This window comes from Puma concolor, chromosome C1 (assembly GCF_028749965.1).
Source record: "Puma concolor isolate L17-30 chromosome C1, mPumCon1.1.hap2, whole genome shotgun sequence".
NCBI classification, from domain to species: Eukaryota; Metazoa; Chordata; class Mammalia; order Carnivora; family Felidae; genus Puma; species Puma concolor.
In genome coordinates, this window is record NC_141674.1 from 28,279,248 (window position 1) to 28,350,121 (window position 70,874).

Consider the following 70,874-nt stretch of genomic DNA (forward strand, 5'->3'; position numbering starts at 1 on the left):
CGCAGTGGCCTCCTGGCGGCAGGAGCAGGAGCGCATTTCGCCACTGTTTTCTTTTAGGGCTTGATCATGTGACTTGCTTTGGCCAATGAGATGTTGGTAGACGTAATGGAAGTAGCAATTTGAATTGTACTTGTGTGGTGGGCTTGTGGTCTTGGGTTCTGCCACTGCTGAGAGAAGGGCATGCCCCAGAGTGCCCCGGAACAATGAGAGACACGCGCGGGGCTCTACACTGTCCTCCTCATCTGCCTCTTGAGGCCAGATGGGGCTCCTGTGTCCCAGGCTCGTCTGGCCAGCTGCCCGTTACTCACCATCCTGCCTCCTGCTGGTGCTCTGTGTGGGTCAGTGTTGTTTCCATCATGTTCGTTCCTCGGGTCGGAAAGGTTGTCTTCACCTCTGGCATACAAGCAGTTCCCAGGTCCTGTCACGCTGACCTCCTTAAGAGACCTGACTGATGCCCTTCCTCCTCCTCCAACATCTCCCGGAAACCTTCTCTGACCTTCTAGAGAGGCAGGGCCCTTATCATATGCTTTTCTGCTTCTCTGCTCTTCTCCTGGGCAGCACTTAATTACACTTGCAATGAAATAAATCATCATATATTTACTTTTTTTAGTGTCTGTATTTCTGCTAGACCGTGAGGGCAGGGGCTGTTTCTGTCCTGACTGTCTGTGTATCCCCAGTACCTGGCATAGCTGGTGTACAGAAATACGTACGGGGGGCCTGGGCAGTAACGGGCAGGGGTTCGAGACTGGGGAGCGGTGGGGCCAGTGCCCTGGTGTTCGGCACCTGCTCAGAAGAGCACTTAGTACGCTCGGGTGCAGAGCCCTGAAACTCTTTGCCCGGGCTCCCCCCGCACATCTCTGAAAACAGCGGCTGCTGAGGCTTTTGTTCTATGACAGGAGGCGAAGCAGCTACAAGGTCCTTAATCACCTCTCCACAAACATGGGGAAGCCTCATTAATCCCAGTGAGCGGATGATCTATTGTTTCCAGCTCAGGTCTCCGGTGGATGGGCCTTCCTCTGCAGAGGCGGGAACCCCATGCACGCACAGGGGCTGCCCATCCCCTTCTCTCCTGCACTTGACCTGCCAAGACTTGGTGATGGGACCCCTGGTGGGGCTCTTGGCCCAGGTGAGCCCCGGACTGAGTCCAGGACCAGTCCTCCACGGTGACCATTGCTCCCCTACCCCATGGGCAAAGTTGAAAAGCTGCATTATGTCCTGTGCTGCGGGGAAAGCGGCACTCAACGCGCTGTTGGCGGAGGTAGGTGTGCGTGTGTGTGTGCGTGTGTGTGTGCGGGTGTGCATGTGTATGCGTGCCATCTGGTACCATGGGTGGTTAAACTCAACTCTGGAGCCAGACCGAGTTAAAATCCCAACACTGGCACTCGGCAGCTACGTGAGCTTGGACAAGTCCCCTGTCATCTGTGTGCCTCTGTGTTCTCATCTGTAGAGTAGGGATAATAGGGGCGTCTCCTCATAGGGCTCTTGTGAGAGCAGGTAAGCTGACGTGTGTAAAGACTAGGTTTAGGTCCTCCTCTGTCGGAACTGAAACGCTGCAAAAGCCCTATTCCTTCTCCTCACCCCAAACCTCAGGGCGAGGGTTGCTATGGAAACGTGGGGTGTCACTGGCTTCTCCTCGGCCAGGGTTTTGGGTCCTTCTTGGAAGTGAGACTCTAAACTCCTCCTGGCTTTGCTTCTGACTTGTGTGAACTGGAGCCATTTGCCTTTCCGCGAGGCTTCAGTTTCTCCACCTGCACAACAAAGGAGCTGGCCTAGAAGAGACTCGAATTTTATTCCATGTGCCACTTTGGGTCGGCTGGCGGCAGCCAGAGACCTGGGTTGAGAAGGATTCTGGAGCCGCATTCAAGCTCTGTGGGAGAAAGTACCTGGGATTGATTAGTGATGTCGGCAGTGGACATCGGCAGTGGAGAGTGGGACATTTTGTACTTACCATCCCTAAGCTAGACGCTTAATTTCCGAGGGTCCACCTTCTTGATCTAAAGGTGTTCAGTGCTGTGCATGTTCAAGATGAGAATCATTAATAATCTAGACATACTCTAGGCATTAGTCCCAGGAAGCCACTGTGCTTTAATAGTATTCGGGTTCAAGGGGGGTGGGGGTGGAAAGGAGTCTTCTAAAGCTCTGTCCCCATTTACCCATAAAGGTAGCTGGTGGTCACCAGGAAGGAGAGAGAGATTTTGGCTCCCGGGAGTGGAACCCACATGGAGTTGGGAAGCATGTGGGCAGGAAATAACTAGCCTGGGAGGGGCCAGGATAGTGAGCACCAGCGGGTCCCATGGAACACACACAGCACTGGGAGAGTTACCTGGGGCTGGAAGGGGCGGGGATAGACACTAAGAACAAGGGAGCCAAACTTACAAGTGTTCTTGGGGCTGGCTGTGCCCAGAGAGGGGCTGGTGGTTGGGCTGGGATAGAGGAGGCCTCTCTGGGAACTCCTTCCAGAGCACTCCAGCTCAAAGCCCTACCATATTGGCCTCTTTTTAACAGAGCTCTCTCCTGGACCTTGGAATTGGGAAGCCAGGGCCAGGAAGCCAAGGCCAAGAAGAACTCGCTGGGCTTGGGCTGCAGCCTTGAAATGGGAAGCTCCGAAAGCAGAGGGTTTTTTTTTTTTCTGGAGCCTCCTTGGAAGCCTTGAGGTCATTATGGATTGCAAGGTATGGAAGAGGTGGGGACAGAAAATGTGAATAAGGGCTCTATTCTTGGTGATGGAGGTTTTTTTGGAGGACATCTGTCACGGGCCCAAGGGTTTCCTAGCCTGCAGGCAATTTTAGAATCGATAAAGTTCATAAGCACAGAGCTCATCAACAATTAAGCTCGTGTAACCATCTCTCTCTTTATAAATTCACTGAAAGTTAGGAGAGTGAATTTTCATTGTTCTTTAAATTTATTGTCTGCTAACTCAATCAAGGTTCTTTTAGTAACTTAATTGTTCCTGGATTCAGGAGCTCCGAACTCAACAAAAGTGTCAGAAAATGAAGTTGATAGTTTAAAAAACTTTATTCTGTAGCCAGCAAGTACCCCTTCATATCTTTAGACAAGGAGCCATTTTCTGCACTTAGGCTCTAAACACACAAGCCCAGGGCACGGTCTATGGAGCTATGCAGCTGGGGTCACATATAGCTCTGGTAGTCAGACAGACCTGGGTTCAAGGTTCTTCCCCTGCCCTTCACTGCCACATGCAGGTTTGTGACCTTGGGCAAATAACGTAGTCTACTTACACTTCAGTTTCTTTACCTGTAAAATGGGTCTAATAATACCTACCTTGCAAGGTTGTATGATTCAGTAAGGTACATAATTGTATTTAAAGCACGCAACAGAAGGCAGTCTGACGCGTAGAAGGTGCTTAACAAATGGTAGCTATTATTATTTTTGGAGTAAATGCAAATTCGCAGTAACATTTAGCTGCAGGAAAGCATGGCTTCAGCCACTCATGCCGTAACACCTCGATACGATAACATAAATACAGGAGCACGTAGCTACAGGCTACAGCTAGAGCCCTACTCATGATGCAGAAGTTGCCACTTATCTGTGGCTTTGCTTTCTGCAGTTTTGGCTACCTGCGGTCAGTTTGGGTTTGGAAGCAGACAGTCCTCCCTCCGACGTATCATCAGATGGTCAGCAGTAGCCTAACGCTATGTCACATGCCTGCATCATTCACTCACTTCATCTGGTCACGTAGGCATCGTATCATCTCATGTCAGCACAAGAAGAAGGGGGAGTATAGAAGGCTAAGATATTTTGAGAGCTACCACATTAACATAACTTTTATTACACTACATTAGTATGATTGTTTTATTTCTAGTTATTGTTGTTAACCCCTTACTGTGCCTAATTGATAAATTCAGCTGTATATATATTTCAGTGCTATCTGAAATTTCAGGCAACCCCTGGGGGTCTTGGGACGTATCCCTGTGGAGAAGTAGAGCCTACTGTATCAGAATCAGTTGCGTGGTTACAGTAATAACTCATAGATGCAGTAACACACACAGCCACAGTTACATATACACGTGATAATTCTCAGCCACACTAAGGTAGATACGTAACAAAGTAACAGAGCCAAAGTATCAACATGCCGTATCACACAATACAGTGATATGTATGTGATAGTAATATATAGATACATAAAGCTAGATACAGTACAAATAAATACTGTAAGTTTCAGCTAAGGTAATATTCCCTGTAACAGATAGATAGCTCCAAAATTACGTGGATCCCATAATATGGTTACAGTGTCTTATGGGAATTGTCACGGATAAGTACAAGGACAGGTGGACAGAGGAATGCACCGTTAAAGACCTGTAGGAGCACTGATATAGACAGGTCGTGTTGCGTCCAGCGTTCTCTCTGCAGTGGGAGTTTTTACACTTTTTGAGCCATATCTTTTCTAAGAATCTTACAAAAGCTGTGGCTACTCTTCTTAGAAAAAAAAAAAAAACCACACCTCCCTAAATGCATTTGTAAATGGCAAAATTTTGTACCCAGATAGCCTTAGCTCTAGCCTGGTATTTAGGCACCCTGGATTCAAATACTTGAGAATCAGAGCAAGGAGAAATAATCTCTCAAGAGATCGGACTTCAGTCGACAGGCAGGGCACAATCCAGGCTGGTGCCTCGGTCTTCATCCTGCTTACTGGACTCTGATCCGATTTGGCATTTAGGTGACCCAGACTCTCATTCTGCTGGGGCAAGCAGAAACCTATCTCTCTTTTTCTCTGATCATGGTTTCGATGCCCAGCTACTCTTGTTTGCTAATCTTACCTCTGCTGAGGCCATCAGCTTTGTCTGAGCAAATGTTTCTTTTGACCAGTGTCCTGTAAACCCCCAAAGGTCAGTCCCCAGTAGAGCACACATGGGCCGGTTGGGTCTTTTGTACAGGGATATTAGCGGCTCCTGCAGCCTGGCTGGCAGTGGAAGAGGAGTAACTACTTAGGGGCAGATGTTGGCCCCTGGAGCCAAGCTGATAGACTTCTTCCTAATCCTATTTCCCTGGACCAGTGTGGAGACCCAAGTCCTGACTTGCTTTATTAGTTAGCTACTGCTGCATAACAAAATATCCCCAAAGTTAGTTTAAAACAGCACACATTTATTATTGCTCATGGGTTTGCAGGTCAAGTGGATGGTTCTTCTGGTCTGGCCAGGTTTTAGCTGGACACACCTGTGCATCTGTGGTCAAATGGCTGGTCTAGGATGGCCTTGATTGGAGGAAGTGGCCCAGTTGGGAGCTCTTTCCACGTGTCTCTCACATCCCTCCAGCAGGCTTATCACACGGCGGCGTCAGGATTCTGAGCCGGACAGCAGGGTTGGGGGGTGAAGAGGGAGGAGAGGCAGAGAGAGACAGAGAGACAGAGACAGAGATGCAAGTCTCTTGAGGCCTGGGCTTAAAACTGGCGCCCTGCCTTAAAACTTCTGCTACATTCTTTTAGTCACAGCAAATCATAAGATTCAAGGAGTGAGGAAACAGACTTCACTTCCTGATGGAGGGGCTGCTGAGTTACATTGCAAGGGTGTTGATACAGAGAAGAGTAGAGGATGAGGGCTATTTTCGTAATCACTCAACCACACATGCTGTTTCAGGGGTCATTGCCAGGGCCTCTGCTGAGCCCTCGTTTGGATCCTTGAGCAGAACTGGGTTGTGGGGGAGATTTCCAAGCCCGCATGCCTGATGCCTGGCTCCGTGTGGTCAGTGGGGCACAACGTCTGACCCTTAACCCTCACAAGCTCCTCTTCCTCTTGGCTAATTGGTCCAGGGTTACCCCACTGGGATCCCAAGTGGTGTCTCCACTGGCTTCCACCTGTGCCTTGCAGGATTTTCCTCAAACAATGAGCTGGGCCACATTTCTCTCCTGGGAATTTGGAGTTGGGGTGCAGAGGTCTTGGGACAGTCAGTGGTGAGTGGACTCAGAGGGCTCACGGTGTGGTCCCAGGGTGGGGGGAGAAAGCAGGGAGACTCAGAGAGAAGCAGGGCGGAGACAGGCCAGCTGGGGCCAGAACGAAGGTGGAGGGAGAAGAGGCCAGGCCCCAGTTTCCATAAAACCTTGGTGAACTTTATCTTCTGTCCTTGAATCCAGGGGAACCTCTGTGTCTCTATGCCGCAGTCCTCACTCTTGCTCAAGAAGGTCTGACGGGGGCTCTATTCCTTTTAACCGGACACTGTTGATTATAGGACTCCTTTTGGGAGAGAGGGCAGGCCAGACATCTCAGCTTCCGTGGCAGGGTGCCCAACTGGAGAGCACCCAGCTGGGACCCCCCGGCTCTCCCATGTATCCCTCCACACGTGCCAGTGCGTCTGGCATCGAGAGCTCAGCCCTGACAGCACTAGCTCTTTAGATCTAGCTTCTGCCCTAAATCAGAGAGATAATTGGTATCTGACAGAAGGGATAAGAAGGTCACTGAGATTCGTTTCTGAACATACTAGAAGCTCTTAGGAAGAGGGCCACATCACTCATCACAGAGATGGTTTCTCTAAACTAGGTTTGAATGCTCTTCTTCCTTTTGCTTTCATATAGGGCTGATCAAGAAACAGACACCTGAAAAGGGTTTCTACACCTTCTTTTAAACTCTCATTGAAAGCACTGTCCTTTAAATGTCTTCTATATAGAGTCCTATGAGGGTGATGAATTCCTTTAAAAATTCACTGATAGATACATGTCACGAAGAACATTTCACAAGAGAGACTTCTAAAATCCGATCTTTTCTCCTCTTGCCACGACTGCCAGGGAGCTCACACTCCTGATGGCGCCCATGTCTCTCCGAAAGCATCCTCTGGCTGGGGGAGAATCAACGAAGGATGAGCCTTGATGAGCTTCGAACGGAGAGACTGCGGTCTCCAAGTGGGGGTTTCAACATGATCTTTTGGAAGTGGGAAGAAAATACCAGGGCTGCCGTGTATGTTAATTTATTTAAAAACAAGAGCCGGGGCGCCTGGGTGGCGCAGTCGGTTAAGCGTCCGACTTCAGTCAGGTCACGATCTCACGGTCCGTGAGTTCGAGCCCTGCGTCAGGCTCTGGCTGATGGCTCGGAGCCTGGAGCCTGCTTCCGGTTCTGTGTCTCCCTCTCTCTCTGCCCCTCCCCCGTTCATGCTCTGTCTCTCTCTGTCCCAAAAATAAAATAAAAAAAAAAACGTTGAAAAAAAAAATTTAAAAACAAGAGCCAAGTTCATCTTTCCTAACAGTTAACATATGAATTGACACCCTGGTGTCCTGTCATATGTCAGGCAGTCACAGGATACGAAACGGCCAAGGTAGACGGAGGGAGGAGTGGAGCTCCACAAGCAAGGGGGTTAGTGGTATGTTTGGCCTCCTCTGTCACTTCTGGTTCTATATTTCCAGTTTATACGTGGTTGGTTGAGGGATCTATGGGTTATGCCATCTAGTTTGATTTTCAATTTTTTATTTGAAACTTAAAAAAAATTTTTTTTAAATTTATTTTTGAAGGAGAGAGAGAGAGAGACAGAGCATGAGCAGGAGAGGAGCAGAGAGAGAGGGAGACCCAGAATTTGAAGCAGGCTCCAGGCTCTATGCTGTCAGCACAGAGCCCGACGCGGGGCTCGAGCTCACGGACCGTGAGATCATGACCCGAGCCGAAGTCAGGAGCTTATATGACTGAGCCACCCAGGCGCGCCTGAAACTTTTAATTGAAGTATAATCTCTACACAGAGAAGTGTACAAATCATAAGGATACAGGTCAATGGATCTTTGGGAAGTAAGCACATCCATATAAACGGCACTCAGAGTAAGAAACATAACAGAAAAAAAAAAAGTAAAAGTGCCAGCAGACCATTTTTATGCCTCCTTTTTTTTTTTTTTAATTGATTTACCATTTTTTTAAAGTAGGCTCCAAGCCCAGCATAGAACCCAACGTAGGGCTTGAACTTACGGCCCTGAAATCAAGACCTGAACTCAGAGCGGGAGTTGTACACTTAACCGACTGAGCCACCCAGGCGCCCCTGTGCCTCCTTCTGGTCACTCGCTGCCCCTGGCGACCCCCATCCTGGTTTTAACAACCGCCTACTCGTTTTGCATGTGCTTGAACTTTGTGTAAATGAAACAACGTATTCGAATTCTATTCAGCATCACATTTGTGAGGCTTCTGCAGGTCGCATCGTTTGTATGTATTTTTGTTGATTTGCTTGTTGACTTCCGTTGCCAAGTTGTTTGGATAGTTCATTGGTTCTCCCCGCTGTATCACATTCCATCGCGCACATATATCTATTCCCCCATTAATGGACGTTTCTGCCGATCCCAGTTTGGGCTTCAATGAGCAGGGCCGCCAAGAACACTTTGTGTACGTTCCTTTATGAGACAGCCCCATTTCAACGACAGCAACCCTCACGAAGTGGGCAGTGGCTTTACAATTTCCTGTAAAGACACCATGGATGGAAGATAATCCTCATGGATGCAAGCTCCAGCAAAGAGCTAGAAGATGGCAAAGCCTGAGACTTCTCCACATGGGAGGGGTGGGTCAATCGCGATGGTTCAGTCAGCTCCCGTGTGACATTGGACAAAAAAGGAGGAAATCTGAAGAAGACTCTGCTGGGTGGATTTCCACACCTGACAAGTAACGATGAGCCTTGACACCTTCGCTGATGAGGGCGTGAAGTGTCTGCAGCGAGCAAGCGTGGATGTCATCGGAGCCACAGGACCACATATTTGTGAGCCTCTACTCGGCACAGGGCGGGACGGACTCCTTGGCCTGGTTGGAGTTAAGTGTGGCCATGTGACTTGTTTTGGCTATTGAAATCTGAGCAGACGTGACCTCCAAACAGATGCCTTGAGCGCCAGTGTGCGATTGATCAGTTCTCTTTTCCTTTTGCCACAAGGGCTGAGAATATTCCGGAAGGAAGCGGCTTGGTCAGGCTGGATCCCAGAGTGACGGCGCTGTGGCCCAGAGCCCACAGCTGACCTGTGTTGTGCCCGGACGTGCAACAAATCAGCACTGCTTTAAGCTACAGATGTTGGGAATGTTTGTTACCGTGTCGTAAGCTAACCTCTCCTTACTGCTACAGAAATAGCCTTAAAAATGAAGACCCACAACCCAGAGACAAATCTGTCATTTCTCTTTTTCAGTGACGTCTAAAGTTATGAGATGCTCCCTCTGGTTCTTTACACAATGTTCTGCTACCTTGCGACACATATTTAGATGCTTCTTTTGAGATTTTCTCACTTAATCGTGAAAGTTTAAAAGCCACACACCATCAAGGAAATGCTTGTTCTCCCTCAGGCAAGATGGATGAAATAATCCACAGAAACCAATCCACGGACGGACTAAAATGCATTCCTTTGTCAGCAAATGTGGCTGGAAGATGCAAAGAATATGCTGCCGTAGATGTGAAGCGACAAGTAGCAAGTGGGTGATCTGCTCTGAGTTGAAAGTACACGAGTTCCTAATATGCCTCGGTCTGTGATGTGTGGATGTGTGTTAGATTCGGGTTCAGTGATGAGATACACAAAAAGTTACTTCTTTTTTTTAATTTTTAAATTTTTTTTTAATGTTTATTTATTTTTGAGACAGAGAGAGACAGAGCATGAGCAGAGGAGGGGCAGAGAGAGAGGGAGACACAGAATCCGAAGCAGGCTCCAGGCTCCCTGCTGTCAGCACAGAGCCCGACGCGGGGCTCGAACCCATGAACCATGAGATCACGACCTGAGCCGAAGTCGGGTGCTTAACCTACTGAGCCACCCAGGCAGGCGCCCCGAGTTACTTCTTTTTTTAAAAGAGGCGTACCTGGGGCGCCTGGGTGGCGCAGTCGGTTAAGCGTCCGACTTCAGCCAGGTCACGATCTCGCGGTCCGGGAGTTCGAGCCCCGCGTCGGGCTCTGGGCTGATGGCTCAGAGCCTGGAGCCTGTTTCCGATTCTGTGTCTCCCTCTCTCTCTGCCCCTCGCCCGTTCATGCTCTGTCTCTCTCTGTCCCAAAAATAAATAAACGTTGAAAAAAAAATAAAAAAAAAAGAGGCGTACCAGGGAGATATCATTTCAATAACCAACGACTGTTTCGGGGCGCCTGGGTGGCTCATCTGGTGGGGTGTCCGACTCTTGATTTCAGCTCAGGTCATGATCCCAGGGTTGTGGGATCGAGCCCTGCGCTGGGATCCGTGTTGAGTGTGGAGCCTATTTGGGACTCTCCCTCCCTCTCTGTCTCTCTCTCTCTCCCCCCCGTCCCACTCATGCTCTCCCTCTCTCTAAAACAATTTAAAATAAATAATAAAAGCACTGTTTTAAGGGAAAACATTATAAATATAACTATTGATAGAGTGGATGCTTTAACTGCAAAACATGATTCCAGGTTAAAGTTACAGAGATTTGCTCCGAACATGCAAGTGACTCAAAGGCTCGCTGCTGAAGCAAAGAAATCTGAGGCCAGCAGTGCACAAAATGATAAAGGACGCCATTGATGTGGCTCATATTATAAAAAGATCTTTAATATATAGTAGAATCCTTATAGTGTTTTGCAACGAGGGCATAGAGATTTGATTATTTTGTAATGAGATACAGAGATTTGATGGTTATCTTGTGGCAAAATACTTTAATGAGATGGGGAACTTCAAGATGAGTTCTGCATTTTTCTTCTATAGAAAAAGAAGTGTTTCAGACTTGCCTACTATTTTTGTAATGACAACCGGCTGTCAATACTATGTGATACAACCAAAAATGTTAAAATAAACTTTAAAATTTGAAATTATTTTAAATTTACGGCACAGTTTCAAAGATAGTAAGTACAGAGCATCCTTCCATACTATTTTCTGGGTCTCCGATAATATAACTTCTTACAGAACCAAGGTATGTTTGTCAAAACTAAAAAATTAACACTGGTACATGACTATTAACAAAATGCCAGACTTTATTTGGATTTCACCAGTTTGTCCACTAATGTCTTTTTTCTGTTCTAGACTCTAATCCGGGATACTACATTGCTTTTGGGTAACAAATATTAAAAAAAAATTTTTTTTTTCTTTTTTTTACATTTTTATTTATTTTTGAGAGACAGAGAGAGACAGAGTGCAAGTGGGGGAGGGGCAGAGAGAGAATGAGACACAGAATCTGAAGCCGGCTCCAGGCTCCGAACTGTCAGCACAGAGCCCAATGTGGGGCTTGAACTCATGAACCATGAGATCATGACCTGAGTCGAAGTTGGATGCTTAACCGACTGAGCCACTCAGGCGCCGCCCCCCCGCCCCCGAAAATTTTTTTAATGTTTATTTATTTTTGAGAGAGAGAGAGAGGGTGGGGGAGAGAGCGGGGGAGGGGCAGAGAGAGAGGGAGACACAGAATCCGAAGCAGGCTCCAGGCTCTGAGCTGTCAGCACAGAGCCCGACGCAGGACTCGAACCCACGAGACAGGAGATCATGACCTGAGCTGAAGTTGGACGCTCACCTGACTGAGCCACCCAGGCACCCCTTGGGTAACAGATATTTTGAAAGTAACGTGTGCGTGCACGCATACACACACACACACACACACACACACACACACACACACACACATTTTGTTTGTCCTCACAGGGCCTTCTCTTCTCTCTGTTTATGTGTCTTCTCTTTGACTTTTTTTTTTTAAGAGAAAGCATGAGAATGTTTATTTTTTTATTTTTTATTTTATCATTTTATTTTAGAGAGAGAGCATGAGTGGGGAAGAGAGGCAGAGGGGGAGAGAGAGAGAGAGAGAGAAAGAGGGAGAATCCCAAGCAGGCTCTACACTCAGTGTGGAGCCTGCCGAGGGGCTCGATCCCATGACCGTGGGATCATGACCTGGGCTGAAATCAAGAGTCAGATGCTCAACCAACTGAGCCACCCAGGTGCCCCTCTTCTGCCTCTTGTAAGGACACCTATCATTGGATTTAGAGTCCATCCAGCAATCCAGGATGGTCTCACCTCAAGATCCTTAGCTTAATTACATCTGCAAAGACCTTTTGTTTGCTATGCAAACAATGATTGGAAGGTAAACTGCTTCCTGGAAGAAACTCATGCTATGGAGAGAGCATTTAAAAAACATTCGCACATATTTCCATTGTTCTGTGATTTGGGGGATAGAAAATGATGTACCTACATCACGTGTAGCAACTCTCCCGTGTGTGTAAACTTTAAAAACTTGGAAACGGAATTTTCAAACCTGTTTTAAAAAAAAAATCCTTTGAACACGGTGTTTCAGAACCTATTTGCTAAAAAGATAAAAATGTAACACCTTTTGATTAGTTTGCAAGAGCCGCTGATTGACATCAGGGAAACTGGAAATTTGCTTGCTGAATTTCAACAAAAACCTTTGCATAATTGGTGGATGAGAATGAAAAATAACGGTAAGAGTTTAGTAAGCACAGCCAGGATTGCTGTTTTCCCACTCGGATCAATGCATCTTTGCATGGTATCTGGTTATTCCCCCCAGCCACAACAGCAATTAAAATCAAGTATCACAATGATCTGAATTAAGAACCAGGCTTTGAGCTGCTTTTCATAAAGCTTTGCCTTTGAAAAATGAAACATTCCCAGGGCGCCTGGGTGGCTCAGTCGGTTGAGTGTCCCACGTCGGCTCAGGTCGTGGTCTCATGGTTCATGAGTTCGAGCCCCGGGTCGGGCTCTGTGCTGACAGCTCAGAGCCTGGAGCCAGCTCTGTGTCTCTGTCTCTCTCTTGCCCTCCCCTGCTCACGCTCTGTCTCTTTCTGTCTCTCAAAAATAAATAAATGGTAAAAAATTTTTTTTTTAATTAAAAAAAAAGAAAAAGAACTGATGGGGGTGACTGGATAAAGCAGTTTGGGACAGGGATAGCCATGGAACCAGCCCCTGGGGATGCTGAGAAGCGAGTAGCTCTGTGGAAGCTTGGGGGGGGGGGTGCTTCCGGGAACAGAAGGGGTCAGAGCTGCCAGACTCCCACGGCATGAGCCAGACATCAGGCTCTGTGCCAAGGAGGCAATCAGGACTGTCATGACAGCGGTGGCCCGATGTCACTCCAAGTTCAGGGGAAGGAAAGGAATCTGGAAGAGGCCTGTTGCCCCAAAGCAATGTCCAGAGAAATCCTTTGTGCACTCATATACCTATCAAGTTGCAGTCCTTCCTAACCCCACCTTTCGGAACTTGTCTGGATGTGGGATTCCCTGTGGTTTTGGTGACAGCACCCGGTGCCTTCTCTGGATCCTGGAACCTCAGTCTGCTTGTCTCTGTGTTGCCTCTGCCCAGGCCAGACAAGGTCCTCTGGAACCGCTCTCCTGTGGCACTTCACATTGTCTACAGGGGGTTCTATCATTTGGGGCTATGCCTTGCTCCCCCTTGCTTGTAGTGGGTTGAATGGTAGCTCTTTTTAAAAAAAAATTTTTATGTTTATTTATATTTGAGAGAGAGAGAGGCAGAGTGCGAGTGGGGGAGGGCAGAGAGCGAGAGGGAGACAGAATCCGAAGCAGGCTCCAGGCTCTGAGCCATCAGCACAGAGCCCGATGCGGGGCTCAAACTCACGAACTGCGAGATCATGACCTGAGCCAAAGTTGAACGCTTAACCGACTGAGCCACCCAGGAGCCCCGAAAGGTAACTCTTAAAAAGATACATCTACATATCCTAGAACTTGTGCATGTGACCTTGTTTGGAAAAAGTGGCTTTGAAGATGTAATAAACCCAAGGATCTTGAGATGAGATCAGGCTGAGCTACCCAGTCGGTGGTAATCTGTTAAGTCAACCCCAGGAAACCAAGACACCCACTAACTTTTTTGTCCCGGCATCGATATCTGGGAAACCTTCTCTGGCCTCTCCAGTCTGGGATCTAGACCCTGTTTCGGGTTTCTGACCCGTCTCTGTGCCAGGCTTCTCCAATTGGCATTTATTCATGTGTATTAGAAAACATCTGGTCTACCTGATGAGCTGTTACTTTGCTGGGGTCACAAGCCTTGCCATTCTTATCAGCCATTGTTCTCCACCGCCCAGAAACAAGTCCACTGTATGATGACCATATCTTATGTTTGTTGAGAAGTTACCAAGTAAAAGACATTACGAGGAGCATTGAGCACAATAGCTTATGGATTCCTTGCATCATCCTTACATGGAAGGTACCGTTATTAGTTCTATTATATAGATGAAGGTAACCGAGGCTCAGAGAGGTGACATGACCTGCCCGACGTTCACACCACTAGTAAACAGAGTCAGGATTTGAACTTGGATCTTTGGCTCCAAAGCTTGCATTCTTAGCTTCTACTGCCTCAGCTAGCAGGTGCTCAGTAAAGATTTCTCAAAAAAAAAAAAAAAAAAGAATGATCCTCTCCTTAGGGCAGGATCCAGGCCTTCCTCCTCTGGGATCTGGTACGTTTACAGCAGCGTCTTGGTCAGGGGCCTTTGCCGGAAGCCACATGGCACACAAGTCTGGCGAATGGGTGACTTGGCTTCACAGCCCAGAACAGAGAAATCCGTCCAAGCAGGGAAGGGTTGCAAGAGGTGTCACTGTGCCGTCTAGAAGCTTGATGGGGAGGGCCTGGGAGGGGTGATGACTCTGGAATTTAGAGCAGCTCCAGGAGCCCCACCTCTGCCAGCCCCAGGGGAATGCTGGGTGACGCTTTAGCAATGCGTGTTCACTGGTGAGCCCGGTATCCAAGCTAAGCTTAACTCCTGCTTGGCGTCCCCTGGTGTGTGTGTGTGTGTGTGTGTGCACGTGTGTGTGTGTGTGTGTGTGTTGAGGGGGGTGCAGTGAGAGGGGATAGATACAGGGGGGTGTGATACGTTTCAGGCGATTTTTAAAAATCAAAAAGGGTTAAAATCAAAGTAGTATTTTGGTGCCTAAAGGGGGTAAACTCCCATTATCTCGAAAATTTCCTTTTGAGCAAAAGCCTGTTGCTGATAATTGTGAATAAATGAGGTGTTACCGTATTAATATTGTCGATAATGACAAACATTCACGCAATTATTTTCAGGCTATGAGACATGCATGCATTCGTTCATTCATTCACTCACTCACTGGCCCTTGTATCATCAGATAGGAATGTTTACGGCTGTAAGATTTTGCATACCAAATAAGTGGCTTGAACCTAGCGGGTATTTCTTGCTCACGAACAAGAAATTTTAAGGTAGGAGGTGCCGGGTGGATCTGGCAGCTGAATGATATCCCTGAGGAGCCACGTTCTTTTCTTTCTCTTCTGCCATCCTCGCTAACGGTGACATTTCCTGTGGTTACCAGTTGTCATCTGCAAATACCGCACCTCCCAAAGCAGCCTGGAAGGCGTGAGGAGGAAGAAAGGTCCAGAAGAAGGAGAGCCCTGTTCCTGCGCCTCCCTCCTTCCGTCCCGGATGGAAACCTGTCCCCAGATCCTCAGGTGACTTCCCCTTATATCTCATTGGCTAGAACTGGGTCACGTGCCCACCCCATTCACGGTAAAGGGGAACAGTGTCGGCATGACTTATTTAGAGCCATCAGGCACCATTGTTGCTGGGCCTGAATTTGGGGTCTGTTAGCAAGAGGGAAGGCAGGGTGGCCATCGGGTTGGCCGCATCCATCCGTTCCACAAACATCTTTCCTGTGCCTGTTCTAAGTGCAAGGGCCACACAAATGATCGAATGGAGTTCTGGTGACTGTCCTCTGTTATCTCCATGTTACGGATGAGCAAACTGGCTCAGACCGCCGAACCGACCTGCCCAAAGCCCCCGTCCAATGGGGGCGATTCAGAATTCGACCCCACGTCGTTCTGAAGCCCATACTCTTTACACCACAGGGAGCTGCCTCTTTGCACTGACCTGTCTGACTCACCGACCTGGGTGCGTGGCCCACAGCCTCCCTGGCAGGACGCTAACGGGGCTGTTTTATGCCCTGATCTCTCCTGGGATTTCTGGAGTCCCAGGGTGCTCCTGGGGGATACAGATGGGAGATACCCCCTCTCTAACCAGCAGGCAGGCTCCCTGCAGATGGGCCCCAGATGGTGGCATTATCTGAGCAGTGGGATGGAGGCGGGGGAGGGGTACTGGGAGAGGGTGGGGGCCAGGCGTGGCCAGCCAAGTGTTCGCTGGAGAGCATGGCCCAGCCTGGAGGGACAGTGCCGTGTAGGTTCAGAGCTGCTGGCCTGTGACACGTTTGGCCAAAGTTGGCACCACTGGCCCAACCCTGACACCTAACTTTTCCCCTGGATCAGGGATCAGTGCCTGGTAAATAGTGGGGTGGTCTCAGGGCTTGTTGGGGCTTCTCGGGGACAGGAGCGCTCCTGGCTGGGTCTTCACCTTTGGGCGCTGACCCCATCTGCAGACCTGAGCTCCAGGAAGCTCTTAGGCGGCTCTCTCTCATCACCCACCCTTCGTGCCACATGAGGCAATAAGAGTCGGGTGCAGTCAGGAGCCTGGCCCTCAGGCTCTGCCTCCCAGCTCACCACTGATTCGCTGTGCAACGTTAGGCAGGTCATTCAACCTCTCTGTTCCCAGGTTTTCTCACCCGTCAAACGGGACCAATAATGGCGCCAACGCCATGGGATTGTTTTGAGGGTTGCATAAGTTAGTGTGTGAAACACTTTGCTCAGTGTTCGGTGCATGGGGAGTGCTCTATGGGCATCAGCGGGCCTTACTGTTACCGCCACCCACCCGGCCCCCGGCACCGTACGGGTCTCACTAGTTTGTTCAACCCAGATGTCAGCTGGATGTCTCCTTGCTCTTGTTTTTAAATTTTTAATTTATTTTTGAGAGAGCACGCGAGAGAGAAAGAGAGCATGGGGAGGGCAGAGAGAGAGAGGGAGACAGAGGATCCAAAGCAGGCCCTGTGCTGACAGACAGCAGCACGCCCGAGGCGCGGGCTCGAACTCATGAACCGCGAGACGGTGACCTGAGCTGAAGTCAGACGCTCAACCGACTGGGCCACCCAGGCGCCCCGCGGATGCCTCCTTGCTCTTGCATTTGAGTTAAGACTGGGGGGATCTTCCCAACTCCTATGGCCGGGGGAGGTCCGTGACTTCTCCGGGACTGCCATGCGATCCGGGCGCCTGGGGTCTCTGGTCCCCACCACGTCACCTCAAGCCCACTTGGCTGAAGAATTCAGGTGGTTTTCACAGCAAATCCAGCCTCGCCAAGCGTTTCAGGAGAGAGAGCGATGGGGGTGGGGACGTCACGAGGCCCCGCTGGCCACATGGTGCCATCTCACTGCCCATCCTCCCGCCTTTCTAGGCCCCCCCTCCCCCGCCCCGCTCCTCCCTCTGTTCAGCCAGGATGCTTCTCCCTGAGTCATACCAGGCGCTACCATTTGTCAAGCACTGGTTGTGGGCCAGGAACCATTCTAAGCACTCTGCAGTCACCTCATTTAAACCTCACGCGATGTCTGTGACTATACGCTTTTCCTAGCCTCACTTTGAGGGGCAAGGAAATGGGCGACACGCTCAGCCCAGGCAGTGGGGCCCCGAGCCGGGGGTCCAACCGTCCGCTGCACTGCTTGGCTTTTCTGGAAACCCTAGCTCTGGGCTCCGGGGCTGAGCCGATACCCACGTGAGCGCTCTGACTTGTCCTTTTTTCCCTCTGTCTGTCTGTACCCACAGGGAGGCAGGCAGGTGCATAAGAAAGAGGATGAGCTCTGGTGCTGCTCAGACAGGAGTTCTGGCCTGGCTCTTGGGCCAGTCACCTCGCCTCTCGGAGCCTCAGTTTCCCCTCCTGTGAAGTGGCTTAATGACAGTATACAGGTTGTCGGGAGGGTCAGCATGGGTGACCATATAATCAGCCTCTCTGTCCTCAGCTCCCAGCCTGGGTCACGCCGGAAAGGGCGCGTTGGGTCACATTTCCATGTCTTCAGAGCTGGCTTCTGTCTGTGCAACTGGCCTACGGTACGGTCTTTCTTGTTCTATCCCTTTCTCGTTTCTGTCTCTGGCGGAGTCCTCTCTCACAGTGAACTCCCGTCTCCCTGTGTTTGGGGTCTCCAGGGGCAGAGGGGCTGCTCTCCCCAGTGCCTCCAGAGCCCCCCGCCCCACAAAGCCAGCCCCAGGACAGAAGGAACAGGCTTGTGGGGGACAGACAATCTCTGAGCGGATGGGTGTGCCTGGCCCGGCCCGCCACAGGCCGAGAGGACACGGGCAGATGACCTGGGGCTGGGCCGTGGTGGGCATCTCCCGGTGGCGTGAGAGGCAACCAAAAGCTCCTGTGCCCACAATCCGCCTAGTTCCCTCTGTCGGCCCCGTGGCCACCTCCCCGAGTAGAGCTGCAGAGTCGGAGGGTGACGGAGCTGGGAGTCCTCGTTTCCAGCCCCAGGCCCGAGCGGCTTTCTCCAGTCTGTTCTTTCCACTCCTCTCCCATCAGGATGGTCCCTGACCCTCCCCCACCCCTCTTTCCCCGTCTCTGTCTCTGCTTCCCCACCTGCCTCCCCTCACCGTCTCTCCCTTCCCCGTGCCCCTCTGTCTCCGCCTTTCCCATCCCCAGCCACAGAAACATGCTGACAGTTGCTTCTCCGGGAGGCGTGAAGACAGAGCTGGCAGCTGAGGAGCTGTGGAGGGGGCAGAGCCAGGAGCCTGGTGGAGGGGGACGTTCGGCATTCGGGGTGGAGAGCGGTGGTGTCCCGGCCAGCAGCCCCGGGAAGAGCCGCGGGGTCCAGTAAGGTCAACGCTAGGATAGCACTGAGGTCTGCAGGGAGCTGGAGGCAGGGCGGATAGGGGGTGAGGTTCTGAGGACGGGGTGTGTGCGCGTGTGTGCCCGCATATGTACGTGGGGGGTGGGAGTGAAGCCTGCAGGTTCTCCTGCTTTTCTGCGTCTTGTTCCTGTCCGCGCTAGCCCAGCTTGGGCCTGGCCACTAACACATGGGGCCATAGCAGACGGCACAGGGGACCGGTTCCTGTGAGCCGTGGGGGCAGCAGACAGGAGAGGCCTGCGGGTTTGGGAGCAGAAGGGGCCCAGCGTGCGTTACCGCGCCGTCAGTGACGCCAAGGGGCTGTGGAGGAAAACTGGAAGAGCGAGATCCGTGGGTCTCCTGCTCTCCAATGCCCTGACCACGCTCCACGGCACTGAGGCCGGGACCAGAGGGCCAAGGGATCAGTCATCCCGCACTCTTCAGTGCCAAGGAGCTCACCGCTCACAGAAGCAGCCCGTTCTGGGTTTGGAAACCGGTGTCTCCTGGAAAGAGCAGACAGGGGACAAACTCCTATTCATCCCTCAAAGCCCAGCTCAGAGGTACCTTCTCACGGGAAGCCCTTCACAGCTCTCTGCCTAGAGACCTGTCGTGGCACCGAGCCCACCATCTGGTAACATTGCTGTACCTTTGTGTCTTCTTTATGAAACGTGCAGCCCCTTGAGGGTAGGGCAAATATCTGATTTACCTCTGTGTCCCCAGTGTTCAGCATGGAGTGACCCGGAGTGGGTTCTGAGTCACACAGATCCTTGGGTCACTCGCACTGGGCCTGAGGAGTGGGGTTGTGTGAGCAACATGCTTCAAGCCCCGGGGTCCCTAGGACTCCAGGTCTTGGTTAGTCACTTGGTGAGCCCTGGGGACTGAGGGCCCATTCTAGGTACAGCTGGCCCCGGGACCCTGGGACGGACCCTGGGATGGTGGTGCTGGGAACCCCATTCTGAAGGGAGGGATGGCCCTGACAGGAGACCCTGCTGTCTGAGAAGGACAAAAGTGGCCCGTAGGCAGAGTGTGTCCCTTCACCCTCCAAGCTGGCTTGTCACCAAAAACCTGGATGATGTCTGTCTGTCTGTCCTTCTTTAATTCAGTTCTAAAGTGATTCCTTCACCCCCAATCCTGTGTCTAACGAACCTGACATTCAGAGGAAATGTCTTCGGGAAAGGTCACCAGAGGGAGGCGGCGTTCTCGCTGACAGCACCTGTCCTTCCGGCACGGGCAGACTCTCCTTCAAGACAAGTGCCTGTGCTCCTGTCCCTCGGAGCTGCCCCTCCCCACCAGCTGCCTCTGCTCCTTCAACCCTTCATCTGGAAAGACACGGCTCAGGACCCGCCTCATTTGTCTGTTCATGGTCCCTACTGGCCATTGAGACACAGGGACGACTCCGATCCCAGCCCTACCTGGCAGGGCACCCGGGAGGGCAGATCCTGAGATCACGGCTCAGGGGCGGGAAAGAGACGAGGCGGGCAAGGGAGGCAGACCCTCGTGGTGAGACGTCACGTGCCCTGCGCTCAGAAGTTTGACCTTCGTCCTGAGGACAATGGTGAGTGACTGAAGAGTTTAGGCAGGGAGGGGCCCCTGGGTGGCTCAGTCGGTTAAGCTTCTGACTCTGGCTTTTGGCTCAGGTCATGAGCTCACAGTTCGTGAGTTTGAGCCCCGAGTCGGTCTCTTGTGCTGATGGTGTGGGGTCTGCTTGGGATTCTCTCTCTCCCTCTCTCTCTCTCTCTCTGCTCCTCCCCCGCTCATGCTCTCTATCTCTTGAAATAAATAAATAAACTTACAAAAAAAGAGTTTAGGCAGGGAGACGTTGGTCATGTCTGTGTCACAGGAGGACTGCTTGGGCTGTGGGGGGGAGGTGAGAGGTGATGGGGCCCCCTCGCTTTTTGAGAGTTCTTCTTTAGATCCTATTTCCTTCTGAGAGTGTACTGATTACTCAGCACCACAAGCTGGGGAGCACCTGCCATAGTGCTCCCATTACCGATGGTGGTGGTGGGGACAGTTTGGACGACAGGCTGCCCTTTGTCTCAGAAGGTCATGCCTGACTCCCCATGTGGCGTGGTTGTAATCTTCGCTGATTGCTGATCACGGATTTGCCTTGCAGCCGTCAGCTCTTGGTGTTCCTAGAGACTTAAGGGGGCTGGAATTTGTTGTCCGACATCGTGGCTCAAGTCCGTGGGAACTGGGGCACCAGGCTTGAATCTGTCATGCCTCCGGTTCCTCGTTAGTAAACTGGGCACGGCGGTAGCCCGCTGCCCTGCACGCCCAGGATGGTAGTGAGAAGGACCCGCTTGTAAATGTGCAACGTTTGGCTGACGTGTTTGTCGTGTTGAGAAGCTGTTAACCCAAGTGCCGCTCCCGGGCTCTAGGAGGAGACCATACGGTTAGGAACGTGTGTGCTTTAATCTTGGCTTTGTGGTTTCCTCACTGCCTGTCTCAGCCTCAGTTACTTAGTTTATAGCAAGGGGGTCATGGTAGGTGCCTCCCTCAGGGTGTATTGAAGCGAAAGCTCCTTTCAAACCACAGCTGTGGACGGGCCCTTCCTTCTTTTGGGAAAGGGACACGGGTCCTGGAGCGACACGTCCTATGACTCGATGGCTGCGTTTGGAGCGCAGATTGGCCGCCCCCTCCATCCAAGGGCGTGGACTCCACGGGTGGCGTGTGACCTTGCCTCGATCCGTCGTAGCAGGGGCTGTGGCGCCCTGCCCAGTCCCCCAGCCGTCAGTGCTGTCCTTCTGCAATGTCCCGCAAGCCTCCGACGGAGGGCTCTCTCTCGCTTTGCACCAGGTACAGGCTGGAGCTGGTGCCGCTGAGAGCAGCCCTCAGCTAGCAACGGATGCAAGGTGACAGCTAAACACGGCTTCTCTGACCCTTGGGGGGGCCACCTGTGAGGCGTGTTCCACACCGTCTCCCAGGGGTGTCCAGTGCCACCGAGCCCCGGGTGCCCACGGTGCCAACCCGTTTGTTAACACTCTCTGTACCGGCTCCCTTCCCTCCCCCTGTCATCCCCATCCCCTTAGCTTTGCCTCCTGGGGGCACTTCCCAAATGAGTCACTCGTACCCAAGTCCCCATCTCAGCTCTGCCTCTTGGTGAAGCCAGTTCGGGACACCCGAGATGGTGGGGGGATGAGGGATATGCTTCCCCCGGAAACGAGGGAAGAGAGGCCAGGAGGCTTTTGAGAGACAGGGGGTCCGAGCAAGATGGCGAGCACCCACAGGCTTAAAGACGAAAGGTGGCGACGAAGCATTACCGGGAACGGCTGAGGTCAAGAGCACTGGTTGACTTCTAAGTCACATGCTGTGCTGTGTAGCCACTGTCGTGGTCCTCAGACCTCCAGGAGAACTCACTCGGGTGGAAGAGCATGGCACTCATGGTTGCTTTGAGGAATCAAAAGGAAAGGCTGCAGCGTTCTTTGGGTTAGCTCGGGGCAGGGGGAAGACTCCAGTGACGGGGGTGGGGGGGGGGGCCGAGGCCCGGATGAGACCGAGAATTCGGCCGCGTGATGTCTAGGAGAAATAGAAGTCCCTGCAGGTATTGTTGGGGTTGCAGTGTCCCCCACCACCTGTGGCATAGATGCTGGGGCCATTTTGCTTACATAGTAAGAGCAGGGTGAAGCCACAAGATTGGACAATGTGGGGACACCCAGGTGCCTGCCAACAGGAGGTTATGTGCGTGAAGCACCCAGCTCAGTGCTTGGTTCACCCTCATCACTCAGGAGATGGTAAAGAGGGCCCCTTCTGAGCAAGGTCGTATGCTGTGCCAAGCAGGTGCTCAAAGAGCACGGAAGCTTGGCCTCGTAGAACTGGATTTGAAATAGTTGGGCCAACCCGGCGGGCTGAACCCCATCCCATCCCCTGTCCTCGCCAAGTGCCTGGGGATCCTCTCCATGCCTCACCTTCTCCTTTGTTAAGCAGGAAACTCCAGCACAAAATACGTGTTCTTTTGGTCGATTTTCTGGACATCCTCCATTTGAGAGCATTCAAATCTCACACTCTGGGGGCATTTTATTTCTAATTTGTGGCTAGACATATATAGCCACAAATAGGACTGCCGGTGAAAGTTGCTGAGCGACCAGGAGGCAACTTTTCTGTTTTTCCTTTTGTCTTGAAGTTGTGCTATCTTCCTGCCCGCCACAGGGCCTTTGCACACACCGTTTTCTCTGCTCAGAATGCCATCCTGCGGACACCACCCCTCCTTGCCGAGTTAATTCCTACCTGTCTTTTGCGTCTCAGCCCGGGTCTGGCTTATGAAGGAAAATCCTCCTTGATTCCAGGTTTCCTTTCTTACGGACTGTGTTCTTTCCCTCAACCTCAGCCTATGTGATTGTGTGAATGGCGCCCGTGAGCCAGGAAGCACTACGAGGCAGGAACGGCGTCTGATTTTCTCCCTATTGTACTGCCAGCACGAGCACAGCTGGCCCAGAGAAGGTGCTCATTAGATATTTGCTGAAGAAATCAGTGGAGATATTTTTAGTTCCAGGGTAAAGGGGAAAACTTGGACCTCATCTGTGGGTTCCAGGGCTAATGGGGCCTCTTACCAGCCATCCCTCTGCCCTCTGCCTCCAGGTGAATCATTGCTTAAAATGCAAACATTCCCAAGTCCTGGCTCAGCTTCCCCCCTCCCCATCCGTGTGCCCGAGGAGCAGTAATTGTGCGGGGATGCAAGTGCTCATCACATGAACAGAGGGCAGCGTGGGACATAAATCTAGAAAATTGAAAGGTAAGTGTTCTTTGTTCTCTCTCCCTCTTTCTCTCTCTCTCTCTCCTCCCCTTTCCTCCCTTCCTCCCCTCCTCACTCCCTCCCTCCCCCTCCTCTCTCTCTCTCTCTCTCTCTCTCTCACTGTCTCTCTTTCTTCTATAGGTTCTTCTCTGAGCTTTCAAATGCTAATGAACATGGTGAATCCCCAGGAGGGTCTGCTCTGTAGCGTGTCCCAAGTGTGTTTGATCCTAGAATTTATTGATTCATTGATTTTTTTTTTCTTTCTTTTTTTTTTTTTTTTTTTTACGGAGCAAATTTGAGATTCGTGTTTCACAAGACATTCTTGGGAAAATACTGACCTACAGAGTTAAGTCCAAGTTTCTTAGCTTTAAGTTTAAGGTCCATAAAGACCTGGGTCCTGTACGTTTCAGTGCTCCCCCTCCCTCTCCAGTTACTCCGCTCTAACCACGCAGGGAAGGGTGGTTTTCCCATCACCACATACTCTCTCATGTCTCCATTCCCTCTGTCAGGATGTCAGTGACTCTGTTGTCTGCTGGCTGACCTCCTGTTCAAGACCCAGACCAAATATCACCTCCTCCGTGAAGCTCTCCCTCACCCTTCAACTGTGTTCCCAGAGCCCCTGATGTATCCTTCCACCATAGCATGGCCATGGTTGGCTATAAGGAGCTACAGTGTCTCTGACCTCTTTTTAAACTCCCCGGGGTCAAGATCAAAGTCATGTATTCGCAACCGTGTCCCCAGTGATCAACACAGGACCTATCACATTATTCATGAATAATGGCATGGATGAGGGCTGAAACGGAAATGTTTCCAGTCTTTAAAAGGGTGGAGACAGAGATGGCCCAGCCTCCCTTGCCAAGATTTGCAGTGAAAATCTCTATCCCTCCATCCTTGTCTTCTGCTTCTATGGTTAACCCCATCCTGGGCAGCTGGAAGTGGTATATTCCATTCTGGTGAGCTTTCCTTTGGCTCAGGGGTGGATGCTGCACACAGTGTTTGCCCTAATCAAGGTTATGGGCTGGATTCTTCTGGTCACTTTGGGGTCTTCACCGAACTTGGCCTCTCATCGACACTGAACAGAATTGCTCACTCTCTCCTTGAAACATCATCTCCTCTTGGCTTCTAGGACACCGCATCCAGCTCCCCAGTCCTTCCCCTTCCCCCGCTGGACCTCCAATTGTTGTGGGGCCCAAGGGGCTCAGTCCTGGGCTCTTCTCTACATTCTCTCCCAGGACATCGCGTCTACTCCACTGGCTTTGAGTAGCACCTCTGTGCTGCTCTCTCCCGTCCTGACCTCACCCCTGAGATCCAGGTGCATTCACCCAAAAGCTCCACTGGATGTCTGAAGGCATCCAAACCTCCCAAGGCCAAAGGGGGATCCTTGGTTTGCCCTACCCCCAAATGGCTTTCCTCTCTGGTCTTCCCATTCCAGAAAATGGCCCCATTACTCACTTAGTTGTTCAAGCCCAAAACCTCTTAGCAAATGAATCTGTCAGTAAGTCCTGCATAGTTTATTCCTAAACATGGATGCGATCTGCCCCTTTTGAACCCTTCCTCTGCTATTGTGCCGCCACGAGCTCTCACCTAGACCATTGCAACAGCACCCACACTGATGTCTCCACTGCCCCATCCGCCCCACACTCCTTCCCATTGCCACAGGCCAACCTCATAGAGTTCGTGAAAGAGTGAGGGCTTTGGGGTCAGACGTGGGTTTATGTCCCGGTTCTACCACGTATGATCTGTGTGACCTTGAAGGAAGGACTCAACTTCTTGGAGCCTCAGTTTCTCATCTGTGAAATAAATAGTAAAGCAATCAACTTGCTTTGGAGCTGAGGTGTCTCTGGGGCCTTCTTTCCTATGGTTAAGATGATGAGATAGAGCTACAGGGTAGACTCCTTGAATTTGATTTCACCGGGAAAACACAAAGTCAGACTAAATACCCGGGGAGAATTGCATTTAGAAATATGTGTGTGCTAATGTTTGTGACCATTGTAATTGTATCTACTGAATGTCAAGCCCTGCTTTGGGTAATTTACATACATTGACATACGAGGTTTAAAACAACCCCATGAGGATGCTTGGCTGGCTCAGTGTGTAGAGCATGGGACTCTTGATCTTGGGGTTGTAAGTTCGAGCCCCACGTTGGGTGTAGAGATTTCTTAAAAATAAAATCTTTAAAACAAGAATAAATAAAACAACCCCATGAGATATACTCATGCAGGAGACTCAGAGTAGTTAAGTAACTTGTTCAAAGGCACACAGCCGCTAAATAGCAGGGTCAAATTTTTGAACCTCGGTTCCATTCTTTGACCCTAAAGAAGCTGGCCCCGCCCACACAGAGGTGGTCTCATTCAGCAGAGGGAGCCCTGGACTTGGAGTTGGCCCTTGGTTCGAGTCTAGGCTCTGCTGCTCAGAGAAGTTGCCTCAGTCAAGCCACTACATCTCTCAGAATCTCTATTACTTTGGGGCGTCTGGGTGGCTCAGTCGGTTAAGCATCCAACTCTTGGTTTTGGTTCAGGTCATGACCTCACAGTTCGTGGGTTCGAGCCCCACGTCAGGTTCTGTGCTGGCAGCGTGGAGCCTCGTTGGGATTCTCTCTCTCTCTTTCTCTCTCTCTCCCTCTCCCCTGCTCATGCTTGTACTCTCTCTCAAATAAATAAACTTAAAAAAAAGAATCCCTATTACCATGTGAGAAAAAAAACATGAAGACAATAGCAGTTACCTCCTTAGGTGGTGTGAAACCAGATGTGATATGGTGTGCTAACGTGTTCCACAAACTGTAAACACGTGAATTATTATTTCCCCCCTCGGTATTTGTGAGCAATATGGGTCAGAGAGGCTGCTTTTGGGGGCCCCCGTCCTGCATCCTGGAGTGCATCAGCCTCACCGCAGTGATGTGTCCCCCTGCCTTGGGAGCCTGGAATCTCACTTCTGCTCACCCTCCCCTTAGCTGCTATTATTTTCTTGACTCCGTTTCTCTCTTGAGCCATTCGTCTCTCGGTCCTTATGTTCCATTGTTCCAGCCTCCTGGAAAACCTGCCTAGAGGCTCTCACTTGGAAGACAACATCTGCCTATCCAATTCCCAATTTGTATTACTGTATTATTCTCACTCAAGGGAAGACAGCCGTATTCTTAGCCCCCATGTAAAAGTTTTTGTTTGTTTCTTTTTGCATTTCCAGAGATGTTTCTTATTGGGATGGGGTTGTGAGAAGCTGCCTCTGTTCAGACCCAGGGCTTCCTCTGCTTCCTCCTTCGGGTCCCTGGGACGTAGCCCCCAAACCTACCCTGACCCCAAGAGTTGAGCGCATGATGGCCTGTGGCCAGCAGGGGGCAGCAGAGGGCAGCAGAGTATGACCTAGAAGGGGCTGGCAGAAAGGACGCGTGGTTGGTTCTGTCCTTGGGGTGCCAGGGGCTCCAGGGGAAGGGTCTGGTCACTGGGTCTGCCCTGCTCTGAGTCTCTAGGCCACACCCTCTGGGCTGGCCTGGAATAGACAGCAATGAAATGGGAACTGTCTCCAGAAGGCTGGTAGAGGGAATGCATCTCTAATAGGGTAACGGAAGGCTGGTTGCAAGTGACAGAGATTCCACCGGAAATAGTTAAGATGGCTTTCATGTTTTATTCTCCTGCAGATTGGCCCCTTCCAGGAACGGGAACCATGGTCACCAGCAACTCCTGCCTCACGTGTTCCCTGATTGATCGTCTTCCTTTGGTTCTGATTGGCCAAACCTCAGGGGGTGACTTATCCTCTGGAGTTGGGTTATGCCCTGCCCATGTGGCCAGGGGGCGGGAGCATCCTCTGACTGACAGCCAGGGCTGCATGCTGGCCTGGGGGGAGGAGGGTTCTCCAGATGAAGGGCTTTCTCTTAGGGAGGCATAGATGGGCACTGAGCAGACACAAGAATATGCATCTGCCACGGCCACTGTTGTGTGTGACAGTGTCCCTTTGGTACAAGGGCCCCTGCCATTTCTCAGATTCACGAGCTGACCTTCAGGGCCCGGGTTAGCAACCTTCGTCCCCACCTCCCTTTCTGAAATGAAGGGGTAGCATCCCAGGAGGACGACAACCTGCCTCTCCACCTTAAGTCGCCCTCCCCTCTGATCCCGTCATGTGATGAAGGGGTCACCATGAGCTACAGTCTTAGCTGGAGGGCATGAGAGGAGAGGAGAGGCCTGACTACCTCACTGAGGTCTCAATTAAGATCGGCAATAAGGAATCATTTCAAATGCTCTGCTCAAGATGCATTGTAAAGAGTGATTCACTCTGTGCCCATTTCCTGCTAGCCCTGAAAGCTAAGCAGGGGCTGCCTGTGCCGCAATAAATGTCACTATATGAGCATTATTAGTGGTATCTTCTGATCTGCGGGGTCATCTGGTGAAGCATGGGGGCAGGGGGGTCCGTGCAGGCTGGAGGAGACCAGAGCAGTGTCCTGGAGCCCCCCTGGGGTACGAGGCAACCGAGGATGGGGACGGTGTGCCACATACCTGGGGCAGGATCCGCCGTGGGTCCCATGGCGGGGTGGGGGCAGGGGGCAGACGGGACTCAGGGGATCTGGCCAGATGATTGGGCAGTTTTCACCCAAATTCCTTAAGTGTGTAGAGTATCTGCCATATTTGTTCCCATTTCACCGTTGAGGAGGTGGAGGCTAAGAGAGAAAATGATTGGTTTCGATTCCCAAAGTCAGTGGTCAAAGCTAGGATGGGGTCCAGGGCTCCTGATGCTCAGACCAGGTCACACTCTCTGTTGCCTGGAGGGTGGAACAGAGGCGGCTGGAAGGGGGAAAGAGAAGGCAGCTGCTGGTATGCGTCCCAGACATCAGGGGACAGAGGCCAGTCCGTCCTGCAGCACCCTGGTGGGATGCACGAGGGGAATTCTGTAAAGTGAGTCATTGGGATTGCTTTAGTGACAACGCTGATTGCCGAATGCTACTGGAGCAAATGGGTGTGCTCCCGTGGATGACTGCATTCCACCTTCTGGCACCTTCTTCAAGTCCAGACCTCTCTCCTGAGCTTCCAGTCCGCATGTGCACAAGGACATTCCCTTGAGGAGCTCTCAGTCCTCTCTGTCTCCCTGGATCTCAAGCTCATCTCTCTTTCTCTGTCCCCAAACCGCTCCTTCTCCAGGACCCCCCACCTCAGTGAATAGGACCATCTTCCCCGAGTCATTTCAAGTCAGAGCCCCAAGTGTCACCTTCAGTTTCGGCTCCCCTCTTCCCCACGTCCAGCCGATCCCCGGTCGCCTGGACTCCTCTTCCCTAGTGCCACTCAGATGCATCCTGGCCCGGGTCCCATCCAAGGGACCCAGACGACGGAAGCTGGGGTGGCTTCTCCAAGCACCTCTGGGGAGGTCTCCTCTTGCCGGGGCTGAGAGTGAGGCATGACGGGAGATGCCCCCATCGAGGGAGGGGCCAGCAGACTTGGCATCCTTTGGGGAGGGGAAGTAGGCATGGAACAGAACTGTTGACAGACTCCGGGCTGCTATATTGGGAAGATCTGACAACACACACAAGGAGAGAGTGAGGGCGTGTTGACGGCTGGTGAGAGGCGCGGGGGCCGGCTGGGGACGTGTCGCCACCACCCACGCAGGAGGAAGTTGGGAACAGATGGCTTGGGACCCGTGCCAGCCTCCTGAAGAGTCGTCCGCTCCCTCTCTCCCGGTGCTGGCACCTGCCGAGCAACTGGGGAAGGGACTGCCGCGTCCTGAATGTGTGTCCCGAGATGAGAGTCCAACTGTGCACAGAGAGGCCTCCCTACCATGTGGCCTCAGTTTCCCCAGCCCATCCCAAGCCATCCGACCCTAACATCCTGCACCTTTATGTTCCCCTCCTGTGTTATCTCCTCCCGTCCCCTTACCTCCGAGGCTCCCACCGTCTTATCCCATCCCACATCCCAGAAATGACCCACGAGACATTTCTTCCAGTTGCATTTCGTGGTATCTCACCTTGAGTGGATGCGAACAAGAGAAAGAGGTTCGTGTATTATTTTAGGGCTCTGCGCCCCACGCTGGTTTGGGACCTGCTAAGCAGTATCACAGGAATCGGGCAGATAGAGTCGTGGAGAGTGTGGCTCGGAGGACAGTGGTCTCGCCCCTTCTCCTGACTTACCCTCCAGGCACAGACAGACCTGGACAATCACAGGCCTCGTCTCCAGGGGCAGCCCCGCGGGGTTAGTCCACATCCCGGATTCCTTCTGCCCGGTCTCCCACTGGACAAATCATTCCCTAGGGCGATGCGAGGGATATCTGTAGTTGAGTATCTCTGGGCACACAGTGGATTGAAGCTCCTGGCGGAGCGGACCTGGCCAGGAGGGGAGAAGCAGAAGTGCCTTGTGAGTGTCAGCACAGCCCCGCCCCGTCCTCCACCGCAGGTGACAGAGGGGTTGAGAGGACCGCGACTTGCCTCCCACATCACTGGATCTGAGGAGGAAATAAGAAAATGAGAAGCAACCTCCTTGTAAAGTGCCTGATGTGAGCACTCAATCCATTAAGCCCGTGTCGGTGGTTTGGGGGGGGAGTTGAAATGCCACCTCTACTTCCTCGAATTATTTGAGCGGCTGTTCTGCAATGCCCCTCCTCCCCCATCTCCTGGATCCTCTGAAATGGGATCCCCATTCCCACTGGATCTGTTGTTCCTCCCGAGGCAAGGGGGCGGGAGGGGAGACAACGATTCCGAGAGACTGGCCAGCCTCAGCCCCCCATCTTCTCCTCCCCTCAGTGAAGGGTGGTCATCCGTAAGGGACAGGGCACCTGCTGGGGCCGAGTCCTCAGCCCCCTCCTTCATGCTCACATGGCCCTTCCTACCTCTCCTTGGAGGGGGGGGTCCCACCCTTCCTGGGAAGTTCACATGGACCCTATTCTCTGGGAAACTGCCGAGGGGACCTTGGCAATCAACCTCCTTTGTAACTCCTTTTCCGCTGTGCCTCTCAAGTGACAAGGTCATGAATGCAGTCCAGAGACTTGGGACTAAGCTAGCAATTACTGAATTCCTGAGGGGGAGGACCTGAAAAGCACTTGAGTGTGTGTGTATATGTGTGTGTGTGTGTGTGTGTGTGTGTGTGTGAGTGTGCTCGCGCGTGTGCGTGTGAATGTGTGTGAGTATGTGCATGCATGCCCGGGGAGTGGGGCACAATCTGTGAAGAACTCTAAACAGACCAGTTAATCATACCTAGAAATAACTGGGTGATGAGAGGGGATTCCTGGAACTAGCTGGCCATTCAAGTTTTGGCTCTGACCGTTAGGAACTGTGTGGCCTTGGGCATGTCAGTTCACCTCGTGACTCCACTGTCCCCACTCCCGTGGGCGCCACGGGTAGATGTGACTCCTTGTTGGGGGCCACCAATGACATCAGGGCAGGGCAGGAGCCCTGGAGAGTCAGGTGCTGCATGATGGCCGTTGTCATCACCAAGTGGCAGTTGGGACCCCCATCCCCGCTGACGTTCTAGAAGACAGCTCCACCAAGTGCACAGGACAACCACAGGGCTTCAGGCTGGGATGTCTGGAGGGTCAGGACTTCCACAAGCAGAGGTGAGGGTGGCCTGGAGGACATTTCATGGGAGGGCAAAGGCTCACCTGGAGGTTGGAGGGTTGCGAGGGCAGCATCTAGCGGTAGGGGTTCGTGTGTGTGAGACGCAGGAGAGGTCACCTGGACGGGAAGATTGGCCAAACCACTGGCAGCTCAGGCTGGCGAGAATGGAGAGCTCAAATTGGCGAACCCACCCTTTTCACAGATGGGCAAACTGAGACTTGGAGATGGGCAAAGAAGAGCTGCTGCAAAAGGAACTGGGGCAGCTCAGGTCTGAGCTCCCGGCCTCCACTTCCTCTAGTTCCAGAGGCCTTGAATGTCCAGCTAGAGCACTGGTCCACCTTGCTGCCCCGGGAAATCACTGTTGCCTCTGGAGCTGGGGAGTGTGGCTGAGAGATGATAGCAGACAGACTGGATCAGCTTTCCTTGAGTGTTGGCGCCGCTTGGACACCACTGGGAGCTTCTGACTGACGACACTGATAGGCTGGAGTCGGCTCAGGATGCTGGGCTGAACCGTCAACTCGCATCTAGATGGGAGGCCCCCGTCCTGACTGCATGTCGAGGTCACCTGGAGAGCGGAACAAAGTGGCCTAGGCTCTCCCAAGCCCGCTCTACAGGTGATTCTTCCCCAGCCAAGCTGCTGGCCATCAGGGCTCCACGGGGCCATCGCACAGTCCCCTCCAGAGCCAGGCCTGGGGAATGGGTTTCCTGAGAAGAGCATGCCGGAAGCGTGATTCGTTACAGCTGAATTTCCATGGGAACAGGAAACCCGTGTCAAATGCCCCAGCCGGTCCCTCCCTTATGCACGTTTCCAATCACGTGCCACTGACCTCTCTGAAGCGCCTTACCCTTGGGCTGATTCTAATGAGACAGCACGCCCCGCCGTCCCCATTTGCTGGATCCCTAACTACCGCTGCCTTCGGGATGGTCATTAGCACCTCCACATTAATATCTCCCGTGTCCATCACGGGGGTGATTAGGGTCTGCGACTCGCCCGCCGGCTCCCGGGGGTGTGGGGCGTCCCCGGGGCCTGGCTGCCATGCCCGGAGTGGGTGGGGGCAGCAGGGGGACAGGCCAGCTTGTTAAATCTAATTACCTGGCTGCAGACGGTGGGCCTGAGCCCTTCTGAGAGCCGCCCGGCCCACCGCCTAATCCTCTGCCTGCCTTTCGCCATAACGAGCCTGTGCCACCAGCTGCCGCGCGACTAGATGGGACTGAGTTTAATTGCTACCCCAAATGTCAGCCCTTTCAAACCCACAGTATTTCATCACTTACCTTTAAAGAAGAGGGGGAAAAAAAAATCAATTTGGACCGTGAGTTTCGGCAGCAAAGCCTGCAGAAAGGGCTGCCCAATTCTTCAGGAGAGCTGTTCTTTTCATTAAAATAGCTATTTTTAAAACTCTCTCCCTCTCTCTCTCTCTTTAACACGAGATGAAAAATCCCAGCTACAAGGAGAAACCCTTTCATGAGGGAATAATAATATAAAAAAAGAGTTTAAAAAAGCCCACTTCTAAAATGGGTCCTTTTTTTTTTTTTTTAACCTCTCAAAGGTTAAAAAAAAAAGAAAAGAAAGGGTTTTATTCTCAAAGGGCTTTCACACCTGTGATCTCATCCACTCTCAGAGCAGCTGGGGGGTGTTGGGGGAGGGCAGGTGTCATTGTCCCCATTTTACGGATGAAGGAATGCCCCCAGAGGCTAAGGAGTTGCTGGGGGCGGGGCGGGGGGGGGGGGGGGCGGTGGCTGTCACACAGCTATTCAAGCGCCAGGAAAGAGGATCCCCACTTTCTGTTCCCCAGACTGGCCTCTTCCTCTGGGTCCATCCGGTGCTGTCGCCAGATACACCGACCTCCTAAATTCAAGCTATTTACCTACTAGTCAGAAAGTTCAAGTAAGGGGCATAACAAAACGACAACAACAACAAAAACAAAAACAACCAACCCCAGAGACCCATTGGAGTTTAACACTCATTTAACTCTCCGTGAGATCACAGCCATCCTTTCTTCCCTAGGGAGAATTTCCCCCCTTTCCTTTCAGAAGAAAGGGATGTAATTCTTTTGGAGATTACATTCCCCGGAAACTGGTTTCTAAAGCTCCCGCCTGAAGAAGTGTTCCAAAGTCTGCAGACTAATTAACCCCATTGTTCAGAATTAATCACCTCAGGAATATTTGGAGTCAACAAGAAATGTATCAATTGGGCTCTTAATAAACCTAATGAAACGACTCAACATAAAGGCATATGAAATAGACTGAAAACATTAGCATAAACCACCGACCTCCCCCGAGCTCTTAGCAGCACAATCTTAATTGACACTTTATTAGCACCGAGAATTGCTATCAATTTGGCAAATCCCCCCACATTGCCTACTGAAGTGATAGACGTTTTTTTTTTTTAAAAAGAGAAAAGGGTGGGGGGGAAGAAGTGACTTGGAGTTCCGGGAGCACGGAGACAGAGGAGACATCGCCTCCGAGTCCCGGCTGGAAACGGAGTGACCTTCCCCTCACTGGTGTCCAGCCGAGGCAGGGGTCTGCACCACCGGTCCCTTCAGGGTCGAGCAGCTGTCACGGACACACAGCTAGAAGCAGCCCCAACCAACCGTCTGCCTGGATGGTTCGCCAGCAAGGGCGCTCTGCAGGGTTTGGGGTGGGGAGTCTGGACACGGGAGTGGAAGAAGGGGTGAGTCATGAGGAGACTGGAATCTTCCTTGGGCTTTAGCTTCCTCTGGGATGAAACATCTGCTTCCAAACATTGGGGACTGTTTCTCGTCCCACGTTCTCTAGTCCCTGTTAATTTCTGATAATTCTGCCCCAAGTTTGGGGTAAATGTCAGAGGGGCTCCAGGTTCTCCTTAGCAATCCCAAATTAACAATGAGCCAGGAAGTCAAATCCCCTGAGGTTTTGTTTGTTTGTTTGTTTGTTTGTTTTCTTTACTTTAACGGACTTGACACAGTTTGGTGTTTCTGTCCTGGGGGTCTGTGACCACCCTGACATCGATGATCTGCTTCTCACCTTCTTCCTCCTTCTCCTTCTCTCTTTCCTCTGCCTGTAATTCATGAGACACGGTTTTAGGGCTCAGCCCAGCTAGGCAAGGTGGCCCCACATGTTTTGGAGTGGCTCCTGCTTGCTTGGAGCGGCCAGAGGGGAAGAAGCCTTGAAGAACATGATGCTGTCCCAGACAGGGCAGAGACAGTGGCAGTGTCTAGCCCGTGGACAGAGAATTGGAGAAATAAAGGGGAGACAGCTCCTGCTTCATTTGAGACTGACAGGGGAGCCTGGCAGTTCCTGCCGTAAGTCCCCAACTTGGCTTGAGCTCTACATTGTGCAGCTATTACGGGAACGGGCCCGGGGCCACACTGCCTGGATTTGAATCCTGGCTCTGCCACACCTTACCGACGTGACTTTGCGTCGGTCTTCTCATCTGCAAAACGGGATAGTAACAGTGCCCCCCTAAAAGGATTGTAATAAAGTTTGCGGGGTGCCTAGACGGCTCAGTCGGTTGAGCATCTGACTCTTGGTTTCGGCTCAGGTCATGCTCTCACAGTCTCGTGAGTTTGAGCTCCGTGTCTGACCCTGCACTGGCAGCTCAGAGTCTGCTTGGGATTCTCTCTCCTTCTCTCTCTGTACCCCGCCCCCCTGCCCTCACCGCCCTCCCCCCCCACTCGTGCCGTCTTTCTCTCAAAAATAAATAAATAAACTTAAAAAAAAATACAAAGGGGTTGTAATAAAGTTTGAGGAAGTAAGTGCAAAGCCCTTAGACTGGTGCCTGTCACGAAATAAACACTCTACAAATGCTCTGCTCTTGTTAGCGAAAAGGAAACCGAAAGAAAGCATGGGCGAACGTTCACCGACCATTCATTACATGGTGTCATGAAAGCCCAGGGCGGAGAGGATTGTGAAAGGGAAAAGTCAACAGGGCCGAACACCCCAGATTGATAAGATGCTGCCTGGGGGTCTCCCACTAAGGCCTTGGTGACCACTGGATCCAGACTGACTGAGATCTGATGTCAGACTGATCAAGACCACACACACCGTCCCTCACATGCATTATCTCGGTTCATCCTCACAGAATCCTCTAAGGCAGGCACCTTATTTACCCTCACTCTATACACAAGGGAGCTGAGATACAGAGGGGTGAAGTACTTGGCCCACGATCACATAAATGTAAGGGACAGAAGTAGGACTAAAACCCAGGCAGTCTGGATCCAGCTTCTGTAACCTCAACCAGTTAGCCATGCACTGGCTGGGACTTCGTGCTTCAGCTTGGAGAGAGTAACATCAAAGGGCTCAGTGGTAACTGTGTTTCTCTAGAAACCGTGCCAGAGCTCGAATCTGGGAGCAGAGGACACTGACTGGGTCTTTCTCTGAAGCCCATTTAGGTCGTTCTAGTGTAAATAGACTCGAGCAAATCGTGCTATAAAGCGTCGTATCAGTTTCGACGGAGGCTGATAGGCACGGAGGCTTCTTTAGGTCACTGTGATCGGCGTGCGGAAAGATTTTTAGAGTGCCGTGGCACTGTCTGCCCAGGGGCACGTGCCCTGCTTTGCCCAGGCTATGTGGACTTCCCCTACGGACACTCTTGCTGGGGCGTCCCACGACTTTGCCTCACTTCTTTTCACCTGAGTAATTAGTGTCCAAAAGAGCTGGGCTGTCGTGTGGTACTCTGCCAGTAGCTGTCAGCATCCAGGACAGGCAACACCCTACTTTGAAATGTCCTTGAACCGCGATCTGAGCAGGAATATGTTTGCCCACTTGGGTTACACAGAAAGTTTTCAAAATTAGACAGGGGCGCCTGGGTGGCTCAGTTGGTTAAGTGGCTGACTTCGGCTCGGGTCATGATCTCGCGGTCCGGGAGTTCAAGCCCCGCGTCGGGCTCTGTGCTGACAGCTCAGAGCCTGGAGCCTGTTTCAGATTCTGTGTCTCCCTCTCTCTCTGACCCTCCCCCATTCATGCTGTGTTTCTCTCTGTCTCGAAAATAAACGTTAAAAAAACAAAATTAGACATGATCTGTCCCTTCCCATGCAAAGACCCTGATCTTGCAAAATTTCCCTTTCTCCTTCTCTTCATCTCTTGCTTTAAATGTGATCCCGGAACAATATATTCCCAAATAATACATTGTTTAGTTTGATTTTCTAAAAAATACTACAGCCAAATGGTCTTTTCAAAATGCAAACCTGATCAATCAATGTGATACACCGTATTAATAGAATAAAGAACAGAAACAAAATGATCATCTCAATAGACACAGAAAAAGCATTTGATAAAATCCAACACCCTTTCATGATAACAATGCACGACAAACTAGGAATAGAACTCCCTCAACCTGATAAAGAGCACCTATTAAAAACCCACAGGTGACATCGCACTTAATGGTTAAAGCCTGCGTTTTCCTTCTAAGATCAGAAATGAGACAAGGATGTCCGCTCTTAACACTTGTATTCAACACTGGCCAGGGCAATTGGGCAAGAAAGTGAAAAAAAAAAAAAAAATGAAGCAAAAGGCATTCAGATCGGAAAGAGAGAAGTCAAACCACCTCTATTTGCAGATGACGTGATCTTACATGTAGAAAACCCTAAAGAATCCATAGAAAAACTCTTAGGATGAATAAGGAAATTCAGCAAAGTTACAGGATACAAGATCGATGTGAAAACCAGTTGTATATCTATACACCAGCAATGGGAATCTGAAAATGAGATTAAGAAAATAATTCCACTTACAAGAGCATCGAAAAATAGTAATAAATTTAACCAAGAACGTGCAAGGGTTGCGCTTTGAGACTTAACTGAGTGGAAAGACATCCACGTTCATGGACTAGAGGACATCGTGTCACCAAGATGACGTGGCCTTCCCAAGCAGAGTAGAGGCAGTGCTTTCCTAGTAAAATCCCCACTGCCTTCTCGCTCTCTCTTTTTCAGAAATGGGCAACCCGATCCTAAAACTCCAGGGGAGACATGAGGCGCCCCAAATAGTGAAAACAATCTTGGAAAAAGAAGGACGGAGAGGACCCACAACCTCCTATTCCAAACCTTACTACGAGGCTGCAGGAATCAAAATATTGTGGTGAGGCAGAAGGATAGACATACAGATCAGTGGGAAAGAAGGAAAAGTCCAGAAATAATCCTAGACATCTGTGATTTTCGACAGGTTGGCCAAGATCGTTCAATGGGGAAAGAAGACACTTGCCTCTTAGCAAATGGTACTGGCTCGGACAACGGCAATCCACACGCAAAAGAATACATTGGTAGTCCTATTTTACACAATATTAAAAGGTTAATACAAAACGGACCCAAGACCTCACTGTAACAGTTAAAACTATAAAACCCTTGGAAGGAAACAAAGGTGTGCATCTCAGTGACCTTGGATTAGGGTCTGGTTTCCTTCTTTCTTTTTCTTCTTCTTCTTCTTCTTCTTCTTCTTCTTCTTCTTCTTCTTCAAGTTTTTATTTAAATTCCAGTTAGTTAACATAAAGTGTAGTATTAGTTTCGGGAGTAGAATTCAGTGATTCGTCGTATACAGACAACACCCAGTGCTCATCCCAACAGGTGTCCTCCTTAATGCCCATCACCCATTTCACCCATCCCCCTCACACACCCGTAGGGTCTGGTTTCTTAAATGCGACACCAAAAGCACAAGCAACAAAAGAAAAAAAATAGACAAAGTAGACGTCAACAGATTAAAACACTTGAGCGTCAAAGGACGAGAGTTGAAGAGACAGCCTACAGAATGGGAGGGGATATTTGCAATTCGTCTATCTGACAAAGGCCTGGTATCCAGAGTATATAAAGAGCTTTTACAATTCAATAACCAAAAGACAACCCAATTTAAAAATGGGAAAAGGGTTTGGATAGATAGATATTTCTCCAAAAGAGATATGCTAATGGCCAATGAGCACACAAAAAGATGCTCAGCATCATTAGTTGTCAGAGAAGATAAAAATCAAAACCACAAGGGACCGTTTTACACCCACTGGACGACGATGTAGAAAACGAAACGAAAAGGACAAGCGTTGGCAAGGACGTGGGAAAACCGGACCCCTTCGTGTGTTGCTGGTGAGAATGTGAAAACGGGGCAGCCGCTGTAGGAAGCAGTTGCGCGCGTCCGCGAAAAGTTAGACAGAGTCGCCACATGACCCAGCAATTCCACTACTAAGTACGTACGGAACCGAACATACACGTTTCCACAAAAGCTGGAACCGGAACGCGTATAGCAGCAATACTCAGAATAGCCGCAAAGCGGAAAGAGCCCAACGTCCATTAACTAGTGACGGGGTACACAACGTGTGGTCTAATCACGTCACGGGAGATGTCTGACCATAAACAGGACGGCGGTGCTGACGCGTGTGGCGACACGGGGGGCCTTGGAAACGTGACGCTCGGTAAAAGAAGCCTTCTGCAAAAGGCTACGTGTTGTCTCCTTCCACTTACGGGAAACGCCCGGAATGGGTGATTTCACAGCGACAGAAGTAGATGATTCGTGGTTGCCGGAGGACAGGGGGAGGTGGGCTTTGGGAGTGACTACTTACTTAACGGTTACCGGGTTTCCTTTTGGGGTGAGGGAAATGTTCTGGAACGCAGATAGTGACGATGGTTGTACAATACTGTGAATACACGAAAAACCACTGAATTAGACATTTTCAAATGGTGACCTTTAGGTCGTGTGAGTTTTATCTCAATAAAAATAATTGCCAAAAAAAAAAAAAAAAAAAGCAAACCTGATCATGTCAGTCCCAGCCTGAAATCCCTTCACTGGCTTCCTGGCATGACCTCGGCTGCTCCCCGCCATCCCCTCGGCCCCCATTTCAGGCCATTTGGTCCATCAGCCTTTGGATTTCAGCCTTCCTTCCATCGATCCCTCAAGGGAACGTGCATGTTCCCTCCTCCCTCTGGGCCTTTGGACAGGCTGCTTCCTCCGCCTAAAACACTCTTGTTCCATTCTCTGCATCTTCCAAGGAAACTTCCATGACCTTCCAAACTATGCCAAGACTCACAAAGCCCTTGTTCTTTTCCTTCTGAGCATTTGCCCCTATTTGTGTGTTTGTATGGGCACACGCCTAGGCAGGCACACACACACACACACACACACACACACATACACACACTTTATTTGACTAAGGTCTACCTTCCCCACTGGACCCCCAGCCTTGTACCCTATTCTATCCTGGGTCCTCAGCACAGTGCACAGCACACAGCTTCCGGGGTGAGCCTCGCTGGTCCCTTCTGTGGATTATAGAGCCTGACTTCACCAGCTCCTCGTTCTTGGTGACTCCGTTTCATCCCGCTAGCCAAGAGGTTCTCAATCCTGGTTGCCCACTTGGATTACTCAAGGAGTTTTCTTTTTTTAATGTTTATTTATTTATTCTGAGGGAGAGAGAGAGGGAGAGAGAATCCCGGTACAGGGCTTGATCCTGTGACCATGCAATCACACTCTGAGCCCATATCAAGAGTCGGATGCTCAACTGACTGAGCCTCCCAGGCGCCCCTCTTTTTTTTTTTAAACCTATGTCCAACCAAACAATTCGATCGGCATTTCAGGGGGTGAGGCCTGGGGCAAGGATGATTTAAACACTCAGTGTAGCCAAGGCTGGAGCTATCGCGTCAGTCTCTCTTCTCTCCCTGCTCACCTCCATCCAGCCTGCATTTACGCTGAGCACCTGTGAGGTTGGTCCAGTCCTCCGCAAGTCCTGGGAAAACCCCAGAGACCTAGAAACCATTCCTGGAGAGAAAACACCCACTTCTGAGTTGCCCCAAGGGCTTTTTAATACCAGCTGCTACCAAGACACAAAGTCAAGCAAAGAAAGCGTGGAAACGTTTCTGAACTCAAAGTCATTGCTGAGGACTCCAGCAAATAGAGCTGTGACATCTTTCAGCCTGAGGCCTCCCCCAGCCGCTGACCCAGCTCCTTGACCCTGCCTCACTTTTGCCCATGGCTTCTCCAATCTTCTTTTTGTATCGGCCCTGGCTGGGTAAGACAGAAGACCCTTAGGGGTGGCTTCAGATGTTCAAAGTCTAGGTTAATACACATTCGCAAGTCTAACCTGCTTCTGCCTTGGCAGGCCTGGCTCTCATGCAGAAACCCCATGGGAGTGGCTCCAAGTTTCTTGTGCTTCCAAGTGGGAAGGGTTGGGGTTACAGGCTGGTTGAAAGCAGTTCGGGGTGGGACCAGGGGATTTATGTTGAAGCTACCTTTGCGTTGAAGCATGTAATTTTAACTTAGGTCATCTACGACAGATCAAGATAAGTAGCAAACATTGTAGAAAGAGGACTTTATAATTTACACAAGATTGGGGAAACATCACTTGCTCGTATCTAAGAACATTATTATTATTATTATTATTTTTAACAGTAGCTCTGGAGGTGAGTTGGTGAAAATGTTGATGGGGCCCAAGCTATCCCTCGACACTCCCACTGAAGAGACTTTTCCAATCTTCCTGGAAAATGCCCTATTGAACTATTCTCTGAGCTTAAAAATGAGAGCAACATTCACACCCTCTAAAATAAAGCTCTGACTTTGGCACGTGAAGCAAGGAGCAAAGGACTTTGGCCTCTGTTTCCACTGTTATTGGCTGACTGAAGGACCCAAGGAAACCAAGTGCCTCAGTTTCTTCTTCCATAAAATGGGATAATAGAACCTACCACAGAGGGTTTGGGGGAGACTCAGTGAGATGATCCACATAAAGCACTTAGCACAGCACCTGCTATAGAATAAACTCTCAAGAAGCTTTACTGTAATTAAACACATGAGCTACGCCTGGATGTGTGCACCTGTCTGTCTATGTGCATGAGGGCCAAACGCCGTATTTCTGGGACTGTCCCTCATGCACCATATCGTCTAATGCACATCACCTTATGAATAATTGAAGAAAAATTAGGCATTAATATTTAAACTGTGCTCTACATTGCTGATGTTTTATCACGTGGGGATGGCTTTGGAATTATTTTTGGTCTGTGGAACGGTATGGCAGCAAACATTTCATCAATGGGCCCATGTGCTTGTTTTCCATGTTTCTTCCCATGTTCACTCATCCGAGAGGCGGTTTTTGATGAATCGAGACCATCACAAGGTCAGGCTACGGGCCTGGGCTTGGAACCTGCTTTCAGCCTCCTGCTGCTGGTGTGAGACCAGCCTCTTGGAGGGGGTGGGGAAGAGGAGAGGCAGGGGTGTGAGGGGCAAGACCGGGAGCCTTCCAGCCAGGGGACCTGGGTCTGAGCCCTGCTCTGCTGCACCAGGCCAGTAACCAAATGACCTGAGTCTCTAAACAGTCTTGTGGTAGTGGGGCTGTAAGTCTGCTTGACAGAGAAAGCACCCGAGGCTCACAGAAGGGACGGGGCCTGCTCTAAGCCCCATGGTGTTGCCGCTGAAGGATGCAGGTGTGGTTCCAAGTCCCTTGCTTTTTGCTGTCTGATAGGAGAGTGGCCCAGGCTTTTCCAGCTGGGTGGCCAGCTCCACTCAGCCCCTCTGCACCTGCCCTCTGCACCTGCTCCCTACTCCGGCCTAAGTGTCTTGGGACAGGGAGCTGGGAGGGTTTTGGGGAACCCCTTGCCTTAGGTGTGTAGAGACGCAGCCACAGGATGGAGAGAAGGCAGAGGTGATCGGGCGTGGATACCAGCCTCCGGTTGGAGGGCGGGATGTTCCTGGCCCCGAGTGGTTCTCGCGCCTTTCGCTGTAGTGGTGGCAGAGGGGGATGGGAGGCGGTGACTGACTGGTGGCCCAGGGGCCCTGCATAGATGCCTGGGAAACCGGTGGGCAGGGATGGTGAGCAAAGCTTGCCATCCTAATTCTGGGCGGGTTGGGGGGACACACAGGGAGAGAATGGAGGGGCGATCGCCAGAAGCCTGTCTCTCAGAGGTCCCTGCCCCAGCCAGGGGGCTGCAGCTGTACATCCTGGTGAGAGAGACGTGCGTGGGCAGAGGAAGCTCACTGTCCTCTGCGCCTGGAGACCTGCCTTTCAGTCAGCACTGTGTGTCTTTAGAGGCTGTCCCTCCTCTCCTGGAAAGAACCAGGTGACACGCCCTGGCATCTCTGAGTGCAAATACAATACGGGCACCGCCAGCTACAGAGACAACCTGCTCTCGTGAGAAGAGCCTGGCCTGAAGCTCCATCCCCAGCCTTCTGTGTGTCCCTTCCTCTCTCTGGGCCTCTGTCTTCCCGTCTATAGAGTGGGGAGATCGCCTCTGGTGGCCTCTGACATCTCTCCTGGCTCTGACAGCGACGGTAGCCAGTAGAAACCTAATCGATGTTTGTCGAATAAGTGAGAAAGTAAATGTGCTCCCGGGTTGGTGACAGGAATGAGCAGGAGGTGACTTTTGAAAGACAAACGAGGTTGCTTTAGCCTGGAGACATAACAATCACGGTGACCATTGACTGACCGCTTCTGCTGCGACCGACGCTGTGCCAAGCACTTCCCATTTGTTGCCTAATTAAGTCTTCATCACCACCGAATGATGTGAACTCTACTATTTTTCCCGTTTCACAGATGAGAAAACTGAGGCACAGAGAGGTACCCGGCCCCACAACACCCACCAGAGTGATGCTATTACTCAGGACCCTTTCAGCTGTTTGTAACAGAAATGGAACTCTTCTAGGCTTAAGGATAAAAGACAAGTCATCGCTTGCGTGTCTGTAAAGTGCAGGGGTGGCTGGACCCAGGGGCTCAAGGGATGACCTCAGCACTTCCTGTCTCCTCTGCTTACTTCACTGTGGTTATCGACAGCGAGGCCTCCCATCCCGAGGAGAAACCATAGCGCAGACGTTAAGGCCCAATGTTTGAAGTCAGAGTAGCTGGGTCAAACTCTGGCCTTGCTGTGTGGCCCTGGACAAGTTGATCAGTTTCTCTGGCCTCAGTTTCCTTGTTGGTGAAATAGGGATAAGAGGAGTTACCTTGTGGAGATTACCCCCCCCCTTTCTCTCCCTCTCAAAATAAATAAATAAACTTAAAAAAGGGGGAACCCCTGGGTGGCTCAGTTGGTTAGCAATCAGACTCTTGATTTTGGTTCAGGTCACGATCTCATGGTTTGTGGGATCAAGCTCTAGGTCGGGTTCTGTGCTGACAGTGCTGAGCCTGCTCGGGATTCTCTCTTTCCCTCTCTCTCTCTCTCTGCCCCTTCTTCCCTCTCTTGAAATCAATAAACTTGAAAAAAAAAAAAGAGGGCTTACCTTGTGTGGCTGTTGTGATTAGATGAGCCTGTAAGTGTAAAGTGATGGGAATTGGACTTGACAGTCTGTGTGCACCCATGCTACCGCCTTTAGATTCCACGTGGGGTGCCTGGGTGGCTCAGTCGGTTAAGCACATCCGGCTTTGGCTCAGGTCATGATCTCTGCATCATGAGCCCTGCGTAGGGCTCTGTGCTCACAGCTTGGAGCCTGCTTCAGATTCTGTGTCTCCCTCTCTCTCTGCCCCTCCCGTGCTCACGTTATGTCTCGCTCTCTCTCAAAAATAAATAAATATTTAAAAAAAAAAAAAAAGAAAGAAAGAAATTCCCCGTGAAGAAAAACTCCCCTCCACCAGCCCGAAAAAGCCCACATCTGACTGCTATTGGACTGCCCTGGGTCGTGGATCACCTCTTAAACCAATCACAGTGTCTGGGGGGAGGGGATATGCAGATTAGCCCTGGTCACGTGCCTACCTTGGAGCCCTGGAGCACAGAGAGGGCCAGTCCTCCCAGGGCCATGGACCAAGAGTGGCAGGGAGTTGAAATGCCAGAGGAAGAACACAGCTTATCGCCAGAGGGGGAGTGGACACCAACCAACAGGAGGACACTACTGTAGCCGGCCTGGGACTTGAACCCAGACAGCCCACCTCCCAAGCATGCAAACATAGATTCTGGAATGTTTGGGTCTTTTTAAGGTAGTTTTCCACGTATTTAAAAAAATTCAACTTATATGCCAAAAAAGGACATGTTGGGTTAAATTCTCTGCATTTTAGCGAGTGCATAGAGTCTTAAAACCACCTCTACAAACGGGATACAGCACAATTCCAACACCCCAAAGAATTCCCTTGCTCTGGCCTATTGTAATCTGCTCTTCCCCCGCCCCAATGCCTGGCAGCCACAAGTCTGTTCTCTGTCCCTCTAGTTTTTGCCTTTTCCAGAAGGTTCTACCAATAGAATCATCAGCCTGGAATCTTTTGCGACGGGCTTCGTTCACTGGACATCATGCACTTGAGATTCCTCGGTGGCACTGTGTGTGCTCATAGTTCATTCTTGTTCATGGCTGAGTAATATTCCAGGGCGTGGCTGTACCACGTGGTGTTTCTTCATTCATCTGTTAAAAGGCGTTGGAGTTGTTTCCAGTTTTTGGTGATTACGGGTAATGAATAATGCTGCCGTAAACATCTGTGCGCGGGGGTTTTTGTGTGAACACAAGTTTTCGTTTCTCTGTAAATAAATACCTAGGAGTCAGGTTGCTGAGTCATACGATAAATGTTGTAAGAGACCGCCAGACTGTTTTCCAAGGTGGCTGCACCACTTTGAGTTTCCACCAGCACGTTAGGAAAATTCCAGTTGCCCCACATCCTTCCCAGCAATTGCTAGTTGCCAATATGCTCTGCTGTTGTCGTTGTTAACAGGTGTGCAGTCCAAGCATGGAATCGTGACCAAAACTTTAAGTGAACGGTATTGGCAGCTGCAGAAGTCAGGAAAGGTCTTGCCAGAGTGAGCTGGGGACTAACCGCTGGGTCGCAGACACTAGAACGGTGCTGGGGGTTGGTGGTAGGGGATTCTTCGAGAGTCTGAAGGAACTGGGTTAGGGCAAATTCATGATGGACCTGGGAAGGGTAGAACAGGTCTCCGGTGTCAGAGCCATCCAGACCCCCAGACGTCACCCTGAGCCATCTGTCCACTGTACTGACGAGGAGATGAGGTCTGGTGGCCAGGGAAGGGTCTTGCCCAGACACACAAGACATATAAGAGTTGCCCAATAAGTGAGTGAATGACAAAGGGACCTTTCTTCTTCAGGACCCCGCTGGGGCTGAGCTATTCAGCTATGCTTGTGCCGGAAGTAGGGGGTGTACTGACTGATCTCTCCTGGGTTCTTTGAACTGAGGGGTTCTTGGGCAGAGATCCAGCTCAGACGCAGCTCTGTGGGTTCTCGGGGGTACCCCGTGCCCCCCCTGTAAGGAGGAAAGGGTGTGGGATTGGGACGGGTGCCAACTGTCCACTCTGCAGATATTAGTTGAACCTGTTGCATGAGAAGTGGGTCATTTTCCGGTCCCTGTGTGACCCTGCCCGACAGCCCTGGCGTCTTCCAGGGACCTCTGGGTCCTCATTAAAGCCACGAGGCCAGTCCTGAAGGTGACAGAACAGTGCTGATGAGGAGGGGATCAGGATGTGGCTCTCCCAGGCCCGGAGCCTGGGGGACTCCACTTACCTCTCCTGTATCTGATCTTCAGGAAACCACAAGGAGCAGATGGACCACGGTTCTGGGAGACCCCGTGGGTTCTGGGGAGGAGAAGTAGGGAAGGAGAGACATCGGACATCGCCTTGACACTGGGCCAGGTGTGATTTGGCCCTACCACAGCTCCTGCAGGGGGGTGCGGGGTTCTCTGACTTTGCATCTCAAGCCCTCACGGGAGGGGACGAGGGGAGGCGGACGAAACCCCTCTTCCGGAAGCCTCGGTCAGGGAGGCAACCCTCCCGGCTACGACTGTACTGGCACGACTTCCCAGTCCCCTGCTGTGCCGGGTACCCAGAATCCTACGCTTAGAGCCTCTCTGTTGACTGATGCTCTGACTCCAGCAGAGCTTTGTGGACATGTAGATGTCACCCGGAGAAGGCAGGCTGCATTTGTGTTGCTTGATTCCATTGACCACTGTCACTTAGGAAGTGCGGAAGGCAGGGCTTGCAGGGGCTGGGGCCTGACAGGGGTGAGGCTTGAGGAGCGGGGGAGGGAACGGAGAGGATAGATTGGTCAGAGCCGAAGGCCCTGCCCGGCCCAGTCCGGGAAGGAGGGCATGTGCGTGCTTTTCGGGGATGGGGAGTCAAGGGTGACCCAGGTGGGGAGAAGCAGACTGACTTCCAGGGCCCGGTACGGGGTCCGGAGGAAGGTGCGGTGATGCGCCTGGAGGCATCCTTTTTGCCCGCTTTTCCCGAATCACACACACACACGCGCGCGCGCACACACACACGCACATCTTGAGAAGCGTGTGCTCCTGAGACCCTCAGACGCTGTGCCAGGGCTGCCCTTTGGGGCTCCCAGGAGAGTCCTTGAGGACCCCAGCTGTCGTCTCGTTACCTTCCTTCACGGCAGACTCTCTTTGGCTACGGGAGCTCGTGACCCAGGAAGAAGAGTCCTTCACCTTGGCTTCCTTCTTCCCCGCTGGCGACATCAAAGCGGCCACCTCCTCCCAGTTAATGCATCCCGGGCTGAGAAGTCCATGTGATGCAAATAATGACAACGCCACAGCAAACTGGAGCACTTACTTCCTGCCATGCTCTGTGGAGGCACTTCACGTGCGTTTCGCGGGATCCCCACAAAGACCCCATTATTTCCCCATTTTACAAATGAGGAGATGAGAAGCAGCTGGTTCAGGGGCATGTGGTGAGTATACAAAGATCAGGAATTCACAGGCAGGTCTGTCTCACTCCGGAGTGGACGCTCTTGACCACCACTCAAGGGCAGATGACATGGTCTGCCCCTTCGATTCAGGTCAGCAGAGGAGCATGGCACGAGGAGCCCCTGGGGGTCTAGGTCTGTGTTGGGCAGGAGGTGGGAGCTGGGCCGTGATCCAGACCCTGCCCGAGGGAGCCCCGGTCCCTCTGGTGGCGATGGGGCGGCACTGCTGGGGAATTGTGCCGATGCCTCCTACTGGGGCACCCCCCACCCTTGGCTGGCATCCACAACAGGACTTCCTTGTCTTGTCCCCAGCAAAGTTTATCCAAGGAGAACTTGGCTGTAAATTTCTGCCAGTCCGCAGCCGCCCGGCCCTGGCCCCAGCCTTGGTCAGGGGATGCTGCTGAGCAGACAACAGATTCGTCACTGGGTGAATCCTGAGCCAGCACAGCTGTCAGCAGGGAGGAGTGGCCCTGCACCGCGACCATGGCACGTTTACCCTTGAGCATGACAGGTGCAGACAGAGACAGCCGAATTTGTGGCTTTTCCCTCTGAGTGATGGACGGACTGGCCCCTCCAGCCTCTGCTCCGCCATCTGCTGTCAGAGGACGTGAGTCGGGCTCAGGGGTGGGGGTGGGGAATGAGGCAGAGGGCAGGACATGCCTGCCGTGGGCCTCTAGGGCAACTTGATCAGGGGGCAGGGCGGGGCATAGGCGCGGTGACCCTGGCCAGACTGGAAGAAGGGACTTGAAGCCTGGGAGCCTGAAGGCCACCACTTCCTCACTTTCTCTCTTGTCAACCCTCCCACAGTCCAACTAATACCCACGGAGCACGTGCCATTGGCAGGCGCTGTGCCAGGTGCTGGGGACAGAGCAGTGACCCAGACCCCCAAGGTGCCTGCCTAATGGGGCTCTGAGTCCAGTGGGAGCAGAAGCCAACAAATGCAATAAAGAAACAAAAACTTCAGGGCAACGTGGAGAACTAGGAAGAGAATTCAAACCGAGTGGTGGGAGAGTGACCAAGGGGCCACTTTAGCGTAGGGGATCTGGAAGGTGTCTCTTGAGAGATGACATTGAATGACGAGACGGCGCCGGTCCGGCGTGGTCTAGGGGAACAGCTGGAGCCAAGCGCCTACGGCAGGGTGAGGACGGAATGTTCACGGAGTAGAGGCAAGCCGATCCGGCTGGGGCAGAACAAGTGGCCGGGGACGCGACGCCGCATGGAGAGGGTGAGGCAGGCCAAGGGCTGCCTCTTCCCTGGGCTTCTGAGTCAGCGCGAGGAGTTTGGCTTTTATCCTAAGTGGGATGGGAGGCTATTGGGGCCTAAAGGAGGGGAGAGGCATGATCTGATTGATGTTTTGAAGCGATTATTCTGGTTTTGTTAGAGCAGATGCCACCAGCAACATCCAAACTTGCCACAGTGCTGCAGCTGCCAACATGCACAGCCTGTCCGGAATATTCCATGCTGTTTATCCTGGTGCCATTCTGACCATAGCGAATGCATTGTGTCTAAGACGATTTTAAATGTGTAGAGTTCCATAATAGTGTCATTATACACAGACACCTCGCACCTGAGTGTTTCTTGATGAGGCATGTGGACAATGTCCAATCTTACCCGTGGAAGATGTGGAGCCTTGAGCAAAATTGGCACGGTTACAGACCATCCCGAGTCCATCAGTTACAAAAACTGCTCTTAATAAATCGAGTAAAGTTGGAAAGTTAAATGCAGGAGCCTTAGAAGCGTGGGCCCATTGGCCCAAAGGGATATTAACAGATTGGCATTTAAGTGTTGATGTTTGTTGAGCTCTTGGGCAGCGTCGTAATTCAACACATGGTTTGGTGTGACAACATTTAGTGTGATATGCTGAATCTGGATGAGTATGTCATCTATAAAAGAGAGGGAAAGAGCTAGCTGCTCAGAAAGGGAAGGGAGAATAGAAATTGAGAAAGACGCATTAGAGCATGATAAGAAAGAATTCAGGAGCCTTGGAGTTGAAATCGAAAAGAATAGCACGAACTTATGACTTTAGCATTCCGCTCAAGCACTGAAATAACCCAGGCTGCCTCTGGGCTGGTGCATGTGCCCCGGGTGTCATGATATAACCGCATAGCAAGACCCCCCACGCCCCACTCCCCACCCCTGACCATGGATTCATCTTTTAAATCACTTTGTACCAAAAGGAAGCAGGGATTCCCTGAAGGGTAAATTGGATCTTGGGTGCAGATGTCTTAGTGTTAGAAGGCTTTCAAAGATGGCTGCAGGAAAATTCGAATGCGCACAGAGCCCAGCCTGTGGGCTGTTACCCCCCTGTTATGATGACCAAGTAGGGACAATCGGGGCATAAATATCAGTAATTACAGGCAGGAACAAGCTAAGTCCATAAAAGTGCTTATGTCTACAAGGCTATTGGAAAACGGAAGTTAATAGGAAGTGAACCGGGGGAAGTTGGTATGCACGCCATCAGTTTTCAATATGGTTTACAGAGGGATATTGATCAAGTCACATGGCTACGGGCTCATGCTTAACTTGTGGCCAGCAACCAGGTCGCCAGTCCAAATTTTTGTTGACCTGCTCCAACTGTTTGCTCAAAGGATTAAAGGGCACGCAGACTCATGCTGTTCCTTACAATGTTTATTTGGTTGTACCCAGGGTTCAATGTTTGCAATAAGCATAAACAGCATAAACACGCTCAGACCCCACAAAGCCCAGGTTTTATCGTTATAGATTTTTGGACGGCATCTCCACACTGCCCTTGGCCCAAAGAGACCTTTGTCACCGGAGGAAGCGTGTGTGTTTTACCAAGAAGAAATCAGGATGTCTTGAGAGCAGGTCAAGAACAGGGTTGGTATTGTCGTCAGTTATGTCATTGTAGCTGACTCCCCAGAGCCGTATTTAGCAAACAGATATGGGTGCATCTGTGGGCATTTTGACTCTTTTAGGGTCAAAAAAATGTGAATTGTTGCCAAGTTTAAAATTAGACAGATTGAACATTTAATCCCAATTTTCAGTTTCTTTTGAAAAGTTGGAAGATCACGGGCACCTGGGTGGCTCAGTCGGTTGAGCATCCGACTCTCGATTTCGGCTCCCGTCATGCATGATCTTGTGGTCGTGAGATCGAGCCCCACATCAGGCTCCACTAACAGTGTGGAGCCTGCTTAAGATTCTCTCTCTCCCTCTGTCCCTCTCCCTCACTCAAGTGTGCTCTATCTCTCTAAAATAAAATGAAAAATGAAAATGAAAAATTGGAAGATCTGGAAATGCAAAGCTGGCATTTTCATCGCTCTAGGAGGCTGGAGTTGAATAAGGACCTTCTTTTCTAGAGGGAGCTCACCACTCCAGTTAGCCCCAGGCCCTGGGACTCCCAGTTGCCTCTTATTTACATTACTTTCTTGAGCTCTGTAGGCATTTGGGGTTTTGTGTCGCGATCAATAACAGCCATAATAAAGGGCCATTATTACCATTTTTTACAGCCGGAGAGCTCAAGTAAATTGCCTCGAAGCCACAGGTTAAGGGAGAGGCTGCTAGTTGATTATTCTACCATTCATTCTTCCCTTCCTCATTACTAACAGAACCCTATTTTATTTGGACTGGCAGTGTGCCCAGGTAAGAGTACATTCCCCAGCCTCCCTATGGTTAAATATGGCTATGTGATTAAATTCTGGCCAATGACATATAGGCGGACGTGTTATAGGACCACTTTTTAAAAAATCCTTAAAACAAAGGAGCAAGTCCTTTCTTCCCCCTTTTTTAAAATCCTCTTTCTTGATACCTGGAATGCTGGTGTAATGGCTGGAGCTCTTTCAGTCACATTGGGCAATGAAGAGACCTTGAGGATGGAAAGCATGTTCTGTTTTCAGGACAGAAAGGTAGGAACTGGATTCTCTGATGAGTGTGTAGATCCTCCATACCAGTCCCGACCCACATTATGGCAGCCTTCTTTTATGATAGTTTCTGTGCCCGGAGCTGATACAGTGATGAGGTCAGGATTCACGCTTAGTATGCCTGGCCCCAGAGCCTGGGCTCTTAGTTTACTCCCTACTCAGCCTTCCAGTCTGTACCACAGTAGCGGCCAATCCCAGACCTTCTGTATTGCCTGAAGCTGGTTTCAACCCTCCCTCCTTGCCCGATGGCGGTGGAGGGGCAATTGTACCACATGCTCGGGCTGGCTAATGAGGAAGTGGTCACTTTCCAGGTCTACAGAAGCCACAAACCCGACTCATGCGAGGACAGTTTGGGAGTTCCTCGACTGGGGACTGCATTTCCATATGTCACTTCACTCTAAGAACAGTAGCCTCTGAGCATCCTTTCTGGGCTGCCCTCCAAGGCCAAATGACAGATACACAATGCCTGCAACAATGACCAAATGGAGGGGGTTCTCGGGGAGACCCCCCCAAATCTGCCAAAGCTGTCACCAGCCGGCACTCTATTTTTACTCACGCGAAGGGTGTTCCTACGATGACAGGTGCCCTTTCGGTTCAAGGTAACGGATCCCTCTTGTTGAAGTGGTTGAGAATAATCTGGCTTTTGGCAAAAGGAAAACCCACGTGGTCAGATATTGAGACTTCTCTGGGGGCTGTGAAAGGACACAGCCTTTGGGCTGGAAAATTCTCAAGGTTTGTGCTTCAACCTCTCCGATCCTAAAAACGCTGATGTGACGGTGGCGGTGATAACGGCACTGGTGGCCATCGTGCCATCGTCCTTTTTGCCTTCGCTTCTTCAATGAATGATCTAAGCCCCTTCCCCCATTACGTCCCTTCCCTCCTACTCCTCACCCAATGGCACCTGCTCCCGCCCTCTGGGGACAGCTCTGGGTAAGGTCATCAGCCACCTTCTGTTGTGAGTCCAATGACTTTTTTTTTTTTTTAGCTTTTATTCCACCGGACCTCTTTGTAGAGTTTGATGCTATTGACTACTTTTTCCTTAAAATATTCTACTCTTTCGACCTTCTGACGATAGGATCTTTTGGTGTTCTCTCCCCGCCTCTCAGACCAATTCTTCTTTGGTCTGAAGTTCATCCATTCTCCTGTTCCTTGGAAGTTTGTCTTTGGTCCCCTCTCCTTTCTTTCCTTTCTTGTCTCACTGGACACGGTGCCCCCAGGCTCTCTGCACCCCCTCCATTTATCTAACACTCTTCGGCGACAATGCCTATCTTAGATCAAGGTCCTCAGAAACAGGCTATAAGATGCTGAACTGAATTGCTAGCAGAAGCTTCCTGAGGAACGCTTCCAGGAACAGCTTCTGAGTGGGGCGAAGGACCAGGGGCACATGAAGGAAGGAATGAACTGGGATGCCATGGTACCCAAGGCCCTAGCTGAGCCCATGGGGGCCCGGACTGGGGATGACCATTCAGAGTTATCCCAAGCGGAGGCAGGGTAGCCCAGCCTTCGTGCTCCTGCAGGGGCAAGCCTAGTGGCCGGATGCGAGCTGGCCCTAAGGGGCATTGCTGTGGGTGAGGTAGCTTCCCTCCACCGAAGGCAGTTCCTGAAGAGTGGCCCAGCGAGAGCAGTCGGCCACCAGTGCTCCCCGCAGCTAAGGAAATGCAGCCTCGGTCCTGAAGAGGGATCTGGACAGCACCACGGCATGCAAGATACAGTCCCAAGTCCAACTACACTGATCGTCCTGACCTTCCTCTGAGTAAGCATCACGATTGCATAGCCATCTGCTCTGAATGTATTCACCCATGCCGGCTCCGGTTCCCCGAACGCAGCGTGCTGGGGACACCGCCGCTCCCCTCTGCCTGTGCACTCCCCTTGTCCCCCTTCATTAATTCCACACTCGTTTATGGAGTGCCCACTCAGCGCCAGGCACTGCGCTGGGCCCTGGGGTCCCGGCCGGGAGCTTAATGGAAGTCAGCTCTTGGGCGAGGAGTCCACCTGCTGGGTCCAGAGAGGCTGATGGGGCTGCCCTGGCCAGCCGGGCCACGCTCCCCCACTCTGGAGGCTCCTCGTAGCCTGGAGGGTGTTCTGGCAGGAGTGAATCTTGGAGCCTGGGACGGGCAGGGGCTCAGATGACAGGCAGATGTGCGGGAGGCTTGGGCAGAGTGGAGCAAGGGTGCCCTCCACGCCGTGTAGCCCCTGCTTGGCTCCTGGAGAACCTATAGGCACCCGCTCGCTGAAGGTCAGCTCCCCTGCCGTGAGAAATGGCCCGCAGTCCCTTTTGGCTCAGCGGACTTGGAACCGCACACAGACCCACGTGTCCGCAAACAGAGCTGTGTCCCTTGTGCACAAACAGGAGATCATGCCTCCGATTCTCCCACAGGCACGCACGTGGGTGCGTCCATGTTCCCCATGTACATACACGTATGAATGGGCGTGCCACAACCCAGTGTATACCCACGGCTCTGTGTCCACACTCACACGCCCCTCCCGTCCGCGCCCACACAAGGCGGGGGCCCGTCCTCCGGCTGGCACGCACGCACACGCGCGAGGGCTCTCACGGACATTCTCACGTGCTGGTGTGGGCACGCGCCCGCACCCACCCGTGCGGGAAGCCTGAGTGACAGCTGTCAGGCTGCACGCTGCTGGGCATCTGCCAAGTCCCTGCAGCAGACCAGGGAGAATTATGGTTCCGATGGCTGCATCAGCCCCCAGAAGAGAGAGGTGAGCCTTTTCTCTTTCCCTTTTTTTGGGGCCAGCCTTCTGAAGTGCCATGAATGAGTATTCAGGTCCCTTCCTTCCCCAGAGACCAGGTTGCTCTCTAAATACCAAGGCAGGAAAGTAGAGACTTAAAAAGGTCATTACCAAATATCGAGAGGCTGGTATTTAGCTAGTGAAGTGGCTCCTGGAAAGAACCTCAGACCTCAGTGGGGAGCCTTTGTTAACAGCACGGTGGTCGGCTGCCCTGGGTCCCCGTCCCCCCTTCCCCCCCTCTCCCCCCAAGCCAGATGGGGAGGAGCAGTAAGTCTCCTCCTCTGGGACGGCGTGGCCCCCTGAGCTGAGGGACAGACCCCCGAGGGGAGCACCCCGATTTTTCTGAGGTGCACGTGGAAGGAAACAGGACATCAGTGAACATCTCAGGACCACGGGGGCCCAGCCAGAGCCAAAAAGCCCATCCCTCTGCCTTTAGACTTTGCAGAGCTTTCTGGGACAGGAATTACTATCTCCCTCCTTTCTCTTTTTATAGTTAAGGTGAACAAAAAAAAAAAAATGGTTATTTAAGGGCCTGACAGCACGATTCCTCTTAGGGTCTTTGTTTAGGGAAACACCTTGGTCAGCTGTCTGGGCAGGAAGGTGAGACCCTGATGCAGATGCTGGCGGGAGCCAAGGCAATAAGAACGAGAAACTGGCCAGACTTCTCTGCAGGAGAAAGTGAGAGGAATTCGTTTTTCTCCTGAGCAGGGAAGAAAGAGAGGAAAGACGGGAGGGAAGGGAGGGGAGAGCCAGGCCTCCAGGGGGAGGCCGGCTGCTGGGTCTTCTCCACCTGCCCTCCACATGTGTCCCCTCCCTTCTCTGCCCCGCTCTGAGCCCCAAGCCCGACTCCCTCCAACAGCTCTGATCTCAGAGGCCCCCCTGCCTCTGGCTTCCGGTTGGATTTGGCCAATGGGAGGTGCTTCCGGGAGAGCAGAGGGCAGGAGGGAGATTGGGGTGTCTACCCTCCGGCTCCCTTCCAGCTTCTACCTGAGGTCACAGGTCTTGCCGAGAGCCCCCCACCCCCACGCCCAACTCCAGCGACAGCCACACACGCAATCCTGCGTCTTCCTTCCTGTTTGCCGCGGTGACTTCACCACAGCTGGCATGAGACTCGGGGACAGGACGCTACTGTCTGCTTCTAACTCGGCACAAACAGAGCACCGGGCCCCGAGGGTTGTGTCCCCCGAATACATACGTCGATGGTGGTGGTCTTAGAGGTGGGGTTGTTGAGAGGTGACTGGGTCTTGAGGGTGGAGCCCCCATCAATGGGATTAGTGCCCTCCAGAAAGAGACCCCGCGGGGCTCCCCTGGCCTTCTGTCGTGTGAGACACGTGGAGAGATTCACATTCTGCAGCGCAAAGAGGACCGGCACCAGAACCCGGCTGTGCTGGCACCTGATCTCAGACTTGCAGCCTCCAGGACTGTGACAGATAAATGTCTGTTGTTTACAAGCCACCAGTCTGTGGTACTTTGTCAGAGCAGCCCGAGCTGACTAAGGCAGAGAGGAAGGGCGGACATGGATGGATGGATGGTGACGGGAACCATGTTCAGGGCATGTGTCGGGGGAGGGGGTCGTAAAAACGAAGCTCGCGACCCTGAAGGGGGGCCTTCCGTGTGAGAAAACACCTGGAAGTCTCAGGGCCCCACCGCCAGTGACGAGGGAACTGGCTTCCCCTCACCCCTGCAGGTGGCTGCGGGTCCTGGCCTGCCTGTGGCCGTGGGAGAGCCAGGTAGGGGGCAGTGGGGGAGAAGGAAGCTACAGGAAGGGTGACTCAGGGATAGATTTATTTTTCTGGCTCCTACGAGGCAGCAAGGGCGGGGGGACAGGCAGAGGGGGGCCTTTCAGGACTCATGACGCATAATGCAATCAGATGACATTTAAATATTCATAAAAAAGAATGCAGATGTGAGTGTGAGACTGGTAGGCTAATGTGGGAGGGAGGGAAAGAGAGAGATTGGGAAGCACAGGCTGCATTTTCCAGAACCACAAGATCTCGGAGTGAGAGAGAGCACTTGGGATCATTTAGTTTGACCTTTCGCTGTTGCGGGAATCTCTTTATGGCCTCCTGATTGGCAGGGGGCGGGTGCCACCACAGACAGGGAACCTACGCCATCCTAAAGCAAGATTTTCTATCTTGGGGCAACAATCCTTGCTGCAGGGCGTTTGGCTGCAGAGTGGATAGGGTTTGGCTTCCCCGGGGAAGCCGGGAGGGAGTGGGGTGGAAGGAAAGCAACCCTAGCTGGGGGGATCAGGAGACCTGGGCTCCTGATCCAGGCTGGATACTTCCGGCTGTGTGACCCAGAGGTGGTCACTTCACCTCTCTGGGCCTCGGTTCCTCATTTATAAGGCAGACACACCTTCCTTACGAGGAGTCCATGAGGGTTAATGAGCTGGGAAGGGCAGGTTCCTCAGCTGGCAAGGTCAGGACACTCAGCTGGGTTGGGGGTTCTCTGGACCACCTCTGGAGGCGCTGGGGGGAGATAGCCAAGGTCTGAGGACCCTTGGCCATCTGGGGTTCATCCCTGGAAGCTCCAGGGGGCAGCCAGCTTCAGTGATTGTCATGGAGAAGGCTTGGCGGGGGTGGGGGGGTGGCGACTTCACCCCTCAGTGATGCAGCATCTGCTTAGGGCTGGACAGGAGCCCCGCAAGGTGGGTGGAAAAGAGCCAGTGGCCCAGGGCGGAGGAGGTGGGACAGAAACCAGGAGCTAATGAACGTCCTTTTCCTTCTCAACTGGCTTTGTGGCCTCGGGCAAAAGCCCTAACTTCTCTGACCCTTAGTTTCTCTATGTGAAAATTATGGAAAACAAATAGAACCTCCCAGGGACGTTCTTTTTTTTTTTTTTTTTTTTTTTTTGATGTTTATTTATTTATTTGTTTTAGAGAGAGAGAGAGAGAGAGAGCGCGAATACCAGGGCGAATGGGGGTATTAAGGACTCCCAAGAGCCAGATGGGGCCATGTGTGGTGGTGGGGGGTGCTGAGGAGGATGTCAGCATACCTTTGGCTTGGCCAGACTCAGCCTTGTCCCTCTACACCTGGGGCAGCAGGCGGGGAAGTAGAGCCCATCCCGTTCCTTTACAACCTAGGGCAAGATAGGACACGGAGGGCCACGATCTGACTTCCCACCAGGTGTGGGGACCCCCACCACAGGCCCCAGCTGGGATTCTTGGCTTAGACTTCCTGACTGCTAGGGAGCTCACCGCCTCCCACAGTAACCCCAGAGGCTCTGCTGGGAATTTTCCCTCGGCTGGGCTGTGTTCTCCGTTCTCCACAGTCCCATCAGCCCCCTGGCCCCAGACAGGCTTGGGAAGGTCTAAGAAGCTTCTACCCTTGGGGCTGCAGCGAGAAGAGATCACATAACAGAGCGGTCAACAGCTGGATGGAAGGAAAGGCTATTCCTGGGCCTCTAGCTGTCCTGCCAGCCCTGTTCAGCTTCATCGTCATCTGTGTCCCCCCCCTCCTTGCCCCCACCCCCACCTCAGACGCCCAGCCGTTTCTCTTGCTGTTCCCTCAGCCTCCCCTGTGCCCTTGACTCTGTCCTTTCCACTCCTCTCGTGGGGCCTTTCCTATGAGTAACTCTTCTCTCGGATTTCACGACCTCTGCCTTCACACTGCCCTTCCCCCTTTAGCCTGTACACCTACCAAAGGCTCTTCCATTGTAAAAAAGAAGCCCACAAAGAGGCACGGAACAACAGGGACAGCCCTCCCAGGACCCGGTGGCTCCTGTGGCTCTGATCCTGTCCTCTTTGCCTTGAAGCCAAGTTTCTCGGACGCTTTCTACTCCTATCCTCTCCTCCTCCGTCTCCCCTGCCTGTGGTTGGTCTTCCGCTCCCACAAAGACCCTTCCAAGGTCTTACCAGTGGCATCCGTTTTCCTAGACCCTACAGACACCCCTCAGTCCTTACTTTTTTTTTGTTTTTTACAATTTCTTAAATGTTTATTTATTTTTGAGAGACAGAGTGCGAGTGGGTGAGGGGGCAGAGAGAGAGGGAGACACAGAATCCGAGGCAGGCTCCTGGCTCGGAGCTATCAGCACAGAGCCCGACGCGGGGCTCGAACTCATGAGCTGTGAGACCATGACCTGAGCCAAAGTCAGACGCTTAACCGACTGAGCCACCCAGGCGCCCCCTGCCTCAGTGCCTATCTTGACTGACGTCCTGAGCCTCTTTGCTCCAAAGGCACCCCTCTTTCTGGGTTTTCTGCCTCCATGTGGCCCCATTAGGCTCTTCGGTATTCATGCTCCCCAGGGCTCTGCACTTAGCCTCCTTCTCTTTCTATTCCTATACTCCATCTGGGTTGGCCCACCCCCTGGGTCACCCTGCTTGCCATCGCTGTGCCAAGGACTCCTGAATCTCCACCTCCAGCCTCGACCTCCCTCCCGAGCACCAGACCCGCACATCCCACTGGAGGCTGGCCAGCTCTGTATGGACGCCCTTCGTGCTCACTGCGTCCAGCCTGAAGTTTGTTATCTTCCCGTGTCAAGGAATGTCAACGCTACCGACCCAGGCTCCCCAAGACAGAACCCTGTGGCCCTCCCACTCTGACCCCTCCCCTCTCTTACTTTCCTACTTCCATTCGGTCGCTGGGTCCTGCCAGCTCCACCTCCCGAATATCTCCCTTCCTTTCTGTCTGTGAGCACCACACACAGCAGCCTCTCCTGCCTACACCACTTACACAGCCCCCTACCGGTGTCCCAGCCTCTAGTCCCCCGATGCCAGCGACGTGGTGCTCTGTCCCAGGGAGGAAGTGAGACAGCTGCAGATGTCAGGGATTCGGGCCTCTTGAACCTGGGACAGATCAGGAGTTCTGTTTCCCTGTGACTCGGGGCCGGGCCTTGGGGAGAAGGAATATGTGCACGTGTGTGAGTCTGTATGTGTGTGCATGCGGGTACCGTGTGCACGTGCAATGTCCGCATTGTGTGCCCGTGTGTGTGTGTGTGTGTACGTGCGCGTGCCGGAGGGCGTGTGATCCAGGAGGGGCTCCCATCCCCACCGTCCCTAGAGATGCTTCCCAAGAGCCTGTCTGCGGGCCGTCACCCGCCCACACGGGAGAATAAAGCTCTTTCCAGCTGACTGCCGCCCATGTTTGCGAAGCCGAGAGTTGTACGTCTCAATTTTTATCACATGAAAATGAAATAAAGGACGCTGGTCCAGATCCCGAAGAAGCAATATTGCAGAGGGAGACGACTCCTTTGCTGCAGAGTTCCCCATCCCCGCTGCACCTCCCCGGAGAGCCATCCCTGCTGAGACGTCAGCACTCTCTCTCTTTGGGACCTTCAAAGAGGGTGTCGTGGCTCTTACATTCAAAAACACAAGGAGAGTTAAATGTGCCACAGCTGCGAGAAAAGCGGTCCCGAGATGCGCTAGTGTTTGCTGCCGGCTCGCGCGGCTCGCCTCCCGCCTTGATGTAGCTGCCTTGACTCGACAGAAGATGTTTTCCTTCTCAGTTAGGAAAAATCCACAGCTTCCTGCCCCACGTGGGAGGTGGCAGTGCTGTAATTAGCAGGGGGGGCTGTGGGGAGGGGGCGGCAGAGGCCGCAGCTCCCTCCACTCGCCAGGGTTTCAGCCCCAGCCTGGCCTGGACCCATGTGCTGGCTTCCTTTTGGGTCTTTCCCTCCCTCCCTTCCTCTCTCCCTCCCACTGGTTCACACAATAAAGGTGAACTTGAGCCACTTTGCCGCTCTGTGCCGGGCCCCTTGGTGGATCAGAGGACACAGAGGAATGAGATGTGGTCCCTGCCCCGGGAGCGGGGGTGGGGGGGAGCCCAGAGCGAGTCAAAGGCAGAGATGGAAAAGATAGGTAAGCTAGCCTCTTTCTGTTCCCTAAGATCAGATCGATTCACACCCTCCTTCAACAGCCCGTATGCCAAAAGCCTCCCAAGATCCCTGCACGTTCCTGGGGGCTTTCTCCTGTGTTGTGGTTAGGAGCCCAGACGCGGGGCAGACCGCCCGAGTTCCAGTCCGGCTCTCCCCTGCCGGAGGGACCCACGTCACTCGGCTGCTCCGTGCCTCTGTTTCAGCAACCCTGGAAGGCAGAGGGCAATAGAAGCTACTTCATAGTGTTGTTGCAAGCATTAAATGAGCTAGTTCGGGTGCAGCACTTAGAGCAGAGCCCGGCCCGTCGTGAGCACCACGGACGATCGGCTCTTTCTTCTCGTTGTCGTTTCTAGCTTTGAGCCCCCGCTTGGATGGAATTAATTCAGTTTGTGCATCTTTTCACCCCCCTCCGCGGGTGCTGTCAGCTCTAGCCTGAGTCCGTGCTCAATCCTTTTCTTCATATTCCGTTACAAAAAATCGGCCTCACCCCTAAAACAAAGCGTGGCCGGGCACACAAAGTCCCTGTGGGTAGCACACATTTCCAAAGGAAGGCGAGAAGAAGGGATTTACAGATTGCGCGAGCGCCAGCAGCGTGAAAGCCCGTCTTTGATATTTCCCTTCCTAAAAGCCCCTCCGCGTTTCCACCACCTGGGCATCAGCCTCCTGCTACATTGTTTTCGTATTTTCCCCTTTGCTCCCTCCCTCCCTCTCTCTCTCTCTCTCTCTCTCTCTCTCTCTCTCTCGTACCTCCCAATTCCCACTTATTTCCCATGCAGAGCAGTTTAACTATCTCTTTTGCTTCCTTGCCTCCTGTCAAATCATACCCTCAGGATGTTACCTCCCCACCAAGTGCCGTATCAAGGTATTTTGTTATACAAAGACATTTGCTTCCGGAAGAGGAGTTCTGGTGTCAGATGTTGTATCACTCAGGATCCAGCTGGGAAAAGAGGAAGCTCTGTAAACATGTAAGACGGATGGGGCGCCTGGGTGGCGCAGTCGGTTGAGCGTCCGACTTCGGCCAGGTCACGATCTCGCGGTCCGTGAGTTCGAGCCCCGCGTCAGGCTCTGGGCTGATGGCTCAGAGCCTGGAGCCTGTTTCCGATTCTGTGTCTCCCTCTCTCTCTGCCCCTCCCCCGTTCATGCTCTGTCTCTCTCTGTCCCAAAAATAAATAAACGTTGAAAAAAAAAAAATTAAAAGAAAAAAAAAACAACATGTAAGACGGGAGGGATTTAATGCAGGGCGTTGGTTACCCAGAGGATGGAAAGGCAGAGAAGCCGAATAGTGCCAGCGTGTGATACGTCGAAAGACGTTCATGCTGTAAAGGGCCGCTGCCTCAGTTTCCCGAGGGTTCAGTGTTTGGGCCTGCACCCCCGAGCCTGGATGAGTGGGGCCTAGAGCTATGTGAAAGCTTCTGAGATCACCAGGCAGGCATGCAACCATGGAGCCGGGAGCAGCACCGGGGAGACTGGAGGCAGGCCGACCTTCGGGAGTCTGCGGTCAACAGTTCCAGGGCAAGAATCCCATCACTGGACCCCGGTTCGCTTCTCGGCCTCTCTGCCGGGTGGTGTGTAGGCAGCATACCCTCCCCACCAAGGATGAGCTCTGCGTGGGGCGTTGGCCCATCTTTTTACAGATCGGGAAATCGAGGCCAGAGAGACGGAGGTTTGCCCCCGGTCATAGAACAAGTGAAGACCAGTGCTGGGGCTCCTGCGGCCCAGCCGAGAGGGCTCTGCCCCTGCGTCCCTCCCCAGACCTGCGCGGTAACGCGGGCACCTCGGAGTCAGGAGGAGGGGGAGACGAGCGAAGAAGAGAAGGCGAAGGTGAACAGAACCTTCAGATTCCGCTCGGAGGGAGACAGCAGAAACTAATGAGAACTCTGCAGGACGCAACAAAGCTGGGAGAGGCCTTTGAATGGCTGCGAGGGAAGGGACTACGGGGCAGTCAAGGACACACACAGCCTACCTCTGTGAGGGCGGGGGGAGACGCAATCAGCGGTGGGGAAGCGGCCGCCAAGCCTCTCTCCAAACAGACGCGACACAAGGGCCTTGCTCCCCGCCTGTTGACCTCAACCAATCTTATCAAGGCGCAGCCTGTAAGAACCGAAAGCTGTCATTTGGAGATGGAACGTCCAGTCCTTCTTGGGTCAGCCGGGGCCAACCTGGTCTCGTTTGAAAGTAACCGAGACAGGCTCTGGGCAAGTTACGCGACAGGGCATTGAGGTTCTCTCAGACTCAAGTGGGGACGGGAGATCTGGCCTCAGAAACAGGGTGGAAGTGAGGGGGTGGCGGGCCAGACCGAAGGGAGCCACGTGTGCGCCAGCCTGGACAGTTTTGGGGGGTGCCGCCAGAGCCAGGCCGACAGTCCCTTCTCCCATGGCATCCCTCCAGGAATCACGTGGTAGTGTGAGCAGAGGCCCCACACCCATTGCCGGGCGGCCCAGGGAAAGATAAAGTCATTCTCAAGGACCAAGGGCAGTCACCGGGAATTTTCTTCCTGCCGAGACAATACTCGATGTGGGAGAGGTGCCCTCAGCCTGCTCCCTGTCGCCCCAATCCAGGTGATATTAGGAACTGGGTCTTGGGTGCTCAAAACCCAGCAAATATTCCGCGTGGCTTTCATTTGGAAGAACCACAGAGGAGAGCCACCTGTCCACCATCACCAGTGACCCAGTGCCTCAGCCCTGCTAATGGTTTAATTATATGTCTCCTTTCCGAGGGCCTGTGCCTGAAGTTGGAGGGTTCTGGAGAGAGCACGGGCTGGGTGTGGCTTCGTTCTGAATGAGCTGCATTGCCTCCCCGAGCACTGAAGGGCTGTGGTGCTCCATGGCAGGTCCTCCCTTCCCCTCCGCTCGGGGTCTGCCTGGAAGAAGTCCTTCCTGCGTGGGGACTGGGTGGCTATGGCATAAACTGGGCGTGGCTGTGAAGTGGACCCTTGGGTGTCCCAGGTGGCGGGGAAGGGTGGGGAGTAGTGGCAGCAGGTGCCCAGCTGTGGAAGGAGGTGGCTCCTGTTGACATGGCTGACCCAATGTCTGGAGCGTGCAGAGATGAGAGATGGGAGGGAGCTGGGGAGCGCTGACCCTGGGAACCCCTCCCCCCCCCCAGTGGCCCCATCGCAGTCCTCCAGCCGTCCTCCTCCCTCCCACCCTCCCGCTCTCTCTCTTCTCCCAGGGGCTCAGGCTTTCATTTCAGCTGCAGCGATATCTGCTCAGGCAATCGTCTCTCCCCGTCCGCTTTCCTCTGGCAGCTTGTCGCTGTTCACTCTGCAACCAGGACATATTTAAAAGAGAGAAACTTTAAGTTTGGGAGAGTTTAAATGAAAGAAAACAAACCCTCACTATTATCACAGGTAAGAAAAAAAAGCTTCTGGCTCCTGGTGGGGAATTACGGGCTTTCCTTCATCTTGGAGCCAGGAAAAAAAAAAAATCATGAAGTTTTTTTCGTTTCCCTCACCCCCCTGCCACCCGGGTGCCAGGTTAATTGAATAGGAGGCCCGTCTGTATCAAAGCTGCCGAGTACCGGTCCAGCTCTGGAGGACAAGGTTCCTCCTCGCATGCATTCACGCAGAGCTCAGAGGCTCTGCAGGGTGAGAGGGAAGAGGGTTCTTTGATTTCAGCACCCTAGGCCTCTCCTTGTGGGGAGGGGAGGTGGGCTTGGAAGGAAGGAAGGAAGGAAGGAGGCAAGCTTGGCCTCCACCTGTAGGCTACCTGGGCCCGGGAGGGGAGGGGCTATCCTGATCATCTGGGTGAGGGGCTCCCCGGAAAGCCAGGCTCTAATGGGTTCCCCCATGTGCTCATCCCTGTCCAGGGTGCTGCTGAGGAAGCATGAAAGAAGGGGGCAGGTTTCATGGATCGCTCCATTTCTTCCTGCACCCATGGCCTTCCCCATTCCCGGGGGGGGGGGGGTGGTGGTGGAGGCTGGGCTGGAGCTGGAGGACAAAGACATTTGTCAGCACCGTGCTGGGATATGGAGCTTGACCATGCCAGGGATAGAGCTTCAAGCCTTCCACTAGGTTACTCCTCTGTCTCTTCCTCCCTTGGTTTTAGGCTCTTGGGAGCACAGACCTCTTGGGCTCATCTTGGATGGGCATCTCTAGAGCATCTGATGTAGGGAGACGATCCTGAGGCTGTCCCTCCCCGGCAGGACAGGGGGTGCGTGGTCAGGCTGGCTCTGCTCCGGGCATTGGGAAAACTGTTCGTCCTCCTCTTTTTTCCACATCTCTTTTCCTGTCTGTGGTGAGATTTAGGGGGCAGGGATTTGGGGTGCGAATGCGGCAAGACGTGCCAAACGACACTGTTGGACCTGTTCACTGTTGTCAGCCTCGGGCTGGCCTGTAAGTGGACTTCGCCCCCTGGGCCCCCTGCGGTTGGTCCTCCTGGGCCCTCAGACGGCAGCTGGGGTTTGGGGCTGAAGTCTCAGTACTTGGGGAAGCCCCTCTGTACCCCCTCTGGCCTAGCCTATGGTGACAGCTGGCTGCTAGGGGTTCAGAGGCTATGTCTCTACAGTCCGTCTGAAATATTAGTTCCTATGACGTGAGCACCCACTATGGGCCAGGTTCAGTCCTAGGAGCTTCACTGACGTTGTCTCTCTCTTTGTTACGGAGGGAAGTTTATAAAACATAAACTAGGTTACAAACACATTCCCCTATGTCTTTTAAAATATTTGTCAAGTTTATTTCACAGATCGCGTTCTTAATTCATCTGAGATCTGGTTTTGTGCATGATACGAGGTAAGAATCTACCTTTATTTACTTTCCAGATGGCGATCCGATGAACTCAACGTGACTTACATTTTCTTCACTTATGTTTTTAAAAGTTTATTTATTTATTTTGAAAGAGAGAGAGAGAGAGAGAGAACATGCATGTGTGAACAAGCAGGGGAGGAGCAGAAAGAGAGGGAGAGAGAATACCAGGCAGGCTCCAAGGTGTCAGCACAGAGTCCAACACGGGGCTTGAACCCATGAACCATGAGATCGTGACCTGAGCTGAAACCAAGAGTCCACGCTTAACCAACTGAGCCACCTAGGCACCCCTTTCTTCCCTTATTTAAACAGCCACCTTTATCTTATGCTAAATTCATGTAGCCTTTACTTTAATATGCATTTATTGAATTCCTGCCCTTTGCCAGGCATTATTCTAGGCAGTGAAGATACAACAGTGGACAAGACAGACAAAAGAAAGCAGAATAAAAAGCAGAAAACAAAATGAAAATGCAAAATTCTATGATCAATTTTGACAACAAATACAACTGGATTAAATTTCCCCAATGTAAAGCAAGAACTCTTGGTGTAGATTAAAAAAATGTAAACTTAATTCGATTCTAGTCCAAGGATAGTCAAATAAGCAAGAGGAATCAAACAGAACGCCCAGACACAGATCCTAGCACTTAAAATAATTCAGTTGGCCAAAAGGTGCCCTTTGAAATGTATGCTTAAGGTTGGATTAGTTAACACATGACCTTGGGGCAACTGATTAACTATATGAAAGGGAGAAAAGTTATATCCTCTACCTCACTGTTATCCAAATAAATTCTAGATGGATATGTAGCTTAAACTATTACATTTTATTTTGTATTTAATTTTTAAAAATTGTTTTATTTATTTTTGAGAGACAGAGAGAAAGAGCGTGAGCGGGGGAGGGGCAGAGAGAGGGAGACACAGAATCCGAAGCAGGCTCCAGGCTCTGAGCTGTCAGCACAGAGCCTGATGTGGGGGCTCAAACCCACAAACTGTGAGATCATGACCTGAGCCAAAGTCAGATGCTTAATCGACTGAGCCACCCAGGTGCCCCAAAACAAGTGCATTTTAGAAGAATCAGAAGGAAATAGGGGTGAACTATCTGATTTTGTAGTGAGGAAGGTATTTCTGGGCACGGTTTTTTGAAGAATGCAAAAAGAGAAAGAATGACAAATCTGAAAACATAAAAACCAAACCATTCTGGAGATCAAAATACCATAAACAAAATTAGAAATCAAACAACAAACTAGGAAGAAGTATTTATAACGTATACGTTAGGTGAGGTGAATCACTCTTACAGATCAATAAGAAAATCTGAAAACCCTGTTAGCAAAACAAGCAAAGGACATAAATAAGAAATTTACAATAGAAAACTACAAATAACCAATAGATATATGAAAAATTTCAGCCTCATTAGCAATAAAGGAAATTGAAATTGAAACAATGAGACCTACGGTTTGCTTGTTAACTTAGCCAAGCTTTTAAAAAATCATAGTGCTTCAGGCTGGCAAAGGTTTGAAGGAAAGGAAATTCCTCTGCTCTATGGTGGGAGTGTGAATTGTCACAAACATTTGGAAGGGTAATTTATTTATATGGATCAAAAGCTTTAAAACGTCTAGACCTTCTGATAAAAACAATTCCATTTATAACCATTTCTCCTAAGGAAATAATTAGAGATGTGCACAAAGATTTATTTCGAAGGAGGTTCGTGGCGGCATAGTAGGCAATAACAAACGGATAAAAACAAACACAAAAAATAAAGATAATTGACTTAGGGTCCCCCCTACGAGGAGATTTGTTGAACAAATTATGTGAGACTCGTATGAGGGAATGCGATGAGGTCATCAAAAATCACGCTTCCAATCATATCTAGTTTCGGGGAAGATGCCCAAGATATAGAGTCAAGTGGAGATGAAATACCGGACTGCATTGATTGTATGGGCGATAAATTTCCAAGTAAGTCTGGTCAGTTACATGCCGCGACTCTACTTCCGCCCACCCCCAACTGTCTGCTGCTTCTTCCAGGTGCTGCTCGTTTGCCCAGCATGGTCGTCTCTCCTGGGGTCTCTGCCATTACCTAGCATAACAGCTTTGCTGGGCACTGCCCCCCTCGTCGGCACCTTTACCATCCATGGGCTTCCAGCATCTCCAGCCAGACCCACCATCAGTGCATTGGAGTCACCCGGTACCAAAGCCTCGTTGGGACTCTGAAGTTCTAGAATCCCAACCTGCAAAGGCTGGATGAGAAGAAGAGTTTATTGGCTCACCACCCATGGGAAGTAGAAAGATACACTTGGAGTACAGAAATGACAAGAGCTGGGAGTTTGACTGCCTTCCCAAACCTCCCTACTGCGTCTCTCCCCTCTGCTTCTCTTGGTGCATTGGCTCTGTTTCCTACTTCACAGTGATCTCTCCCACAGGGTGGGAGAGGTTGTCACCAATAACTTTGAGGATCACGTGGCTTTGCCTTCAGGTAAAGACTGACCCTTTACCCTTAGTTCTGATTTGAAGTTCTCAGAGAGGACGCCTGGTTGGCCGGACCCGGGTCGTGTCCTCTCCCGTGTGGCTCTAAGGTTCCCTCCTGGGATTGACATCTCCCTCTTGAGCTACAGGATTGGAGTTGGAGACGAAGCAGCTTCCCAGAAGAAGGGAAGGGGGGGCAGGCAGACAGGTCGCACTCCTCTCTTTCAGTGGAATGCCAACGGAGTATGTTAATGTCGCCGAGGTCTTAGGGGGGATTTTAGTCGAGTTACTCTTTTTACTTTTGCTTAAGTTCCCTCTCTCCTTCCCAGGACCATACACAGGAGTCCAGGGGGCTGGGCCGTGGCCAAATCATTCTTCAGGCTGAGGCTCAGAACTCACACATTATCACTTCCACCCACCTACGCTGGCCTGAGCTACCCAGATGCCCATGGCCAAAATCAGCTGGGTGGGTATGATCACATCATTCTTTTTCTTTTTTTTTTTAATGCTTATTTAGTTTTGAGACAGAGACAGAGAGAGACAGAGAGAGAGAGAATGGGGGAAGGGCAGAGAGAGAGGGAGACACAGAATCCAAAGCAGGCTCCAGGCTCTGAGCTGTCAGCACAGAGCCCGACGTGGGGCTCGAACCCATGACCCGCGATACCATGACCTGAGCCGAAGTTGGCGCTTAACCGACTGGGCCACCGAGGTGCCCCAGATCACATCGTTCTTTATTACTTGTTTTAAAGTCACCGTGTAAAACTACAACCATATACTACTCTAGTCTCATGAGAATGGCTAGAGCAAGCAAACAAACAAAAAGCCCCGAAAAACAAAACCCACAGAAACCTGACAATACCGAGTACTGGTATAGACGGAGAGAAACTGGGAACCTCATGTGTTCCCAGGAGGAAAGCAAATTGATACAGTTCCTTTGGAAAACCGTTCAACAGGTTTTAATCAAGTTGAACATACACTGACCATACGGCCCAGCAAGTCTGTCCCCGAGAGAAAGGAAAACTTACACTAAGCTAAAGAAACAAGATTCAGAAAGGCTTTCAATCCATTGATAAAAGGATTGCAAAATCCTCTGCAAAAGGGAGGACTACAGGGACAGACAACAGAGAACGGATTTTAAAAAATGATTTACGGCAAAGGTGGGCCTTTCTAAAAACTCCTTCTGTTTCCTTTGGTGAACTGTTTTTGTTAGAAGCCTCTTCTCCTTAGCCTAGACTGATCTGGCCACTGTTTTCTGTCACAATATACTGTAGAGCCTGTGAGGCTTGGAGTTAGCCTTTCTACTATCAAAGGAAAACAAAAATTTCCTCTACATCTAGTGTTTAACCGTAATCAGGGAGGGTGGATTTTCCTTGGTTCTACTCAGTCTACCTGGTTGCAATTTTTCTATCTGAGTTCAAACAAGGTCAGTCCCCAGCACTGCTTTTCCGGTCCGTCATAGCTGGGCCTGACCCAGGCCAGGGGAGCAGGTCCCAGACTCAGGGAATCCAAGTTTAAGAGATGATGGGTGGCGTCTTCAGTGCAGCTTGAAAGAGAACACCAACGGAAGAGGGGCCCTGGGACAAAGGAAGCTCAGGCTCCAGGTGGCTAGGCTAGGTGACGGCGAAGCCTGAAGTTGTAGCCTGAAGGGGACGAAGCTGAGGGGCTTCAGACGGGGACAGTTGGTCCATCCCCTGGCCTCGTCCCAAAGAAAGGCCAGGAATGAGGCAAAGGCAGGGCAGGGGGTTGTTATCCAGGCTTGCCAGCCCTTGGGAACCACGCCCTCACTGCCCAATTTCCTCTGTAATTGAAACCCTGCCTCCCCCCCACCCCCCCACCCCCCACCATGAGCCCCACACGGATCCTCAGCAGGTAGAGGGTTCACAGTGAGATTTGTGGCTAAGAAGCCTGCATGATTCTGCAGAGATGAGCTCCCCAAGGCAGCGGATGGGCTGGGCTGGTGCCCCTGGCTCCTTCCTCTTATCCCTGAAATGATCTCTGGACAATCAATCAGTCACTCTCTTCCACCCCCCGGTCTGCTCTGGGCGTGCAAGCAGCCTGCTGGTCTCCCTGGGGTGACTTTGGCTTGGAGGCTGGCATGGGGTAATGGCGACATCAGGGCTGAGCCAGGACTAGCGCGGCGCCCCACCCCCCCATCCCTGCCCCAGATATAGAGCTCCTCTCGATTACAGCCATGACTCCCTTATCCCTGGACGCCTCTCACTTCCCTGGATCAAGCTTCCAGCTTGGCCTGGCTGGGGTGTGATCTTGGGAAAGTCCCTTCTCCTTGGCTCAGGGGTCCTCTGTCAGCCATCCAAGGCAGTGACTGGTCCTGGGAAGGGAACTGAGGAGAGCGGTGGTGGGTCTCGAACCCAGGGAGGGTCACCTTTCCCCACTAGGTCTGGACTGAGCTGAGCTGGCCTCTGTCTATGGGGAGAGGAGAAGCCAGGCAGAAAACGCTCTCTAAGGGACCTTCTGCGTGTGTGCTGAGTCTGTAGATTCAGAGAAGCCACATCCCATAGCAGGTTACTACGCGTGCATTTTCCCTTCTGTTATCCTCGGACCTTCTGCGGAGCCTTAGTAAACATCCCAGACTGGTCCCCGATGTGCTGCAGGAAATGACGAAAGAGTCTCATCTCTGCTTGGGACAGAGTGGCAAGGTGGGGCCCTGTTTTTGCTGAAGCCCCCTCCGTGGTATGAGCACGGGCAGGAAGAAGGAAGCCTGGCACCCCACAGCAGGGGTGAGGTGAAGGAGTTTGCACAAGGGACTCCAGGGAAGCTGGTGGTGGGTGTGGGCTGGGGGGACGCCCTGAGCGGCACAATGGGGGCATTTTGAGGCGGGGGAGGCTTTTGTGAGGGTAGGTAGTGGCTGGCGGTCCAAATTACTGCCATTTAAGAATTCCTGCGAATGGGGGGGCACCCGGGTGGCTCAGTTGGTTAAGCGTCTGCCTATTGATTTCAGCTCAGGTCATGATCTCACAGTTCGTGAGATTGAACCCTGAGCTGGGCTCTGTGCTGACAGCATAGAGCCAGCTTAGGATTATCTCTCTCCCTCTTTCTCTCTCTCTCTCTGCCCTTCTCCTGCTCTCTCAATAAACAAATAAACATTAAAAAAAAACAAAAAGAATTCCTGGGAGGGTGACCTCCTTTTGCAGTCCAGCTGAGGAGGTGGGGACATTGTGGCAGCAGAGGGAAGGATATTAAGTGGCTCCTTCAGTCTGGGAGGGGAGGGGAGGGGACACTTTCCAGAGGGGCCGCTGTCTGAGTGGATCTCAAAGGGCACATCAGGGAACATCTTTGTTCAGACCCCTTTGTGTCTCAAACTATTTCCTTAGGGCAAATTCCAAGAAGTGAAATTTCCGTGCCAAAGCATAGGGGCATCAAATTCTTGCCTGTAGTAACAGAACGCCCTTCAGGCTGGTGTATCTAGACTAAACAAGTGTGGGCGGGTGGTGTAGTAACTCACCTCAGTGCAAAAGCCCAGAGGGTAGACATGGCTTCCGTCATGGTGCCGTCCAGGTCTCAGTCCATGTCACTGGGGGCTCGTTCTCTCTCCCTTTGCCTCTAGCTCAGCTCTCTCCCGGGACCAGCCCTGAAACTCCGGCTCGTATCCCGCCGGCTCAGCCATTGGCACAAAACGAGGATGTCTCTTTCCTTTTCGGTCCTCGCAAGTCCTGGGCTGAGTCTCATTGGTGTCCCTGAATCAGACACAAAAGGCGGGGACATGACACAGTGTCTCAGTTGCCCCGAGTCTTGGGTGGCGCGCCTATTCCTGGGAGCTGGAGGTATTGTCCACCCAAACCCAGAGTGGACCCAGAGTGAGAGAAGGGGGCTTCCCAAAGGCAAGTCGGGATCCTATTACCAAAAGATAACAGGAAAAGATTACAGCAAGCCCCACAGGTGTCCACCACGAGCAGGGACATTGCTAACCCTCTCAATATTTCGTCAAAATTTATTTTAAGCAATCCCTCAATGGCTGTGGAGAAACCTTTGGAGCAGAGGACCAAGGAAGGCCGGGAATCCTGGAGAGAATCCTTTGCTCCACGTGGATGGAAAACCACTGCATGTCAGGAGTGTGGCCAGACACCCTTCTCACTACCGGCAGAGAACTTCCATCAGAGTCAGGGGGTCACAGTGGGCCTTGGTGGGGAGGGGCAGGGGGGCTTGCGGGGAAGGTGGGGCTTGAGACTTGAAGGAAGCCGGATAAGACGGGAGGGGAGCTGTTTGGAGGGAGCTGAGCAAAGCCCTGGAGACCAGGAGAAAAAATGCACAGTAACTCCAGGTGGCTGAGTGTGGCTGAAGGCTCGAGGGGTCGAGACAAAGGGAAAGAATGAGGAGGGAGGGCCTTGCCAAGGGGCTTGGACTTGACCTGGGGCCACGGGAAGGCAGTCAAGACTCCGAGCCGGAGAGTGAATCTCGCAGACGTGTGTCAGCCTGCTCAGGCTGCCACGACAAACCAGCCCGGCTGTTTAAACAGCGGAGAGTTTCTTGCAGCTCAGGAGACTGGGAAGTTCAACATCAGGGTGCAGCCAATGCGGGTTCTGATGAGAGCCTTCTTCCTGGCTCGCCTAGGTGTGGGCACCTAGGTGTGGGCACAAGGAGACAGAGGTCTCTCTCTCACGTTCTTGTAAGGCCACTAATCCCATCGCGGGGGGCCCCACCCTAACCTACTCCTAATTACCTCCCACAAGCCCCACTGTCAAATACCGTCATGGTGCGGGGAGCGGGGGCTTCGACATATGAATTTTAGGGGAACACAAACGTTCAGTCCATAACAGATGGTTGGGGCAGGCGTGGAGGGACTGGTGTCCTGTGGAAGCTGAAGGGTAATACAGGGTCACACCCCTGAATTCCCCCACTTTCCCCCTCCTGTGTCTGTCCTGTCCCCACCCCCTCCCTCTCTCCCTCCCCCCCTCT

The 70,874-nt window shown here is 52.0% G+C and overlaps 2 long non-coding RNA genes across 2 annotated transcripts; one reads left to right on the plus strand and one right to left on the minus strand.

Annotated features, from left to right (window-relative positions):
* Nucleotides 1–15,031: 15,031 nt before the first annotated feature.
* LOC147577921 (uncharacterized) lies at nucleotides 15,032–27,604 on the plus strand. Its single transcript, XR_015254610.1, has 3 exons — nucleotides 15,032–15,289; nucleotides 23,110–23,263; nucleotides 26,895–27,604. It is a non-coding gene; the product is annotated as an uncharacterized LOC147577921 (long non-coding RNA).
* On the minus strand, nucleotides 26,859–29,563 carry LOC147577922 (uncharacterized). The gene is made up of 2 exons (XR_015254611.1): nucleotides 29,204–29,563; nucleotides 26,859–28,755 (listed from the first exon to the last, which is right to left on the minus strand). It is a non-coding gene; the product is annotated as an uncharacterized LOC147577922 (long non-coding RNA).
* Between the last annotated feature and the right edge of the window lie 41,311 nt (nucleotides 29,564–70,874).